The sequence below is a fragment of the Vanessa atalanta genome, chromosome Z (assembly GCF_905147765.1).
Source record: "Vanessa atalanta chromosome Z, ilVanAtal1.2, whole genome shotgun sequence".
NCBI lineage: Eukaryota > Metazoa > Arthropoda > Insecta > Lepidoptera > Nymphalidae > Vanessa > Vanessa atalanta.
The window spans coordinates 11419306-11491394 of NC_061902.1; the positions used below are offsets into that span (position 1 = coordinate 11419306).

Consider the following 72089-nt stretch of genomic DNA (forward strand, 5'->3'; position numbering starts at 1 on the left):
AATAATATTCTACTAATATTGAATCGCGTATTATTTTCTAAGTATCTTAATTAGAATTAATAGTAACTTAAAACTAAAGTACAAAATAATGTCGAAGATTTGAACAAAATAAAATATGAAGTAACTCTTAAATATAAAAGTATTATTAAGATTTCACACATGGATGGAATGCAGTGACGAAACCGACAATTAATTTACATTGAACTATAAACGTCTAATTGCATACCAATTTTAAGACGAAACCGTAAAAACCTCAAAGAAAAACATAGCTTGCTCGTAAATGGTGATGAATGGAGGGTTCAAGATCAGGCAGCGGTTTGCGCGTGCGTCTCACTACCGCGCCATCTTTTGGGCGGAGCTTCGCGTTCCGACGCTCACGTCATAGACATCTCCCTCTCTTCGCTCTGCAATAAATAAAATCCGAGTGAGAGGGAGGGAAATAGATGTAACACTGATTTATCGTTCATGTTATATTTTTCTGAGTAAATTATTTTTGAATAAAAAAATTAATGATTTTTACATATGCTCAGATATGTAAAAATATAATAATTTCAATTGTATACCTATAAAGTAAAAATGTGGCAAATATGACAAGAGTAAAAAAAAACAATTATGGAATATAAAAAAAGTCATTTAACAGTAGCAAGGCTACACATCAACGTATGATGGAGGTAATGTTTACTACAGAGGCGGCGGCGGTGATTGTTTATAGCAGAGATCAGCAACCCGGCGGAGCGGGTCTATCAGCGGACTGGTATTTATAGATAGAGCAAATATTATTTATTTACAGGAGACCCACACGCGATTTAAAAGTAACAAACAATATTGTTACGGTTTAACATTGACTGCGATGGCTAGACTAATGTACTGGATAGTGCGGAAACACCTATATTATATTAAACACTTGGTTAGGTTATAAATAAAATGAACATCGAAATAATTTCAGGAATTTATAGATGTTTATTTTTCAAAATTAGTTGATGCTTTAATAGGTTTTTAGTAGGTTAAATTAAAGTTTACTCAATATTAGATTGGAAATAACAATTGCATTCTATTTTAAGTACACAAGTTTAGTAGGACGTACAGAGGTACATAGGTAATGATAATAAATAAAATTTAATAATCGACAGCGACCAACTCGACAGCGACCAACCAACTACCTAAAATATAATCTGATACGATCAGAGACAGCTCAGACGTGAACAGCGTGCTATGAATCTTAAAGGCGAGCCTTCGGAGGAACACTCCTGGTGTTACGCTGCCAATTACTGAACCCCTTGAAGAAATGGAAACGCAGCTATAGTCAGCACCTCGCAAACCGCAGTATCTCTGATTTATTGCCATTTGGCATTATAATATTAGGGGGCCTTATTGAGTTGTTTACACTACTAATAACGTTTATGGACCTAATCTGAGATTCAAATTCGAGGACAAATGAGTTCATAAGTAAAAGTAGGTACAAAATAGTTTTGTTAGTTTTGGCTACTTAGGATGAATAGCAAGCAAACTAAAAAACAAACAATTTTATAAATTTCGAAGTACAAAGCGATGAGTTTGTTTGTTACAATGACTTACTCGTAGAGCTTGCTTTCATAGCTTACTAGTTACGTTTTCTTTTATTTAAATGTAACCGTACTCTGTTGAGATAGAGCCGAATTTCCCGTGTCGCTACACGCTCACACGCATGTAAATAAAGCGGGCAAGTTTAATGCAAAACTTTTGGTTTACGCTTTATGGTAAATATTTGGTGTAACATCGTATAACTGTTTTATAGATCTAGTAAAATGTTTGGTTTAATTGTGCTAGGTCAAGAGCGGGCGTTCGACAGGCGTCCTTGCGACGGATAAATATTATTGTCTAAGCGGGTTTTCCGCTGTTTAGTGTTTGTATAAGCCCGAAGACCGTGAGAGATCCAGGCTGCGAGAGCTGGCGCAACGACTACGAGACCTTTAAGGCTGTTTCGCATAATTATGTTATGAACTGCAGCAGGCGACAGACAGTATGTGAAATACATAAATATTTTAAAAAATATTATTAATTGCAATGTGAGATAATGAAAACGGAACGAAATTTTAAATAAAAAAATACATTTATAAAATCAAATAGTAAGAAGTTAAATAATTAGGTAGACATATACAAAAATATGTAGATATTTTTAGACTTAAAGGAACCATCTGTATTAATTTTCCATTGGTGTAGGTGCATGTGCTCTTTTAATAGGAGAATTTGTAAAGCGGTGTATGAGCGATACGGGTGTGGATGTCTGGCTACGCGGCGTGAAGGCGCGGGTGCAGGGGCGGCAATGGGCGGCGCGGGCGCACGCTCGCTGGTGGGCGGTGCGTGCACTGTTCTCCGGCTCGCGTTCCGACGCGCACGCATGAAGACCGAGGACCAAAACACCGAAGAGGCGGCGCGCCGCGCGCCTGCCACGCGCCGTCAGGAAAAACCACCTTTCTCTTACATAGCCCTTATCGTTATGGCAATTCGTCACTCTCCGAACAAGCGGCTGACCCTTAGTGAAATATATGCATTTCTTCAGCAGCAGTTTCCATTTTTTCGTAGTTCTTACCAAGGCTGGAAGAATTCGGTAAGACATAATCTTAGTTTAAATGAATGCTTTGTCAAGCTACCGAAAGGGCTCGGCAGGCCTGGGAAAGGGCACTACTGGACGATAGATCCATCTTCAGAGTTTATGTTTGAAGAAGGATCTTTCCGGCGGCGGCCTCGTGGCTTTCGACGTAAATGTCAGGCGTTAAAGCCTCAGTTTGGAGGTGGTGGTTATCTGTGCGGAAGCGGAGTTGGATCGCTGCCTCCATCCCAGCCTACGGGATATGAGTTAGCAAGTGGTAGCGGCGCGGGAGCTAGCAGCACCCCATCTATTGACTATGGAGCCTGTGCTTACTCGCATTCGGGTTCAAGCCAACAGTTAAGCTATGGTGGAGAATATTGTGCTTATAGCAGTATGGGAGAAAGAGAATGGCCTCTTGCGTACGGTGCAGTTGAACCAGCGTACCGACCGCAGCCAGCTTCTCCACCTTCTCGACACGATCTGCCTGACCTGATACCCAACTATCAGTATGCCGTCGCCAATGATCATGGTAAGTTGATTTGATTAAAACTTTTGCTTTCGTTTTTATTTGTTCGCTTAATTCCCTCCAATACGATTTATTCCATAATTACTTTATAAGTTGAAAATAATTTTAATCTAACTTTTAGTATTTTTCAATAATGTACTGTATGGTTAGTATGTTTAAAATATATTATACATTGTTTATAATCTCTCGGATTTTATAGGGTATCTAAAAACTAAATTCTATAAGTAAATGTTTCAATATTTTTTACGTGATTCCTGCACAACCTCTCAATCGTCGCAGTGCCTAATCGACGAATTCAAAGTTAGATTCTTTCAAACATATCAAGATAAATTGCGGCAACTTCTAAAGGTATCTCCAGTAAACTAATAAACTACCATTACTTCAGATATTTTTTAGGTACTCACTTCTTATTCTTAGGAATATAAAACAAATTATAATTTAAGTTGCTGGGCTGGTCAAACGTGTCGCGTACTAATAATATTACTTATATGTTTTACTTTCCACGAGTAAAGTCGCTATTTATACAAATAATACTAATCGACTTCATTAAAGAGGGTTTTATGTATGGCATATTTATTTTTTATCTTACATATTTATCAGATCCTACGATTGTTAATAAAAAAAAAGTTTATGTTTGAATTATATTGCAAACATCTTGGGTTTGGACCAATGTAGGACCTATTATTAATATTATTAATTAATTTCTTATAATATTATTAATTAATATTAATTGATTAAACGAAATTCGACAAATTATTTCGTTTCCATATAACAGTATAAGGGAATGTACACTTATATTCGGATTTTGAAATTACTCAAATAAATCTATGTATTAATTAAATTTCGTATTAACAGTAAACAAACAAAATTAGTCAAAGGAGTCTGTAACTTACTTAATAATATAGGTATATAGACTATATCGAAATAATAAAAACAGTTTTGGGCCATATATTTTGTATTAGTTATTACTAGTTAGCTAAAATTACATTAAATAATGTGATAACTTCACTAAGCTGCTCCAATGTGTTTTGAAGATACATAATACCTATGTGACAGATTTTTATACGACACTTACAGATTTTCTCACGATGTTAAACATTTATTTATTTATTTATAATACAAAACTGTATACATATCATTACAGGACATGGTTGTCCTAATTCGATATTACAGCACGTCAATTAACAATATTTAAAATAGGTATCTACGTTATATATATGATGTATTCCAAGTGGACATAGTTGTGAGTTCAACATATAAGTGCTGCTATTATAAATAATAAGTTTATTTATTATTCTTAATCACAATGGTTTTAATTATGTGTTTATTTAAATAAGAATTATTAGGTATATACAGGTATCTAGGCAGTGGCGTAGCTATTGTATGGCCAGGTGGTGCAGTGCACCATTGCCCCTGAGGTCTGGGGGCCCTCTAACCTAAGCTATGAAAAGAGCTTTGAATAGAAATGAAGTATGGATTTAACTTACTAATTATATGTTCAACTCACTGTATCCTGTATCCCATTCTTATTACTATCTATAATTTTGAATGCCAATATACGTTAAAGAGGGGGCGAGGATCCGATTCTATTTCTATGCACCGGGGCCCTTACCCACCTAGCTACGCCACTGTATCTAGGCAATTCATCGTTGAATTGTATTTCCGATTCCCTTGGCAGAAAATGAACAACGGAGACAAAAATTTAAAAATTATCTTGTATTTTATTCAATATGTATTTTTTATATATCAACTAAATTAGACATCTAATCATTTAGATAAAAAATAAGTCTATCTACATAAGTCCAATATGTTTTTTATCTCATTATTAATTAATCATACGTTGCACTCCATGCGTATAGACATTAGCTTAACATAAGTGTAGAGCGGTTGAGTCGGTGAATGAAACTATGAGAACGCGCCGAAATATACCGAATACATTGCTACATAGTTCTTGAAAGTGTCGACAGCGAGATCCCTCGTAACTCTGGCTCATGTCAAGTGCTCTTGACTTACCGTGAGCGTTGAACGCTGATTAACAGTAGCTACGTGTGAGGGTAAACTGCGCCCAATTTCGATAATGAATGATTTATCTTCCTCTGCTCTTAGAAGAACTTGTAAATTATGCATGCGTACTTGAGAATTTTGTGTCGAAATAAATCATGCAACTGCTTAGTAACATGCGTGCATATTGTCTTCTATGTTTGAATATAAGTTTAAGTTTTTGTAAACAAAAAATATGAATTATAATTATCAATACAGTAACAAAAAAAGTACACAAGGTAGAATTTTAACGTTGAGTTTGAATGATCGTGAAATAACCAGTACGAAAGGCAGGTTTTGAGGAACACTCCCGAATGACTGTAAACACACAGCTTTATTATGGAGTCGTCAAAGAGCGGAAACTTTGGCAAGCTATTAGTGGAAGTTTCTTGGGATCAAAATGATATTGGTGTCGTCCGATTTCAGGCCACACAAAGGCCAATCTGTAGGGGAGCCAACTACTAGGACGTTTAGTGCATAAGTGTGTACGCAAACACAATTACACTTTCTATTCCCTCATAATATTATGGGACGGAAAATCAGACACGACCGGAATTTAGGTAACCAAGTACCAACCAAAGTAACAAATTTTCCCGGGCACGGAAGTATACACACTTTCATCTTTCAGACCCCTGACTGTTACTGAAAAACCCAATATTTTTAATCTAGGGTTGAACCCCTCGGAAATCTGTGGCCTTATATACCGCCAGTAGATTGACGAGGGACGAAAATTACAATAAAACAAAGATACTGCGGCTTCCGAGATGCTGACTATAGCTGCACGTTTCCATTTATTCAGGCGGAACGTGGATACGGCATCAACGATGATATTAAAACGAAATTACTAATTACGGTAATTAATTAACATTAATTTTATATGTAACATAATACATGTATTTATGTATAAGTTTGTTTAGTTTATATTTATAAACTGAATAAACTCGTAGTAAAGGCTTTAACGATCAAACAAACAATAGAAAACAATGTTGAAGTAAAATGTAAAGGTGACGATATACTTAAACTTATACTAACTAATAAATAGTAACATTTATATAATTGTGTAGGAGCAGGAAGAAATATAATATGCAAATACATATAGGTCATAAACACGCGAAATCATCTCTTGTTGTATCCTGGTGCCCTGGTAATTGGCACGCATCCGTGCACGTCGGCTTTACATATATATTTATAATATACGCACATTGTAGTGCACTAACCAAACCTAGTTGCATATAAAGCTACATACAAAATAGTATTATATATAAGATTAAAAAAAATATATTAATAATAAGTAACCAAAGTAAATAATACTGTTACTTTTTGTTTGTTATGTACAATATAAAACTCAAGCACAAGTCATCAGGATCGTAATAATAATATATATCATACGCATATTGAACATCGTACGTATAGCATACACATAAAATAAGGTTAAATATTTATAAATTTAAGCTTTAATCATCTAAATAATTGTATTTTGTAAAAACTGTATTTAGTAAAAACTGTTAAATTATACAAATAAAACGAGTTCTATATTTAAAAATTATCATAAATCTCCTCATTTCGATATATTCCTCATTTATTGAGGTTAAATGTTATGATTAATAAACATTTTTAGGATTTTTTTATCATTTATGTACCTATTAAAATAACGTTTTTTTTTAAATTATAAATATTCACAATGACTTACTTGTCAACAACGACTATCGATTGGATACTGACAACATAGAGGTTTATTTTAAATGTAAAAAAATCAATCAATGGGTATATAGGCAAATCTATGGCTAAAAAACACCGCAGCAGTACTAGAAGTCCATACAATGAAAGAGTTTGCAAAGTTCTCTAGCAATTGTTGAGTCTATGCACACCATTTGATATCAAGAGATCTGTTGGATTGATACTGGTTCCTTTTGAAACAGTTTCAGTTAAAGCTCAAAAAGTTGTTGCAAATAATCAATCTCTTCTGCTAAATTATGTTTTGGTTCTGTTTGCGGTTGAAGTATTTGGCCCTTGGAGAAATAATTCAAAAAACTTTATTAAAAATGTATCATTCCCGTCTTATTGCTTCCACTGGTTAAATTATCGTATTTAAAGAAATGATTAAAGTTTAAAATTATTGTACCAGTCTAAATGGTGTTTAGTGTATGTATAGTAGTAACTACATATCGGCAGTTCAAGTCAAACTACACTTTTTAAAATACCTTTTAAATATCGTAATAATAACAGTATTTTGTATTAAAGTATCTTAGTTCATTGTATTTTTTTCTAAAATTGATAAAATTACAAAGATTATATAGCAAATATTGAAATAAGACAGTCGCAAATTAATCGTAAGTGTATACACAAGTGGAGGACCACAACAACACTTGCATGTATAGACAAGAATATGTGTATTCAGTTTTAAGTAGTACTGAAGTTATGACCAAAGCGAGATAGCAATAATGCTATCTCTTTGTCCATCAACGAGTCCTTTGTGGTAGTTAGAGTAGATGCAACACTGATGCCCCAGGTGCTACGTTAACCGGATGTTGAATTGATCTAGCTTCCTGTACTGTTATCGGAAATAGCTTCACCTGAATGCACCCTATACGCTACCTCCTCAGTTTCATGCACTTTTAGTACGGTTGCATCGTATTTTCAAGTTATGTCTATATAAAGTTATGGGAGGGTTTATTTCCTGCATCGGAAGCGTAGAAAATACAGAGAAACAAGGTTTGTTAACAGTTGTCTAACGTTGACAAACGTGGTCGTTGTTAATTATGTTTAATAAAAAATAAGAATTTACTTAGTTAATATCAAGTAATACTAATTATAATAATTTATTTCATTATAGTACTTACATACACAAGAGTTGGAGGAAGGATATTTTAAAGACCTAATACATATTATAATCTTGTTTGACGGCAGATGGCATTTTGTTTTACGCCTTAAAGTACCTTTTAATTTATTAGACGTAATATATTTTAAAAATTGCTATTTGTTTAATATAACGAATTTTCAAAATATTATGTATATCACACCCTTTTCAGGAACGGGCTGCATCTTATGGTACTGGGTCGGATTTAGCTCACTTTTACTGATACGTGATCTTTTTAAAATGCATGTCATCAGCATAAAAAATTAGATACTTAAATAAATAATAATTATTTTATTTAAACATACGATAGGAATATGCTTAATCAATACAGATATTATAAATGTGAATGTAACTCTGTCTGTTGCTCTTTCATGGCTGAACCATTGAAACGAATTTGATGAAATTTGTTATGAAGCAAGCTTGAATTCCAATAAAAGATAGTTTTTAATACCTGACGACCAACCAAGAGTACGCCAGCGAAGCCGCGTGCGACAACTAATTAGTATCTGGCGACAAGTAATCTTTGACTTACGCTTCAAACATAACATTATAAACCTTTTTATATATTACACACAATATTTTGTCTGTCTGCTTTTCGCAGTGTATTCTTAAAAATGGTTAAAAATGCAATCATTACATTTATATTCAAATCAAATCAAATCAATTTTATTCAAGTAAACTTCACAATGAAGCGTTTTTGAATCGTCGATATTAAAATACTACCACCGTTTCGGAAAGCAGCCTCCAGCGAGAAGAAACGAGAAACAAGAAACTCGCATAGTTGCTCTTTTCAAATAAACAGATTTACAATGATGATGATGAAGTGAAGTTTTTTAGTGTCATGTGTTGGAACTCGAGCCTAAATCCAGGCGTTTTTTTTTCTAAAAAGTACTCTCTTAATGAATAATAAGATTTATTTATTGATTTAGTCTTAATAAACTTTTTAACTTTGGTAAATGGTAAATTGATAACATTGCCCAAAAACGTTCTCCGTACCGTATGCGAAACGTAGACGATACAAGTATATTATAGGCATGGAGTACTCCAAAGAACCGTTTGGGCTTTTACTAAAATCAATAGAGCTAAACACAAATTATAACAACTTAATCGTTTTTTTATTTTTTACTTAAGGCCATCAATAGGTAGATAATTACAGACACTAAAAATTTACTTTAGGTTTTTCAGTACTTCCACGGAATAGATAGAAGGAGGCTTCCATTATTAGTTAGATTTTTAGGATCAAAAAGTATTTAGTTGAAACGAATATAACTTTTGAATACAAAATTATTATTGAAGTCAAAATGTACAATTTAAAAAATGATTTGGTATCTGAAGTTCAGTTACACGAAGACATTGTGTTTTAGCTCTGAGTAATACTGAATACTACTTGACATAATAATAATTATTTATAATACACATATTTTAAAAAGGGTTTTATGCACTAGAAAGAGATATTGAGAAACCTGCAAGAAATGATGAATGAGCGTCGCGTAAACAGTCTGTTCAGCTGTAGTATTGATTTTTAATACTATATTGCATATAAGCTTATCATGAAAATGCAGTTACAACTCTTTGCGTTTATGTTGCCTTAGTACTGGTGCATCGTGCTTTTTAGTCATTTATAGGTATAGCTTCAAAAGAATAGTTGCAATTTTTTAAACTTTGTCAATAAAAGGGGTAAAGAGATTTTATACGGGCAGTGGGATATAACGGGTTTTTTATTTTAACTTTGCGTTTTTGATGTCGCATAATCATCAATCACTTTCTGTCAATTAAAGGTCATTTTCGCCTACATCATCCACGGAATACTACAAAATAAAAATTTAAAATGCATCAAATATGATGATGTGGAATAATTTGACTGTTTCGGTAGTTAAGCCACAACTTAGGAAAATAATGCGACTTTGCGGATACATAATAAAGGGGAAGTCACTTTGAGCAAGAACTTTAATTAGGCTAAATTATAATATGTCTTGATTGTAACTGAGCTGACTTGTTTCTGTTTCAAAATTTTTACTTTTGTGGTAACAAATTTTAAATAGTGACCTTTGTGTTAATTTTTTCGGCTGCTTTGAAATAAGTTCCTAGAAGTTAACATTTTTGGAGCGCTAAGAAAACGGTTTTTAAAATAGTCTGCAAGATAAGTTTCCTAACGATTTTTTTTGTTTTTAAGGCATTTTCGTGGAAATAAAATTCAATTTTTTTTTAAATTTACCCTCTCTCGTTTTTATATTTGGACCGATAATTATTTTTTTAATACTAATAAATAGCCACTGTTACTTATACTACTACTATACTTATACTGTATACTTTTTTATAAATCAGAAGAAAAAATGATTAAAATTGTTACTTTTTTTTTTAATACATTTTTGAAGTTGTATTTTTGACTTATTTTGAAAAAAATTAAAAAACCTGATAATTCAAAAATAGTTCACTTTTGCATAACGCGTATGAGGGTTAAAATTATTGCAAATAGTCATCTTTGGATTTTTTCTAAATAGAATGTATTCAAAAAACTAAACAACCTCTAAAGATGTGATATCTGAAAATAATCTCATTTCACATTTTAATTACATATGAAAAAAAATAATTGTGTAAATTGACCACAAATTATTATGTCATGTCAAATTAGTGAAAAGTCTTATTATTCCACGTCAGAAATGAAAATAATTTGTATGTGGTAAATAGTAATACATTATACGATACAATATTAATTAAGATATTATAAGAAGAATCTTTCAACATTTTATATATGTATTATTTTGAAATTATATCCAATAAGGTTTATTATTTTATTATTTACTTAATAATAATTTTAGTTGACATTTTTATTTTTCAAATAAACGATGATAATTATCTTAAGTTAGCCATAATAATAACCATTGTTTTGTTTTTAAAAAGTTTCAGTTAAACTTTTTTCATAATTCGGGTAAGTTCGTATAATTGAGACTGGTGGTCGTTGGTGTTGATATTAAAAAAAATAAAATGAAATTGATAAAATATTTTTTTTAGTGTGTATTCGAAATAATTTTAACATATCTAAACCAATATTGTACGTATAAAAATGAAGTTGTTACTTAAAAAATCTTATGTTAGAATTATATATCTATATTATAGATATTTAAACTATATTAATTTGTACATTTTATTAATAAAGATTACAATCGGTTTAGCCTATGTTGCTTAAGTAACAGACATCCAAGACAATATTTTTCGTATTAATGATGTTAGTAACATAATTTCAAATGTTTTGTTATTAAACGAGTGTTAGTTTCAAATGTTCGTCGTAGTTAAACAAAGCCCATTGTTTATATAATTTTTCGGCGAGTGTATTTGAAATTAAACTCCCTCAATTAAATATTAAAGTATTTGTTGTTCATTTTAACTCGATCCGTAAATAGAAAATTATATTTTTATAAGGTGATATTTAGTCAAAGTAAACACTGTTTATTGTTTGTAATTGAAAAAAAAAAACAAACATATATATATTTGTAACAATTTTATTTGAGATTATTTATACTCAGATTCTTTACTTCCTTATATACTTAATAATAATAATAATAGGCCAATATAATCAACTATTAGGTAGGTAACGTTTTCATACATACATACAGCTGACGATCCTGTTCTTTGTCTTTAAAAAAGAACTACTAAAACCACTACTTAGTAGTTTTTGTCAATGTGTACTCCATATACTGTTTGTGTTACTGTTATATTTAGAAAAATATTAATCAACTTTTTAGTTGTTGTTTTTATTACTGTATACTATCGACATTTTAACTTTTTTAGGGAAGTTTATAAGCCCGCACTGTTTCCTATTACGTTATCCGCTCCTAGTAAATGTTAATTTGTAGAGATTTTTTTACTTTTTATGTCATATTTTATTTTCTCTTTTACAAGTTAATTTATATACTTATAAATTAATTTTATATTTACTTATTATTTATATGATTAATATAATAATCATAAATAAATAATAATTATATTTGATATATTATTAACAAAGTAGCAGTTGCACGCGCCTGTGCTAGCGTGGAAGTTGAATATATTTACAGATTAACTTAAAATATTACATTAATTTAAGATCTCTTACTACGATCTTATAAATACGAATCTACTCGTTTTTATTCAGGAGCCCAAAAATAAAGTTTCTGGTTTCTAACTTTAAAAAATGACGGACTTCCATACAAACTTTCAACCCTTATTTTACCCACTTAAGGGTAGAACTTCCAAAATCCCTTCCTTAGTGAGTGTCTACTAAATAAAACGATCCTACTCGCCAAATTTCTTGGCCCTAACTTCAATAGTCTACGCGATGATGAATAAGTCAGTCAGGGCATTTATTTTATAAGTATAGAGATGCAAAAAACACATTAAGTTTTTTTTATAACTTCTAGGTGACTGAGATTGATTCTATCTATTTTTGATGAAATAAAGATTATATCGTTTATATTATAGTCTCAATATTTAATTAAAATTTATTTTAAATATTATTATTAATAATATTTTTATTATTTTATTTTAAAATATACACTGGACAAAACACGCAAATAAAATTCATAATGGTTGTTTTGTTTTCGGTAACTTGCAAGACATATGCAAAGTTGAAGTCACTACAGACTGACTTTTATTTCAGTCTTTTCATAGGGTTAAATTAAAAAGAAAAATCCCTTCCACCCTGCAACTTATTTAATGTTTTGAGGTTATATAAAGTTCGGCATGTGGTACTAGGCTCTCCGAAAACGTAAGAGCTAGTTAGAAAGTTATTCAAACTGAAACCTTCATATATTGTAGGGGAGTACTACTAGTACTAAATGCGCAATATAATGCATTTTTTTTCTAGAACGTTATTGAAATCCTTTCACCCAATGCACCAGAAAAGATTTTAGGCCAATACGATGGATTGTAACAATGATAATTTAATAACTAAGTATCACTACTTTTACAAGTTTTGCAAATTTTGCCCTTTTTGTTGTTTGATCTTTTTCTACATGATAGAAAGTTTTATCAAGAGCATGTTTCTTACATTTTTAATAGTTTTCAAATATAAGTCCAACATACTTTTAATTGGGAAATGGTTTTAATAATAAATCTTCTATTTAATGACCATCAAACTCTTATCTAATGCTTCGGAAGTAGATATAGATACGTTTTCGAATTTCATTCGGGTTTACTAAATAAAAATAATGAATGAAAGAAAATGCATTATTAGATAATAATATAATTGATTATTTATTAGAAAATCAATTTATAAATAAAATAAAATCAACTACAAATTAACTTTTATTAAAAACCATTCTTGGAAATTGAGTTTTGTAGTTTTTTTTTTAAACTTTCTATAGAAGTTCAGTACGTAGTACCAGGACTACATAAAAGCACAAAGCCTATCGTTCGTATCGTTATACCACTATAAATTATTTATATGGCCGTTATTAGCTTAAATATTTATGATGAAATCTTTTAGTTAAAAAATTCTATTATATTTTATATCCTATATTGACTATGGTAATAGGGTATTTTTAGGTAATAAAATGGTATGGCTTTTGTATACATGTTCTTAAACTGCAGATTATATCCTGAGAGTTCAATTGCCAGGTCAGGTCAAGAAAAAGTTATTAGATTTTTTGTTCAGTAAATTCTCATTTCAGGAAATTGGTAGGGGGAGTTTACACTCCCTTGCCTCGGTAAGCACGTAAAGCCATCGGTCTTGCGCCTGAACTATTTTTAATCATATTGGAGTGAAAATCCCAGTGAGTTATGCGAGTAGGGAAACAGAGCGTATTGGAATTTAAAAAATTACAATCATATTCAATAACTTTTTCAAAAATGTACATTTTTAACCTTCAACCCCGAGATAAACCCTCTAGAGGTGGCGGCTTCTTAGGGTTCGAGCTTTCCGCTTATCATTGACGTAGCCATGAAAGTGAAAGGCCGACAGACCGACCGAATTACTTTCACATTTATAATAATTAGTGCTTTGTTGTCCTTCATTGTTGTTTTTCTGTAATTTTGGAAAGCGCCTGTTCGAAAACATGGCTTACTAGAACTTCATTAACTATAAGGAATTTCTCGCAATGACGCTGCTAATATATTAAAATAATTGTTTTTTTTTTTGTAAAAGTTTTCATATCAAGTATTTTTTGTATTACGAGGTATTTTCATGTGATTATAGGAATGTATGAGTCTGGTCTAGAAATCTGCCTTCATTTTAAAAATTAAAAAAAAATCTTAACAACAATTTGAACGATAAGATAATTAATAATTAAGAGATGTTTTTAAGTGATGAGAATTTGTTTTACTGCCACTTTTTCTTAGTTATAGCTCTAACTATATAAGTCATAAGTACACAATTTCTTATAAATCTAACATCGAAAAATGATTACAATAGAACTAAAATTAAAGTCACAAAGGAACATAAACGGTGATACCGTTTTCAATTCCGCCGGTAAGATAGAACACCTCTTTTTCAACCTACCTAGGCAGAAATAATAACGCTGCAAAAATATTTATAACGTTATAAATTATGAAGGTTGAAACTTTATTAACGTGTATTATAATAGCTTTGGGATCATTAATTATTTATAAGCTTTACATTTACAACACGTCAGTATTTGATTTCACTATTCGACCGCATGCTGTATCAAAATATATTTTAGATTATTTTTTTACAATAATTTAATTGCAATTTTTTTTAGAAATAAAGTCGAACTTCAAATAACAAATTCACAACCTTAAACCAGTAAAATGCGTTTTGTTAATAAAAAAAACGTCGAGTATTTAATTACTCGATTGCAAAATAGCTTAAAGAAAATATCTCAGAAGTTTTTCAATAATTGCAACACTTTAAAAAAACTGTTATTTATTATTAGTTTCTTTCGCCGGTTCTTCTCAGGTCCGAGGTATTAATTTCCGAACCGGTGGTAGTATTTTGACTATCAATAAGCAAGTGTACACTTTCTATATTGAATAAAGATTTTTAATAACTTAAAATTACTTGTGTAATTTGAACATCGCTAGAAGCAATATGTGTATATGTAATACGACTGAATTTAGTTGTGAGATATATTATTTTTAATAACTATTTTATATTATATAAATACATTCTGATATACATTATAACAAATAATTCAAGGATGTAGTACCATTTATACATGGGTGTGTGATTGAAACAACCTATAACTATGGTGCATTAATACTAAGGTAACATAAAAACAAGGAGCTACGGTTGTGAGGAAGCGAAATGCAGTCCCGACAAACCTGTATGCAAGAGCAGAAGAAGCGAAGCCAGTGAAATTCAGTTTTCTATCTCATTCTGATTCATTACAATTTAAATATACACACGTATAGAAGCACACGTGTAACGAGTTGCACTATAGACTTTCTCCCCATAACCCCTAGCCTTTATAGATTTTTTAGTAAAGTTGTGTTTTCATTGTGTTTGTGTTTGTAGTTAATATTATTTTGCCCCAAATCGTACAAAAATGAAAAAGCAAGCAAGAAAAAGCATGAAATCTCAATTCCTTATAATTTTAATTTGAGTTATCTTTTAAATTTATTATTATAAGTGACTTTATTTTTTTAGCGTACTTTCCATTTGTACCGCCAAACAAAAATAAATTTTGAGTTATTTATTCGAAGCCAAACAAATAAATTTTATTCGGTTCATATTTTGAATTTGAAGTATGATTATGGTTATATTTTTGGTTATGAAGTATCTACTCGTATTTACTACAATTCTTTTTTGTTCAAAAAATTCATTAACATGCTAGAAAATATACTTTTCTTGTATTTTTTATTTTATAGTAAGTATTTATATAAAAAGCATATTTATTTTAGAGATTTGGACTGCACAATTTACAATTATTAGCACTTCAGTAAATGCATTTTCGACTGCACAGATAATATCTGAAAAATATATTCTAAAATTATTCTAGGTTCGATTTAGTTCGATTTTAGAGTAAACAAGTGGGTTAGGACTAAGGGAAAGATTAAAACAACCACACACGGAGATAATTGGATATATTTGTGAGATACAAACGCATTCCAAGACATACACAGTCGACATAATTCCAACAAAACTGCTTCTTAACAAATAACAGCGATAACTTCAGCGACAGCGACAATTACCGTTTCCCGCAAATTTAGCTGCAATCATGTGCAGCCATTCCTTACTATTATTAATAGTTCTTAAGAAAATATCATCATTCATCTTCAGCCAATGGACCTCCCTAAAATTGCGCCAAAACTCCAGTTTCTGAACCTTACGTATTGCCTTTCATCGGTAATCGGTACATCTGGCTGAAATTAAAACATTGTTAGGTTAGGTTAGGTTGACCATAGATATATTAGTTAACATAATACATAATAGTTTATGCACATATATTTCTATAAGAAAACATAAGATGCTCTTTTATTTTTAACTTTTTTTTTTCAAATTAATGTGAGTGTCGAATGCGATTAAAGGTATACGTTATTAATTATTATGAATAAATAAAACTATAAATATATAATATAGCACTAAATAAAGTTAGATATTTTTAATTCGTATATGGTTATTTTATATACAATATTTTTGACTTATTAAGTAAGTACAGCACAAAATGAACCGGTCTTAAATGACACATCTACTTCGCGCCTTTTCGAGCGAATCGATCTAAACCATATTATTTAATTGGTGGAAAAAAGTAGTAACTACTGAATTTCTTGGCGGTTATTTAAATATAATCTACATCCAGAGCTGGTGTTAGTTAGATACAATTTATTTCAGAAAAACCATAGATTTTTTTTAGATTTATTCTAAAAAGTATTCTGTTTATTTAAAAATATGTAAAACAAAATATTAATAGCATTGAATATGAACCGTTGCTCAACCTTCTAGTCATTTGCTCACGTCTTTGGTCTGTCTGTCATTGTTATAAAAGGTAAAAAAATGTCCTCTGTAAAGCGCATGGCTGCACATATTGATTTATTAGGGCACTGAGGAAGTTTGAGTACTAAAATTTCATAAACTGCGAGGAGGTGGTTCATTGCTGCAGTTTTCACTTTTCAGCAAATAAAGTTGCATAAATCACTATCAATACAAGTTTAAATATTAATTTACACTCTAATCTAACTATCTCAAACTATCTACTAAATTAAAGTATTTCAAACACACGTTTTCTAATATTTTTAAAGTGCGACATTTATTATCCCAAGCTTCAACGTATATTTTATCAAAAGTCAATATTTTAGTACAGTAAAATAAATGAGTTATTGAAGTACATTTAATTTTTGCTATATCCTGGTTCGGCTTTAAGAGGACATAGCATGGCTTAGAAACCATAGATTTGTATTTGTAACTAATAAGTGGTCGACTTTGTAGTTTCTAAAGTTCTCTTCTCTTTTTAAAAGTAAAGGACTTGAAAAAGGAAAAACATTTTTATTTGTCAAGCAATTGTCTTATTTTTTTGTTTTAGTAGCTATTGAGCCCGAGCGTCATCAATAACAAAATGTGAGAAATAAGACTAGAAAATCTTTTTCGAAGCATGCATATTCACTTATGTTTTACACTATTCTTTAATAATGATTATGTTTGACCTTCGTTTATTAGACATATATTCGCTATTACAAAGTTTTTTTTTAATAATATTGAAAAGGTGATATAGACAATAAAGAGCTAAAATGTAGAGCTTCGAAAGTTAGTCATATTATTAGATTTGTTTTGGTTTACGCGCTTTTATAGAAATCTTATACAAAATATAATCTGAAGAAAAAAAACATTATGTCTTAAGGCATTTATTAAATTCACAATCGTTTATAAATTACGTATAACTCTACAATTGTGAATTGTAATATGTGGTAAAATATTTATGAAAAAAAAAAATATTGAATTTGAATTTTCGCGCTATTTTGTGTAATCCGTTTTATCCTAGGATGCAGCTCCTGTAAGAGTGAGAGCAATATAATATGTTATATAATACAAATTGTATGTATTGCACTACGGCGCTACTGTCACGTGTATTTTATTTGTACAGTACTCTTTGCTTTTATGTGCTCCTAGTATTTTCACATCGTAATGTGAGGTTATTGCTCCCGTTGGTTAGCAACAGGACTTATTTTTGTTTGTTCCTTTTTAATTAATGTAGAAATAAATATAAAATTTGTTTTATCTGAGTGGTATGATGTTAATTTGTTGATTTTTAATTAAAATTAATAATTATCTTGTCAGTTGCTTCATGAAATTTATTAAGCCGACAAAATTTTCAATATGCTGTCATCTCAAGTAAAAACAATGAAACTGAAAAAACAACAACTGAAAATCGTGTTTTTAACGACGTAAATAAAATATGGGTGGGTACGTATGTATTATGTCTGCTTTTTTAACTTTGGGTATCTAAAAGTATACGAGATAATGGATATACACGGACTGCCATTTCTGATGCCGCGAAGCAGTTATTTTTGTATGTTCTCGTTAATAATGTATATCTTCTAAATAAATAACCACGGCCTGACCCTGTAGACCATCCCTACAACTTCACTCTATTTGCGAGCTCAAAGCGCTCAAAAATATCTTTTTTTCTTACCTTGGAAAGCTTTGATTTGTTTTAAAAACAGATTTTTATTAAGCTAAGAATAGATATTAAAACTTTTTTTAGTCATATAATAATAAAAATAAATAAACAATCATTTTTATCCGTAAATTTTATTACTATACTATTTGTGGGTAGACAGACTGCCTATATTAATGGGAAACTATTGAAAGTAAAAAAACTTTCGACGTAAAATATAATATAATTGGGTAGTTTATTTTTTATTTTTAATTGACGAAATTTATTTATTTTATTTATTAATTTGTTATTTTGTTAGTAGCGCTCTACGTAATTTTTTGAATGAAAAATATAGAGATTATAATTTAACATCAGAAAAACACTTAACTGAAATTGGTTCGGCTTGCAGCATTCGATGTCTATTGAATTCAATTTTTTTTTCTTAAGTTTTACAAGGTCTTTAAGTTTATCAAAAAAGCGGGAACTTTAAAATGAATGCTTGTATATTTGTTTCTATGCGTTCTAAGCCATTAATCTAATTGGTATGAAACTTCGATAAGTTATTCAGCGTACGTCCAAAAGGTATGTATGTTTGTTCATCAATAAACACGTTCTATGTAGACTCATTCTATCCGTGCGAAGATAGGACCGATAGCTACGGCTATTGTATAAAAAAAGTTAGGAAAAATTAAAAACAAACTACTTTCCAACACCTCATCATAAAACCGTGCTACATTAAACTAGGCTAACAAACATATTTATGCAAAAATATTATGTGCTAAGTAGCTACTATGCACATTGTATATATTTATTTTCGAATATCTGTTTTATATTTAAATTGTATTTTAATTACTTACGAACGATTCATTTATCCATATCATTAATTTAAATCGTAAAGGCATCTAAGGTTCAGCTATACTCTAAAAGTTACTGCTGTCAAATGCACTTTAGGAAAAAATAAAAGCAAATAACTAAATTTTCTATTTTGTAATATATTAGCTGAACTTAACCAGAGAAATACGCACGCACGCAGACAAACCATCACCCCCCAAATTAAACTATCTCCGTACTGAAATTTGATTTGATCCATTTTTTCAGCAGTTTAAGCGTGCAGAGGTTACTTTCTTTTTTATAGTAAGTTTTATTAAATAAGTAGGTACCTAAAAGTTTATAACAATATATATGTATGTATATGTCAATAAACTCCAAGTGAATTATTTTTATGTTTGTCGTTTTGAATATAGTATAACTGAAATAATTTTCCAGACCTCGCACTCATAGACTGTAAATTATTTTATTGTATATATTTTTATTTTAAATAAATTCTGCCAACATGAAATTACACAGATATACTTTTTTTATATACTCATTCCGTTACAACTCTGTGTATGTCATAATCAAATCTCCTCGCTTTTATGTGCTTCTAGTGTTTAGGCCTCGTAACTTGAGGTTTATTGCTCTCTATGAATTTGTTATGTCAACAAACATTTGGAATATTTTATATACTGCGACATTGTTTTTTTTGTGGTTAAAATTAATCAATTAATGTAATCTTCAAAATTTTTGTTATTTTATATTATTACAAAAAAAAGACAAGTCATTTACAATACATGTTTTTGAACAAAAAACACTTGGCTTTCAAATACATATCTACTTATTATAAGAAAGCACTAATAATTACAAATACTTCTAAAAAAAAAAGTGCAATAAACTTGTTTTATTATGACCTTTTTCATACGATATGTATTATTATTTTACGTTAGTGTAGTACTCGTAGAGCCTTGATAGCCTTGAGAGCGTAGACATGCGTAGAGGAAGTTGGAGATAGATATCGATGATGAATGGAAAAGCGCATGATTCAAACAAGTATTGATTGGTTGCCTGTTCAACCAACTTGAGTACTAGCACTTCATAAATTACAAGGAACCTGAACATATTTTTATCACTAATAAAGTTAGTATAAGCCAACTATTTCAAACTTTTGATATCTACTACAAAAATATTTCACGAGTAATAAAATTTGATAGTAAAAGAAGATGGATTTAATTCAAAAACTCTTATATTGACGGAATTAATTTAAGTAGTACGTATCACCATTGATATTTTAATTGATGAATTGGAACTTAAAATACAACTCACTTAGAGTTGTATTTTAAGATCAAATTTTGAATAAAGATAAGTCGTTATTACCGAAATACAAATACGATTTTTTCTAAAAATCTTGTTTAGTAACATTTCCTTTTTTAATTTGAACATCAGTGACATTTTATTGAATCTGCAATTCAATAAAATGTCACTGACAGTACTACAGTGCTATATAAAATAGATATATATTTTTGTGTATATCGCACTATTGACCTCTTTGGTTTCATGCGGTTCTAGTACTTGTGCCTCGTAATGTTGAGGATATTGAACTCTATTCGTTCATTCAATTTAAAGGTCCAACAAAATTCTTCGTCGACTGGCATTTTAAGTTTTTTTATCAATATAGTAAAACATTGTAAGCCCTTTAAACGTATTTATTCTAATACAATTAAATCTTTTAATTTCCAAAAGATTATTAAATAATACTATACCTATAACAATAATAATGGGCATAACAATAATAATAGCCATCAAGGTATAAAAAAACCGTACATATTTCACTCATGAAATTTTGACAATCGACTTAAGGCATTTTGATCGTCAATGTCGCATATCATCATATTCTATATACATTGATACATATTACGCCCGTGTTTTGCAGTGATTTTCCAGTTGCTTCTTATAAAATACCTCTACATGTCCCTCGCTCCAAACCTTCTCCTCAAAGGGAGAGGAGGCCTTTATCCCAGCAGTGGGACATTTACGGGCTGCTAATAAAAAAAACATGTCCCTTTAAAAAAAGACTTTATTTAAAAAATTTCATTGACAATCGTTAATATTCAAGACAAAGTGTATGCGACAATCAATGTCGAAGTGATTTCGAATTTTCGCATCTGTTCACGCTAATTGTCCGTCAATTGATTGAGACAAATTGTGGACGTCAATGAATTGCCAATAATTAATTGTGTGATAGTAAGTAGTACCTTTGCGAAAAGATTCTTGAATAGAGTCAATAAGACCTTTTTTATTTACCATTTGAAGATTTTTTGCTTTTTGAACCTCTTCGAACTTATGGATTCTCAGTAATGTCACTACGTACTTTTAGGTTATATTTGTTTTATTATTAGCTGAACTTACGATGGCCCAGTGCCGAGATGGCCTAGCGGTTAGAACGTGTGCATCTTATCCGATAATTTCGGGTTAAAACCCAGGCAGGCAGCACGGAATTTTCATGTGCTTAATTTGTGTTTATAATTCATCTCGTGCTCGGCGGTGGAGGAAAACATCGTGAGGAAACCTCCATGTCTCTAATTTCAATGAAAGGTAAGACTTTTATTCATTTAAAAGTTTGTGGTGGGTGACTCATTTTCTATTTCATTATCATATTCTTATTCGGTCCGGATTTTTACATTAAACATATATTTAATATTTCAAAATACATCATATTTATATTGTAATCTATTTATTTTATTTTATAGGTTTTCATTTCATTATTAGGATAATAATTTTTTGAAATATTTTTTAATAATATTATTTGTTATAGAAAAAATAACTTGATAGACGAATCAGCCATAATGGTAATTATGGCGGACCGCTTCTTCTACTACTATGTAGTCGAATATTATCACGTTAAAATTATTTAAAGATGACTTATTTTATTATATCATATATAAACAAAAGCTGTGATATTAATATACTATATTGATTAATTTATTTATATTTCATGTATAAAATTTTACGCATTGTAGCAACCGTAGATCCGTGACCTAGAAATGCGTAGAGTAGTAAAAAGTAATAGTATGTAGTAGTTAATATTTTTTTAGGAATTTCATTACCTATGACAGGTTTTGTTTTGATTTTATTTCATTTAACTGTAAACTGCAAATCGCTTATCTAAATTAGGCGCCAAAATGAGGAAACCTTTATCAATTGATTTTAATAATGTCAAATAGTATACATTAGTTCAGTTAGAATTGGAGTTTATTGATAACAAGTTACCTATAACTTAAAGTTTCATAATTTACAGCTAAAATATCGTTATTTGAATTGTCGATCATCATCGAAAATACGTAGGAAAGTAAAGTTCTGCCCATGGGGGCTCGCTGCGGCCAAGCTGAGGTGATACTGAATTTGATCACAATGCGTTTGCTCAGGTCTCTGATTCAAGTTTGCAACCTAGAAGTCAGTTATAAAATGTTAAATCAATTATTTATTAAATAGTTGTTTTTTGTTAAATCATTTATTTGGTAAATTGCAATCAAGAATTTCCTTTATTTTTCTGCACAATTACGGCTGGAGCTCTTCAAAATGAGATCATTACCGATTTTTTATGTACAGCTATACTCCAATAATCACTGGGACAAAATCGGCTTACGCTATTAATATATTATAAGACTTACTTATAGTACCTACTTGTTTTTTTTTCTTCTTATGAGTTCCTTGTAAAGTTAGATCGTAATCGTGTGTGTATGTGTGTGTGAATCGTGGTGTGTCCCTTGCGCTTGTAGTTACACTGGCTCAACAACAATACTCATAAATATTTACCAGCTTTATGTTTATGTAATAAAAAAATAATACTAAAAAAAAATTAAACTAATGAAATGACCGAGCAGAACTCGCGCATCAATCAATAGAAATTATTCATGATAGAATATGTTTACATCAAATATGTTTCCCAAGATATGAGACGATTCATGTTATTTTCCTATAATGCTGATTAAGCATTTACTTGTACGCAAAGCACACACCTTAACCTTGAGCCAATATAACTAGATCGTTTCAGTATTTTTCTGAACAAAATTTTTATATTAAATAGTTGTTCACCTCGCTATTTTGAAGTTATACGTATCTAAACATAGTTCAGACATTGGTATCAGACCTAGGCTGATACAAAGCTTTATGTGTCCAATATAAAGTATTTTAACTGGCAATTTATTTAACAATTACGGCCATATGTTTATTGATCTTTGCAATTCAGCTGAAATGTAAGTTAAAACTGAGATGAAAATGAAATAATAAATTTAAATAATCAAAGAACTATTAAAATTAAAAATGTCCTTGGACCCTGGATGGCTTAGAACCCAGTAGGTATCGTAGGATAAAAGAAATTTTGTAGAAAAACTGTTCAATCATTGTTTTACCTGGGCAGCTAGTCACTAAATTACTTGTTTATACATATTTATATATTGTTTATTGTGTATGTATGAGAATGTAAGTACATATTACTTAAATAAGTATAATACATATATTCATACTCATCTACACCTCCTAACTTATCTCATTTTTTAAAATATTTGTGACCTCTATCATGTGTACAGTACAGAATAATTGCAAATTGTATTTTCTCATAACTAAAATCAAAGAAGGATATTATACTTTCAAGTTCATTATTGTTAAGTTCAATAATGTAGTACAACACTATTGTAGTATATTATATATAAATTAACGTAATACCTATGTAGTACATACATTTTATAACTGTCAACTTTACTCACTAACTGCTAAAGGCAAATTGCAATTTTAGAATACGTTTTACGAACTAATAAATGAAGAGACTCATATTAATATAGAAAGATTGTGTCATAATTGATTATACAAATAATTATTATGAGAATTTTAAAAAAAGAAAGTTATTTTGCCGAAACCCGGGATTGAACCGGGGACCTTTAGATCTTCAGTCTAACGCTCTCCCAACTGAGCTATTTCGGCTGCTGGTCAAAGTTTCAAAAAATCCATAGATTTTCAAGTATTTATTAATGAGTACGTCAAATTTTTTTTTTTTTAACTCCATAAAACTATGAAGTTTGCATTGCATCGTATTTTTAAAATAATAATTACTGTTGTAATTGCTCACATACCTAAAGAACTTAATATCAACTTTTCTAATTATTTAATAAATTCTACCCAAAAAAATTAGAGAAATTATTACTATATTTAAATACTTTACTCAAATAAAAAAATATACGAAAGTATCTTTCAACTTATTTAAAAAAATAATTAGTACAACTTAAATAATATATACAAACACGACTAACAGACATAGGGAGATTTTAAACGTTCAATCGACGAAACGGTTATTCATTCCGGTGGGGGACACCCACCCTAGTGCACTAGTGCACCGATACGACCTAGGGGATGAGGTATCGATTAAAAGACAGTTAACCAATATCTGTTTATGCTCTCCTGGTAACTTGCAACGTTACTACGATGCATTTTTGCAAGTTCTTATGAATGCAGTTTGCAGTGCATGCATTCTGTGCACTGAATTGTTGACATGATACTAAAATAAATTGTATTAAATTATAAAATTGTTTATAAATAAGTTAATTATTATAATATATATATATGATATGTGAATATCTTGGAAATCTTTACAACAAGAAAGACTTTGCTCGATGTATTAGAGCACTAGTACAGTACCACTTCGCGTTCGACATCATCAAATTAAATGCGTTAATCACAATGCATGTGTCAATTCAATCACAATTCATTTTACAACGAACAACTGTTTAATAAATGGAACTAGAGAAATTTCCTAGAAAATGATATTTATATTTATAAATATACTCAAGTTAATATGCTGCACAGCAGTATGGATCATTGATAATTTAAACATCAATTCTATCAATAATGAATAAACTATTGTTTATGATTTGATTACTTTTGGTGGATTACATTTGGGTAAAGAGCTCTTAAGTTAAAAAAAATTTTAAATCCTTATTCTGCTATACTGCTCCAAGCACGAAAAAAACAATCGATTCAGTCGTAATATCTGAAATTTGAACCCACTACCCAGTGTTTAAATTCCACATACTTTATACGGCGGTAAAAATAATATAAATATTGTGTATTTTGTATTTGAAAAATTTCCAGCCTGAGTCTATGCGTATCCATACTATACATATATAACTACGTACTCTGTTAACGTAAACTTTGTAACTACCTTTTGCACTTTTCTGTATTCCTAGTATATATATCGAAACTTTTGCAGGCATATATAAAATATATAAATAATGTTTTGGCGAGCATGGAAAAGTTTTTTGACCTAGCAAACAATTCATTAAGTGGATTATAAAAATTGAACGTACCACTAATATATTATATTATTACTACTACGTTATAAATAAACTAATTAATATCGCAATATATATTTTTATCAATGACATTTAATTAGTTATTAAGAATATTTATTTGAACGTCAATGAAATCTTAGGACTAAAAAAATAAATTGATGTGTTGTACAACGGGTGAACATATTAGCCACAGTATAAAATTAGCCATCTCTTTCAGGCAACCCGATCTGAGAGAGTTTTTTTAAAAACATAATCTTTGCAGCCACAAACTTACACGCAAATATTTACACACTAATAATTATACTTAATATATATATAAATATGTATATTATATATGACTGTTAGGTAACTAATACGATGATAAAAGGAACAATACGTATATATAATTTAAGTTGTCTAAATTATTATTAACGTAATCATTTTTAGCATTTCATTTAAATATACAATTTGATTTTGATTTTGATTTTTATGTTTCTGAAAGGACCTACGATAACATTTTGACCTGTTCAGTAAATAAGTTATTGAAAAATTCTTACATTTTTTTTATAAACAAAACAAAATTTTCTTTTGTACTGAAAAAAAAAGCTGTATATGCATTTGTTGGCACATATCATTTTTTTTTGCTTACTTTGAGTAGTAAAAGTTCACAATCTTATCACAAGTAGATAATTATAGTTAAAGGTTAATTCAGTTGGGAATACTATAAGTGATGATAAGAGCCACGTTACTTTAGTATTGCTTTTATCATTGTCGATAAGACGTGTCTTATAATTAACAAAGGAAATGCCTTATATAAAAACGTATTAATTAGTCTTTAACAAATCAATGCACAAAGCGGGGCAAGCAAGGGCAGCAGCATCTGTCAAACTACTTATTGAATTTATAATAATAACATGAATCTCATATATTATTACGTCATAAGAGTGCATTACTTAAATCTCACAATATCATTATTAGACACGTGATGGCTAAATTATATATTTATATTATTGATAACATAAGTTTAACACAACCTCAAACAGATTATATTATACGACATCCAACTTCAAAACCGTTTTATATTCACTATAAAATAAATCCTATTTATTAAAAAAAAAAATTATTGTAGTAGGTAGGTACCGTATCGTTTAATTAAAAACAAGTTACACTATTATAATTCCATTTGGGGGTACGTTCAAAATATAATAAGTATCTACTATGTGAATATTAAATATCTACAATGACTTATTCGTAGACAGTTAAGATCAGGGGAATAAATTCACGGCCAATAAATACTTATAGATCAGGGCCGGATAATCGACAGTTTATTACCTCCCATGTGCGCAGCCCGTTTCTCAGAAGCTACACTCCCTTACGACGGTCGTAAAAGCTGCGGTAACATGTGCATTTGTGCAATGGCAGCACCAGTACCAGTTCACTGTTTGAACGTATTTGCTGCCGTCAGTCCACTAACTAAGCGGACGCGAGGTCGATGTTGTTATTATTATACAACACACTTACTACGGATATTATGGACTATCGGATTGTATAAAACGACTTTATATATTATGTCCTTATAATAAATAACATACAAGCAATTCTTATTGTTATGTGGGTACATAATAATCGATTTTTTTATTACGGTATTACATTGTTTTTCTTTTTTACAAATGTCAACAATTCTGGAATTATCTTCCCTAAGACGCTTTGGAACAGTTTCTTGGTTTAGATTTAGTGGCCGCAATGAAATCGATGAAACAGAATTTATCGTTACCAAAACGGAAGTTTGATTGGCAGTTTCGCGTTATTCAGCTTCTCCATAAAATAACTAAATTTAGACATTCGCATGTTACTTACTGTATTATAGTAGAAACGAGTCATATATATTTATTTAAATAAAATGTACCGAAATGATATTCGATCGTGTTCACGTACACGAAGTTTAAATTTATTTTATTCTATTATTATTTTTCTTGCATCATCATACGATAGTTGAGCTCAATATATTCTGTATCAAGAATATTAAAAGAGATGATACAGATATTATATAATAAATTTCAAATTTGTATGTTTTTTTAAGTTTGTGAGAAAAAATAATGCAACACAACATTAGATATCTTAAAACGTAACGTATAATTGTGGCACTTACGTGGAATATAAAAATAAAAATTAATTGTTATAAAAAAAATACAATAATTTATAGTTTTTTAATTTTAAATTTAAGAATTAGTTTACACTATTCCAGATTTCGTATTTTATCAAAACGTAAAATTTTTTGCTTCTGATAAAAGCTAACTGGCGACTAAGAAACCAGCCAGTACTTGAAATAAAATCTTAATATTAACAAAATACAATAACACAATTTTATTTTATTTGATATAAATTTACTTACCTACCTAATATTCTTTTATGATATATTTATATGTAAATAAATATTTTTAAAATGATGAGGTATTAGATATAACAAAATGTAATCCTATTTCTAAATTCAATACATATAGTAAAAAGCTATTTAAAAATTTTAGTCACGAGTGATGATGTATTTCAGTTTACGCATCGATAATGGCGTCAGGTCACGGATAGGAAGAGCCAGCACTCGCTCCGTACATATGAGCGTTTAGACGAACTGTTTACACGAAGTTGCGTTTGTTCCACTCGTTTGATCTTTGTAAATGCAATAGGTATTTTTAAGAATAACCCGCCAGAAAGCCGACGAGCGTTCGCTTTAATAAAAAATACGAGAATGATTTTTGAGAACGACAACCTTGATACAATGTTTATGTTGCCCAGTGCTCCGTTTATGAGCATTTTTGATTTAACGTAGATAACAGACGTTTGTTTGAAAGTTTTAATTTAACTGTATATGTTACTAACGCATTCCATATTATTTCTTTTTCTTTTTATAGTCTGGATGTCTCAAAATATATCTCGCTAGTACTTATTATTTACTTAGTAATAATTTGTACGAACGCAGAAGTTCTTCTTTTACTCAATTTATGTATATTTTTCAGCACTTCAATTTAAAAACCTTGAACATTTTAACTACACTGTTTCTAAAATATTGACTATAAAAAATCCTCCTATATTGATCATATATCTTTTGCATGTGATATAAGTAGATCTGTGGCATAATTTACCGCATAATATTTTAAAATGACTCGCTCATCAATTACTTATTTATCGCTAAAGGGGTTGATTAAAAAAAAAGTTTGGCCTTACAAATATAGAATTCTATGTTTTGGATTCTAGGTATGAGTGAAATTGGGGATGAAAGTTTATGTTAAGTCCCAACGCCCCGCTGAAAGTAAATGTTTGGAAAAAAAGTTTTGCGGTATAGTTTTGATGTTTTAAATATTTGGGGAAAAAGATTGTATGGAAGTTTGCAAATGTTTATGTTACACATAGTATTCCGCGTCCGAGGTAATGTGATAATATGGATAATGCAAGTTAGAAAAAACTCTAATACCTACTTACTCAAGAAAATTCGATACATGTCTGAATATTGTTTTCCCTTATACTTGCATAACAAATACTAACTATTGTAATAACTACCAAAAAAACCTACAACAACATTACCTACAAAAATATACTTACTTTATCACGGAAAAATATTTAATTGTCATTTAACTAGTTAGCTACAGATATTTCTATAGGGATAAAACCTATTTAGAACGATTTTTTAACAATAATATTTAAAAAATAAACTAATTATTGAATTATTGTTTTTTTACTTATCGGTAATTATGTAGCATCATTACTGCTTCATCCACCTCATATTATATGAGCTGTCCTAACCTAAACCGTTGGTTGCCTGGAAGAGATCGCAATGTAGCAATAAGCCATAAGGTTGCCAAAATTGTACGCGTCTCTTATCTGGCAGGATCTATGTATGTTGTATTTATTTATTTAACCTGTGTCGTATACAATAAAAAGTATAAAGTAAAGTAGAAGATATCATAGTACTATATAGGGATATTGAAAGTGTACCATTTTAAACGTTTATTTTTGTTGCAATACAAAACAAAAACTGACGTGGAACAACCTTTTAAAAATAGATCCAAGGAATTGACACTGCGATCAATGCATTATCCCGATGCGTGCGGGCTCGGTTAGGGCCATTACACACCATTTAATTTTTATATAATTAACGTCATATTTTTTATTTGATTTATATAAAAATGTGTTACATTTAAATATTTTTGGATATATTAAGCTAATATCAGTTGCGATATGTTTAATATAAACACAAGATTTTTAATAAGGAAATAATGTTTACTTTGTATAGGATGGATCGAAGGCGCAATACCAGACACTCTTCGAATTTATTCAACACCTGTTTACTGAATCAGAAACTTAAAATAGGTCCAAACAACTGTTTCTAAATATCAGGTACTACATTTCATAGTAATTTTGGTCAGAGCGAATTGATATTCTTAATGAAAATATCCTTGAGAAAGAGGTCATACAAAAGATTTTTTTTGTGATCTTTTGTATGGTACATGTCTTGTAAACTCTCTGGAATATTGCGTCCTCGTGAATCCTTAATGCCAAATGCGATATAATTATAGGCTATAATGTGTATAAACTCATTTAATAAGGTATTTAAAATTTGACTTTTTACGTATAATTTATATTTGTGTACATCGTAAAATAATTGATTGCAAGAAAATTGTATCCGCATGAAATAAAATGTTCTCATTTGCTGCTGTGTTAAAAATAATTTAACTGTGGTCATCAATGGAAATGTCCGGCATTCAGGATTCACATAACTCGCTTGCGAAAATATATTATTATGTCATTTGTAATTTAATAATGAATAAGATTTTGCTTTGCGAATTATGCGAATGCCTAAATACTTCAAAAAGATTATAATATTTCAACAAGTATAAATAAATTCTAACATATCTTCAATAAGTAATACGATTAACGCTTGAAGAGTCCCGGCGAACGTCTGTCGTCAGCTACTAACTTGAGAGCAATTTAAACTGTCGGCAAACTCTCCGGTTAATCAAAGAGCTGGTAAGTGATGACAACCTAAAAAGAATGCGTAGACTGTATGAAGTACATTTTGGGTAGTGGTGGTTGGGTAATCCTTATACCTAGACGAAGTGCGTTTTAATCGCTGCAAGGCTCGACGAATCACAGACCTATCAATTAATCTGAATAACATACCTAGATGAGTTAATTCTGTAATGAGTTCAAACTCGTTTTAAACACGTGTTCAAAAATATTCTTAGAAAATAGAAACTCCCAATGAGAATTTATTTCCTAAATCATCCAATTGGGTGGTTTGTTTAAGTTAAAGCGATTAGGTACCGATGTATGCATGTGGGCGACAACAGACGAGCGGCAGGCGAGGCGGGATCGATGGGAACTTACAGTGTGCAATTATAGCTTTACGAATACTAATTTAATTCTGAATCAGAAATACTGTGGCCGTTACTTCATGAATTATTGCGTTGGCAGATAAAATTTGTTTCTACTATAATGTGACTTATACGAGATGCTTTCGATGATGTCAATATGATTGAATTTTTTTATGCTTGGCGATTTCAAAATCATTGAAACAGCCTGTAAAGAAACTCTGTAGGATATATACTTATTATAAAATAAATAATTCATAAAAAAAACAGTAAACATTTAAGTCCGTGACTATCACTATTCGCAGAGTTGAAACGTTTCTCGCGTTGTTCATTCCGTCTATGTAACGTCACACTTAATAAAATGTTATTTAATAGAACTGGAATTCATGCAAATCCTTTGTTAAGTCTATCATTTCACAAATATGCTTACGCCATTCATTTTAAAGACCAGGTTAAGATGTAATAGTCAAGAAGTGTTAAGTCAAATGTGACTGCGATGCAATAGACAGTGATGTCTAATTTGGCGTTGTGTGTAATTTTCCTTTTCGAACATTGATCATCAATATCTTAAGTTTGTCTTAATCTTTCTTCTATATCTTGAGCCTCTGAGATTTCGAATGTGTTTGTAAAATATTTAATTAATGTTTAAAGCAATTAAGCGACTTTATGAAATTAATGAATTATAAATATAGTTATTAAGGCACCGAAAAAGAGTTACAGATGTATTCAATGTAATGTAATATTTATTTCTAAAGGTGCGGCATCGATGTTCGCTGGGATGCGAGGGATGCACGGGCAGATGTTATCCGGCAGCTCATTAGGGGGAACATCTATCAGTAGCCTGGGTGGGTTCGGGCATCACTTGTCGTCATCCCTCCCAGCACTGCCACCTGACCGCAAACCGCCTACGCCGCTGCCTGCTCTGCCTCCTCCAGCTTCTATCTCATCGACACCAGCTACGCCTACAAACTCCACACCTGTACACTCTTATTATGACCACATTATATGAGCGTAAATGAAGTATATATCATTGGTAAGCTGTTTTTAAATATATAATCATAACTCCATAAGCTTCTTAGAAATTTCTTTCTTAAAAATTTTGTACAATATTAATAATTAACGGGTGACTTACGGTCAGCACGCTATACAACATATGAAACAAAAATATCACATTTCCAGGCTTTCCTGGCTATAGTTTGAGGTAAAGTTAAAAAAGCTGTACCAATTTTCCAAAGACGTTCTGTATAGTTTAACTTTTTATAATCTATCCAAAAACTTAAACTACTTTTTTTCTTTTTATAGATACAACTGGTACGCGTGCTGTGTCTGCTAAAACGATAAAACGCTATAGAAAAAGCTATGAAACTCTCATAAACAATTAATTGATGACGCAAATTGTTAATAATATAATATAACAGTATGAAAATGAAAATCTGTTTTATTAACATAAGAAACTAGAGAAAGAGGTTTTAAAAAAAAAGGATTGTTTAGTTTTTATTAACACGCAGAAATTCAAAGATACATGTCTCGTTATATGCCTTCTTATCATTTTGTATATGCTTATATTTATAAAGAGTTTCTTCAAACAAGTTCAATTGTTTAATAAGTCTTTTTATGTAATCGTCATCATAATCACTTAAAAACCTGTTGCATTTAAAGTGATATTTCTTTATTATTATTCTTTATTATATGGCAATAATAGTGTAGATTTTAAGATGTTAATTAAAATATAGTATTCCATTCACTAACGTAAACGTGGAAGTTTATCTGAAAATGTCTCATTGGGTATCAGTTACATTATCTTTTATTAAATATATACATAGTTTTCTTTCAAGAATCAGGCGAATATTTTAAAATTGTAGAACCATTTTTTACCTGTCATAAAATAGTTATGAGCCACTTTTATTTAAATATATATGTATATAAAAATATAGGCATTTATAGATTGGATAAAAACGGTCATTATTTTATGTATGTATAAAATAATAACGTAATTTCACCTAATAGCCTAAACAACATATTTTAATAGCAAAGACAATTTAAAAAATATGTTCGTACATTTATAATTTAACGATCAAAAATATTAATTCGTGTAAGTAAATATGTATTTTGCTAATAAATTTGTTTTTAAATTGATATTGAATACATATAATAAATGAAATCAATTATTTGAAATAAACAATTGATTTAATTTATTATAATGAAATGGATATTAGTTTGTTAAAAAACAAAGTTTATTTGTATAAGTCTCATTTTTCGTTTATTTATAAAACGAAAGTGAGATAATATCGATCTTAAGAGAAGTCACTTGAAAAGTCACGAGTGTCATCTCAGGATTTATCTTTTAAGGCAGATCATTCGTTGTTTCAGTGTCATTGGCAGCTAGTAAATATTTGCTATACTGACCCGTTTTAAATAAGCGTAATTGATTTTTTTATATTTTAACTTCCGTATCTGAAAGATGAAAATTACAAAGCTAGGGTCAGGACCGGTTTTGAGGAGAACTTACGGCGCTTCAGGTCTGGAACCTAAACAAGTGAGGAGTAATGTACTACGTATATACAGATATAATTAAATATAAGGACAATTCTTGTATTTTACTACAACTACATCAACAATATATGTATGTATTTTTTTTAATTGAATTAAAGGAATAATACAAGGTATGATTCTTTTAATTCTTGTATAATTATCTTTTTTATAAAAACATTTATTAGGAGTTTAACGTATTTAATTTGTATTAATTATTTTAACACTCAACTGTAAAATGTTTATTTAGTTTTGCTCCTTTGTTGCCGAAGGTCATCCAGACCTCTAAATCCAGCCCTGCACAGGGGCTCCGCTTCAGTTGAAATAACCAAGTGAACTTTCCAATGTCTGAAACTAGATTACCCGGTGAGAATTTCAGGATGAGATAGTTATTATGATAAAACATTTTTTCAATAATATTTTTAATGCAGGTACAAGCGATATAAAATCTAAAATTTTATAATTGGCAGCGCCTTGGCTGTGAGGAATTCTTCTGAGCAGAGGTGACCACTTACTAAGTATGAGGCAACACCTGTTCATATCATATATGATTATCTATTGATAAAAGTGCGATTGTTTTATTCTTAGTTACAAAATGGATTTGCGTAAATGCAAAATGTGTAAATAATTATAAATTATAGTATGTATGACGTAATTAAAAGAAAATGAAACCGATAAAAATCGAGCTATAAGTTTAACTTTAATCGCTTAAATTTTTTGTATTAGTAATTTGGTACCGTACATAAATAGATACTACATTATAAGATTTACTTACTTTTGTTTTTGTTATTTAGAGGATGATTCGTTAAACTTGCTGTGTCTCTTCTTTCGAATGATAGAAAGAGAGAATTCAGTGTTTATCTAAACACCACTCAATGAGATTTGCATGCAAGACCAAAAATAATAAAAAAAATTAAGGTAACATATGTCTTATGTATAATTGTTATTTGCTATCCTCTCCTCATAAATGCAAACATTATAATGGTGATTTTTTTATTAGCTTTCTAATATAATAAGAAACCTTAAAAGCCTTTACATATATAAGTACCTTAATTAAAGGTACAGGAAAAACAAGAAAATACAAGTACACTTTTAAAAAAAAACATAATAAACTAATATAGGTTGTGTTGGAAAGTATTTAATAAACAATAAAACTTTTTTTTAAAAAGTCAACCTCATGTAAATGAAAATGAGACCCTTACAAAAAAAAATATATCGGCATAGTGTAACGAAAAAGTATTTTATAATTTTTGAGAATAGAACAAGTACAAAAATTATTTTATAATTATAAAATCCAAATATTCAAAAAATGTGACGCTTTCTTGCCTGTACCCTTTAGTTATGATAACTAAGACAAGCTGATCGTCCGTATTAAAAAATAATGTATCTATTATTTAAACCTCTTGCACGTTGCATGTAAACGATAAGTCTATGTAAAACATTAGTCAATTGCTAGAATAAGTGAATGTGACGATTTTTGTTACAATTTTAGTAGTTGGTTAATCATTTAGATATAGATAATATTTTTTAGAGATTGAAATAAGATTTAAATCGATAGGTACCAAATAGTATTGTAATTATAAGCTGTTTCTTTTTAAATAAATCATTTTATTAAATTGTTTTTTTTTTATTATTTTAACTACGTTTATGCAAAAGATCTTACTTAATTAAATTAAATACTAATAAAAACCTACTCAATAAGATTTTCAAATGACTGGCTGACATATAAAGCACAGTATAAATAGGTGGGTTTCCTATATAATTATTAAAATTTCGCAGGAGTTCCTTACGAAACAAAGTTAAACACTAAATTAATAATTTCTGGGAGGATAAAAGTTTTTATGAAAATTCAGAATTTGTTGGGTTAGAAAAAAATCTAAATCTAAATATTTATAATTAAAAAAATTGTCGTACAAAGCTATTTTGAAATTCATAACCTATGAAGTTTAAGATAAAAGTTTGTGGGGAAGTTCATAATTTTTGAAAGATTGAAATTTTAAAATCGGTGGTTAGGTGCGCTGGGTAGAGTCCCGATTAGCGCAACAGTGGTACTGTGTAAGATAAGGTCCTCCAAAACAACCGTAACTGGACATCACTTGAGTCAAACGGCAGTCGGTTTTCTTCTATCGACGCTTCGAATGCCGGCCGGATATAATACTAAGAATATTATATAATAATAAAGATAATAGTATCGATGACGATATTGCGCGCATACCTATTTTTGAGCGCACACGGAGGGGACGTGCTTTTGGCGATTTGAGAAGGAGGCGGATCTTCTGACAGATTTCCAAGTCCATATCCTAGGCCGCGTAGGATATGGTGCGATATCCCAACACTATGCGGATAGCCATTTTCGGCAGTGGACGCGCGACAGTTTTTGTGACCAAACAGACGCCCCGCAATCTATGCACTGCATATTTCCCCGTATGGATTGGGGGTCTAGGCACTTGAAATGTTCTTCAAAGCCCCGGCGACCGTAATTTAACGTACCTGGACGTTTGGTTCACCAACGTGTACGTGCCTCGGGTGGTTCCTTAGCTCTAGGCATATTTTGGAATCATACTAATACCACCATACCTCTTCCGCCTTATGAGACACTATTAGAAAGCCCAACTCGCAGATCTTGAGAAGAACGATGTTCATCTATGCATAAGTGCTATTCTAACATGGTATCATACGACTATGCATTAATCATTATAAATGGAACATAAACCTTTAAGTACGATGTTAAAAAAAAAATCTTTTATAAAAACCTTCAAATTATAACTTTAAATAAAAATAGCACTTAAAATTTAAAGTTCAAATCAGTAATTATTGGCTTTTAAAATTAGAATATAATTTTATTTGTATATGTTGTGTCCTTTCTAGCATACGTGAGATTTGCAGAATATTTTACTAATAAATATAAATATAATATAATATAATATAATATAATATAATATAATATAATATAATATAATATAATATAATATAATATAATATAATATAATATAATATAATATAATATAATATAATATAATATAATATAATATAATATAATATAATATAATATAATATAATATAATATAATATAATATAATATAATATATTGTTAAATTTATTATTTTGCATTCGGTAGGTAGTTTTTCGGCAATTCCGTCCGAGTACCACTTGCTCATTACTCACTCTACCACCGAACAGTAATATTTTTGTTGCGTTCCAGTTTTAAGGGTGAGTGAGCCATTGTCACTACAGGCACAAGGAACACATCATAGTTTCCATGATTGGTGACACATTGACGATATAATAAATTGTTAATAAACATTAAAAGTAAAAATATTTTTTTATGAAATACATAAATAATATAAATATATTTAAAGGTTTATCATAGTGTTTTTTATGTATGTATTAAGAATAATATAGAATTGAAATATTTATATAAAGTATATTTAAAATTAAAATATTAGTCGCTGGTATATTTTTATGTACTCTGTGGTCGCTGGCTGCCTTTTTTTAGTTTTGGGAACTGGCACTGACATCAGTGTCATGTACATTAGTAAATGACATTGACAGATATGGGTTATTGTGAATGTGTTATTATTTTTGTTTCTTTTATGAATATTAATAAGAACGAGCTATTTAAGATAATTTATTGCATTTAAAATTGTGTATATTAAAAAATACTATCTGAATATCGCATCCTATGTGAATTTATTTAGAAACATTTTGAAAAAATTTACAAAATAAAAAATGAGGTCGCAGCACTGTTTGTATAATATGAAGTGAAAATCGAGATCTTTCCTGGTTTTGAAGATGAGTCTTCAAGATCGGTTGAAACCGTTATTAAAAATATTAAAAGTGGGTTCTTTGATCGGAGGTAGCATATTTATTGTAGCTTATCATCTGAGAGAAATATGTAGAAGTATTGATAAAATTGTTAATGCAAACGTATTAGATGTTGAGAAAAAAATTATTTCTGAATACATATATATCGATGATCCATCATATAATGCTACCATGAGTATAGACAATGATATACAAAATACAAACACTTTTGGATTATCTCGGGTATGGAAGAGCTTGAAGCATTCTGTAGCTTGGCGGTTATTGTGGCTTTGTCGACATGGAAATAAAGAGCAAAGAAATTTAGCTTTAGAACAATTGGCTTCCTTTAGAAATAATAAAAGCTGGGACTGTCTAAAGATAGCTCAAGCACTTGATAAATCAACAGCAGTACTTCTTGCCCGCACCTATGGTGCTGACTTACGTTATTTTCTACCTCCTCCAATACATGTTCGGAGAGCAGCTTTGAATTCTGAACTTTTATCATATAAATTTATAGATATGATAAGTACGGTAGAGTCTATAAACCCTCATAGTTGTATAAATCAGTTCCTTTCAAAACACCTACTAAACATCCAAGATCAAGTAGTTGAAGTTGATAGTGTTCCTCCAAAACCAGATAGTATTACTGAAAAGCAACTTTGTATATTATGTCTTGATGCTCTTCATCACCACATTTTTTTATTCAACCAAAAATCATATGATAATGATATTTCAACTTCTACATTAATTAAATTGGGTATATTACCACGATTAGCTGAGTTAATGTTGCGTTATAGATATGACACAGAAGTAGATTTGGCTGTTTTAAAAATTCTTACTGTTTTAAGTTTATATACTAATCTCTTGGTAGATTTTTTTCAAAATGGTCTTATTGGTGAACTGGCCCGCCTATTAAAATCACAAGATATACGTCTGGCAAGTTCTGCAGCAGTTTGTTTGGCAAATCTTTCGGGAGAATTTTGTTACAGACCAGGACTTTTCTTATTACACCCTTTGTATAGAACAAAAAGTGTCCAAACATGTGATACTCTTCTTGTACATGGCTTAAGAGGTGGTGTATTTGTTACTTGGCGACAAAGAGATAAAAAGTGTGCAGAACCTGTTGGGATTATTGAGGTAACTGTATCAGATGTTGATTGTGAACCATGCAAAGAAGATATAATCAATAATAATAGATTCTTAGATCCTGACCTTCAACAAGTAATAGCAGATATGAAAGTGCTTGAAGAGGAGGCACTTTTGTCTAACTTTGAAGTTGTATTACATGATCTCCCTATTGTTGCAAAGAGAGAACCTATCAGTACCAATAAATTTACAGCTAACAAAAAAAGACTAGCAGTGTTACAAGAAGAACAAGATAAATGTTATTATACTCACTGTTGGCCTAAGGACTGGTTGCCTAGAGATTGTAATAATTTAAGAATATTAGGCTTTAATTATTGGAGTAAACTCTCTGATTGGTTGGAAGGATGTCCTTTACAAAATGCAGATATAGAAGCACGTGCAGATGAACTTGCTTCCACATTACTTCATGCAGGTGTTGGAACAAACAATGTTGTCTGGCTGGCTCATTCGATGGGTGGCCTTATTGTTAAACAGTTATTAGTTGATGCAGCTCAAAGTAGTGATCCCGCATATGAAAAATTATGCCAAAAGACAAAGGCAGTCCTATTTTATAGTACCCCACATAAGGGCAGTGCATTAGCAACAATGCCCCGCGCTGCAGCTGCTGTTCTCTGGCCCTCGCAAGATGTTAAACAATTAAAAGAAAACTCTCCAACATTATTAGAAATGCATCAATCATTTATAAAGTTTGCAGATATTTTTAACTGGGAGACAATAAGTTTTGCAGAAACATTACCCACTCTAATCACGGCATTTAAAGTCCCAGTTCACTTTGTAGATTCATACTCAGCAGATTTAGGACGTGGACCATTTTATCAATTACCATTAGACCACTTATCTATATGTAAACCAGCAACGAGACAGTCTGTGTTATATACTACAGTATTAGATGTTTTACAAAGGGCAACAAATTGTGAAGTTGAAAAAAATCTATCTGACTCATTGTTACAAAGACTATTAGGTTTAATACGGTTATCTTTAAAAAATAAAGGTGAAGATACCAATTTGAATTTGTATGATGAGCAAAGCACCTGGAGTAGACATTGGTATGAACAGGTATTACTAGATGCCTTCACGGATGGTTTTTTGTATTAACTGTTGCTGTTTAAAATTATATATAGATATAGATAGGTAGAAAAGCCAAACCACTTTTGTACTTGCTAATTGTTTTTATTGTTAGGTTAGTTTTTGTATCTTGGTGAAAACATTTACAAAAAATCTACAATCTGCACTTCAAAAGTATTTTTATATAATTAACAACTTATATATTTATATTTTTATGTGTTGAATTTGTATTATGTAATGGAATAGAAACCCTACTCTTTATTTATAAATGTTTACAACATTATTAAAAATTACTAAAAGAATATTTTAAATAATTTCGAAAATAGATGTTGTTAAATTTGTTTTTGAGTTAGTCATGTCATATCAAAATATTTTTAAACAAAATTTATATCATAATAACATCCTGGAGATTGATTGTTAAGATCGCAGAAAATAAAAAAATTAAATACATTGTTTTTTATTCTATTATTTATTTTTGTATTTTATTAATTACAATGAATGAATCATTTTTCCTCTGAGAAATAAAACAGTTTCAAATCCTGCTACAGAAATACTATTAGGCTTATGTATAAAAAGATTACAAGGTACCACAATAGTTTTATAGCGAATCACGTTTATCGTTAGCAATGTCACGTAGTAATCAAAGTACAATAGGAAACACTAAAACATAAATATAATTAACAAATTCATTGATAAGTTTAAAGATGTAGGTATACACTTCATCAAAAGATACACTTGATATTGATAGATTGATTCTGGAGCAAGACGGCGCTTTTAGCCTTTTTAACTCTTTAAATAGGTACATTTATGACACCTTATAAGGTTTAAACATTTTCATACAAAACCTTATTACTTTGTTGATTATAATCTTCTATTTTATTTACACATATTTACACCTTACAGTAAAATGCAATTCTTGTTTTACCATTTAATAATTTTAATGAAAGCTTGAAAGTTAATTTAATAACTTAACAACAATATTCATCTGTCAGTAAATTATAAATCGAGGATTCGATTTAACTATGAAGTAGGTATACTTATTACTATCAACATTCAATACAGATACGTAAACACTACAAACTAACAAAATACTTGGCCGCCACAATATGATTAGTCACGGTCAGAACCTACGAATCAAAATTTGTATAAGTACATCTATTTATGAGTAATATACGAAGAAAATACTTTATATTCTGAACACGATTTAAAAATTAGATAAACACATAGTTATACCACTCAAGCGTATATATCATCTAATCATTTTGATGGAAAGGTTTCAAGTTTACTCCACGACCAGTGGCAATTTGCTAGCATGCTGTGGAGGCTTGAGTCTAGGGCGTCAAAATTTTACTTTGAAGAAGTATTACAATATCAGTATATATAGTATATTTATGAGGAGTACCCCTCTGCGGGGCTTCCTCAGCAAGGGGCTTGCAATCAACATGTTATTTCAAAATTTAAATTATGGACCAATATTTTTTGTTTGGCAGGCCGATCTAAAATAATAGATACTACCTAACGTAAAATACTAAGACTCAAGAATGAAACCAGCTAGTCAGTCATATTAAAATTGCTTTACAAACGTTTCGACCACCAGACCGGACGAAAAGACTCATTTATTTTCTTCGGGCTTTTGGTCCTAAAGACCAATAAAGATCTGGATTAATTTGACAAACAAGCTACCTTCGGGTCAGATTTTGAGAATAGCGCTTTCAAAACACATTCTACTATATAGTTTAATCCAATCGTAAATGCCTCACCTGAAACACGTACAAATAAATAAAAATAATTATTTGTTGAAAACAAAGAAGTTATAAAGAGTAATGATGACTCGTTTTCAGGGCCGGATTTAAAGATCTGGAGAGCCGGGGGCAACAAACCTTTATTCATTTACAAGTAATTTAAATTGGGTGTTTGAATTATTTAAATATAATAGATACTTTTTACTTCTTATACTTTTATCTTTTACATTATTCTTTCCAAAATAATCTATTAACTAATATATTTAGCTGTCGCAAAATACTACATTAAGTAAATAGGTTCACTCGTCGGAATTCAGCTATTTTTTTATTTTATAAATTTCTTGTGTTGCCTGTAGCCTCGGATTCTCTTCCCTAAATCCGGCCTTCATGTTACAATGAGTATGTTGTAGAAAGCTAACTTAATTTAGAAGAAATAATATTAATACAAATAGTATGAATCCATTGCTGGAAAGGTCAAAGAAATTTATATAATATAAGTGTATTAACATAAAATTAAATATACGTTAGGTAACATTATCGAAAAATATTGAAGCAATTAACTATTTTATTTATATGTAATCTTGTGTGGGAAAACCTTTAAATTTTGACTGATGCTTGCCAATACCATATATATTTCCTAAAATTACGATACCAAAATCAAATTCATGTTGCGATGTGATAATTAAATGACGTTAAGCAAGACAGGACTATCATATCGCTAGTAATTATAAGTATCAGGCTTTTCGTAGCCAGCCAAGACTTACTGGGATTCATACTAAGGAGTCTCAGTTTGCCTAAAACGGAAAGAAATGAAAGGCTCTAAACCCAAAAATGTTTTAGCATTTAAATCTAAGCATAATAAAAATAAGTGATTCTTATTATCTTAAAAGCGGATGTCTGTAAAAATATGTACTTTGCCTGGCAAAGCAACCTCCAGACGATTGCTAAAAATAATGATGGTAATGAGATTCGCCTTTTTGAGCTCATAGTGCTTATTATGACTAGACACTGGTGTCGTCGGAAATGTCATCGGAGATATAAAAAACGATATCCTACAACGTTTAAAAGAAAAGTTTTATAAAAAAAATATTCCGCTGGTTTATTAAAATTGATATATCCAAAGTTTAAAAAAATATAGTTAATTTATTATTCTTATCTACGATCGACATTAAATCTAAACAAGTCAAACAAATAATTCTAAATTATGATGCAAAAGTAAAATGTTACAAATACAAAGTTGTAAAACATACAATAGTTTACTTAACAAATACAGTAGATTTAAATCATAATAATGATTGTCGTGTGTATTTTAAATTACAATTAGTGTTTATTTGCAATTGCAATTTGCAATAGTATATATTATCGCTAAAAACATCTTAGAAATATTGTAAAAGTTTTACCTACATAAAAGTTTATGGAGTTGACGTATCGTCTGCTGTATTTTTCTTTTTATTGATAAGTCGTTCAAGATCTTCGTAACTCTGGACAACAATAGCAGCTTTCCCTTCACGTTCTCTAACATATATTATTCCGTTATTGCACCAACAGAAATTATATCCCACGCGTTTCGATTGTGTTCGGCACTCACGAAAGAATAGCCTGTTTAATTGCGTAAGTCGCTCATTTATGAAAACTTTTTGTGCCGGTCCAGGTAAGCCCAAATCACTGCTTGTGATATTTCGTCGTGTTTTGGATGCTTTTATTATTTCATCCCGTTTAGAGCGCCGTAATAAGCGCACAACTATGGGACGGGAGTGTTTTCTGGCATTTCCCGTGGATTTGTCTGAAGGTAAAATACGCGGTCCTGCTCGAGTTGTCCAGTCTATATCTTGATCTGATAATTCTACACCGATTTCCTGCGCCAAATGCAACGTTATTTGGGTTGCATTTTCACTTGGTAATTCCGGGATGCCGCAGAGTTCAATTTCCTTCTTAAGATGGTTTACTGCCTGCGCATTCATTCTCACCTGTAATTCACTTATGGTGCATTTGAGGAATTCCATTTCGTTGTTCTCTCCCTCGTTCTCTTGGCTCTCAGTAGTATATATGTGCGACTCATTAGATATTACAGTAGCCTCCAAAAGATCGATTCTTTCATGGCAACGATTTATCTCCTTTGTGAGCAACCTTACTTCTGTCAAGAGGTTTTGTACATCAAATGTCTCCGAACTACCGCCAACACTGGCCAGTGTTGGCAGTAGTGGCATAGTCTCTGTTATGTTAAGAAGAGAAATATTGTGGCTGTCGATGTTTGGTCTTGATAGAGTCGACTCATCTGTATTATTCTCCAGTGAACTGCATTCGGGACAAAGCCACTGATTCCTACGCTCACTTGTTGAAGAGTTTATACTGATACAATCGTTGCAAAAACGTCTCTCACATATTGGAACACTACATCCAATAGACGTGGCTTCAATGATGTTGTTAAAACAACCAGCGCACTTCATTTTATAATCAGTTAGTAACGGTTAGCTCTGAGTGTTTTATCGTTGATTTAGCCTTTCTTTGAATTTAGGCAGGCGTTCTTTTCCAAATTAATTTACACTATTTTGAAAGTCTCCTGGTTTTTTAAAAATAAATTTATCACTGTTAGCACTGAATGCTGTTATTTGAAATGCTGTTTACTTACGGTACGATAAAATTATTTATTTTCAATATATCTTGCACCTAGTACACGCTATATATGGGTACATAGAAGTTATTGTTTCAATAGGTGTAACTATAACAAATTAAACTAACACCGATGCATAAAGCAATATCTCCCTGCAATTTATGAAATTTTAGTATTTAGGTCCATCGAAGAGTAATAAATCAATACCTGCGATCATGCGCTACAAGGATGCGCGCACAAGGATATGTTTTTTTAATCTATTATGCCATCTATACAACAACTGCAAAAACTTCAATATTATTGTGTACCATCACTATTTAAACTACTATACAACTTGATATTTATATGTTAACACACATAACATCAAGGCATCAAGGAGGATAAGGCATTAAGTAGTAAAATTAAAGCAATAGCTTTAAAAATTGGCGAAAATTTTTAAATTTCGCATTATGGGCAGCTTTTTCAAAATGATCATAAATATTGTTTATCATCGTTCTATTCGTTAATTCTGTTTTGTTAGACATTAATAGTTTTTTTTTTTTTGAGACGTGGACTTGAACAACAAAACTTTAAATGTATACTTAATTCATTAATTTTATCAAGACTAGAGGAAAACGGAGTCTGCTTAATGGTCTAAAGATTATCTTTAGCCAATGCATCACGTAATTTGTAAACAAACACGTGAGAAAGTACTTTTTTTAATTTATAATTTCGGTAAGCAGATAAGCAAATGGGCCATCTGATGGTATGTGGTTACCATCACCCATATGTAATTAGACACTGGTGCAGTAAGAAATATTAACCATTCCTTACATCACAAATGCGCCACCAACCTTGGGAATTAAGATGTTATGTCCCTTCTGCTGGTTAGTTACACTGGTTCACTCACTCTTCAAACCGGAACACAATAATACTGATTACTGTTGTTTGGCGGTAGAATATCTGATGCGTGGGTGGTCCCTACCCAGATGGGATTGCACAAAGCCCTACCACCAAGTGAAACTATGCCTTGTTCAAATTTTAAAACAATATTTTTAGTAAATTACATGAGGAAATAGAAGAATTTGAAAATAGTTCGACAAAGACTCCCGAGAAGTTGTGAATTGAAGTGAAATATACTCTTTTATATCAGTCAACTAGCCTATAAATTTTATACAAGACTGTTTTTATATTGAGGAGAAAACCTTAGCCAAAATATACTTTCATAAAATACTTGATTTCTATAGGCATTTACCTAGTTATAAGATATAAATATGAAACACTTCTCTCCTCTCTCATCCCTAGATAATAATCTCAGCCCTATGGTTACTATTAAGTTAGTTTGTACCCACGCTCAAAATAAAACAAAAACATGTACTTATTATCTTTCACTTAATAGTTAAATCTTTTATTTCTTCACATAGTATCAATATATGGAATTGTATAATCTCAAAAAATACAATAAAGGGGATTATCATGACTCGTCTTATTTCCTGTACTGATAACTAACATGACGAACAACACAATAATAATCTGGTAACTTCCTAGAATGTACTAGCATACCACTACAGATAAAAAAAATGAAGATATATATATATATATATATATATAAGATATATATATATGAATAAGTATTGTATTAGATTTACTTATGATAAGAGGGACTACCTGAAATATTTTCAGAATAATTAATTTTAAGAATATATTCATTTTAAAACTTTACAGTAATTTTGAATGAGAACAAGATAAATCTAGAATTCCTTGAATTCTCTTAAGCTATCGACTATACATTGAAACAGTGCTGAGTTTATTCACAAGGCATTGATCATCGAAAACAGAAGTGTTAATTATTTACTTTACATGTACCACATATTAAACAACCAATGATATCACTAATGTATAGCACTGTAGTTTTTACTTTGAGTTATTTCAAAGAGAGAAAAAATTCTTCCTTTGGAAAAATTAATTGGCCGATGGTTGTTGAACGCAACTATAAAAAAATACTAATTTAATAAAAAAATATGTATATCAAACAATTTTTGGCATAAGGGGCGAAAATGTTAATACATAATTTGAAGATATATCTCAATTTTCAAATCTATTAAATATTACAAAGACATTTGTTATGTCAATAGGCACTCTAATTCAAAACTTTTCTTGGATCTTTATCAAATTACTTTATTTTCAGACAAACCCCAGTCAATACTGTTTCAAATTAAATAGGCTTGAACAAGGAATAAAAGACAGCTGGCCGAAAGGCAGTTAGGTAATAATGTTCTACGGCGTTCTTACATATTTTTAATGTAAAAACGCCGTAGATCTTATTTTATCGGCAAATCAGCGTTTCAATATGTTTAATTGATGTCGCGATCACTAGTTAGTCACAAGTCTAAAGACTACACGGCACCGCACTTGTACTATGTCGGAGTTGGATGCATTGCTTGGCACAAGTACCAATGTTACTGTAGCTCCAGTCACTCTTTAATCTTTATCACTGATCGAAACCCCAAAAATACTAGACACTATTACATTGTTATAGCAATCATCAATCTAGTCTGTTTTGATTTATATGTTTAGATATCTAATTTGCATAATATGTAAATTGATTTTTGTTTTACGGTATATCTTTTGTTATTTTTATTGACCCACGATGTTTGTTTATTTTTATGTGTTTGACATTAGTTAGACAGACCTGTAGACTCAAAATTGAACTGAATGACATCTGATAATGACGTTTAAGTTTCGTTCTACAACGTCTTACAAACGTAGATAAAATAAAATATATTCAATTAGTTATGAATGCCTAATATTACTTACTTAACCTGAAGCTTACAGACATCTTCCAATGTAGCGGTGTACAAATGCAGACCATAAAGATATTTTCGATATCGATATATGAATTTGTCACCCTTTTAGAGACTTCGACAGAGATAGGTTTTAGTCTACAAACGCTAATCATATAACTGCTGGTTATTCCTCGTCTGCATAATCTGTCGCAGCGTTTGTAAGTGGACTAAGGTAATAAGAGTTTGGGGAAACTTGTTGCTTCGGGAGGCTTAAATTTGTCAAAGTTTAAATTTACGCTCAAGACAATTCGTAATAACTCTCTAGAACAATTTGTAAATGTAGCAGTGAGATGGCTCTATAATTCTTCAAGGTGGTTTTAGTAGAAGAGTACAGTCAAACTTTTGTGCAATGCCTGTGTCGTTTGATCATAGAGTATTGACACTATCGTCATGCTCGATGGCGCTATACTTGAGACCTGTCGAGTTGCATAACTTCTTTAGTCGCTGGTAGCTGGCAGCATCATCTGAGGATACTTAGAATGTTGAGAGATGTTAATACATCTCAAATTATAATTATATTTTTAATTGATGTTTTAAAAGTTGTTAAGATTTTATGACCCTTGTGCCTGAATGTTAATTATTCGTTATTTTATATTTCAAACCAATAATATATTATGTCTACTGGAATATGGAACTTATTTCAAAACAACCGAAATAAAATGACCACAAAGGAGGCTGGCAGAAATTCGTATTCGAACATGAACGAAAACGGACTAAAATTCGCTCTTTAAAATTCACACAAAATTAATTAAAAACAATACCCAATGTAAATAAAACTAAAATACATATTTAAAATAAAATTTAAATTAAATAACTGTTAAATGTGACTTTTTTAACAAATATTTAAATTATTTAAACCATAGACAAGAGACTTTTCTTACACAACATTGATAACGATATCACTCAAATGTACCGTAAATTTTGAAATATTTTTTTAAATCAAATTATTCTAAAATTCTTGCAGGTTTATAGATCAATCTTTCTTCGCCCATATTTATTATTTTTATTTGTATTGTACTATTATTGTTTGTGTTTTATTTGTTGTTTTGGGTCATTTGTCTTTCTTGTATAGTTCAAGAAAAAGTACGACAGTCTTAATGATATTAGGCCTGTCTGTACTAGGTCGACTGTATTTATAAATTATACTTTATTTTTTAATAACTACTTTCCTTCACAACGGTCGCATGGTTGCATATTGATTTAAGAACTCTTCGATAAACCCGAATATTAGAATATCATAAAATCCAAGGAGTTGTAGCTTAATTCTTTGTATATTATATTATAATATATAAAGTATATAGGTATACACATATAAAACATATTGATATTCTAGACAAGCATGGTAAATGCAGATTTTGTAATTATTCAGCTAAGAAAATTTTCTTGATAACAGGTTCAGCCTCGGAAACTCAGTATTTTCTGGAGGGATTGTACTTTGCTAATATTTCATTGTTAACATCCTAACTTACACAAATAATACTTTTTTCAGATTTTGGCTCAAATTATTATAACTTATTTACTTATACTTGAATTGCTTGATTTTCAATAGTTCGAGGTTATAGGTGACACAATTAAATTATTTCATAAAATATGTAATATTTGAAGAGTTCTACAATAAAATATTAGTCGTTTTATCAGGCTCCTATGATTTCAACCGGTATGAATGTATTTATGTCAATAAGCATGATCATCTGGATCCACGAAGTTCCTAAACTACTCATAATAAATGACAAATTTAGTATAGAAGAAGCATCTTGATCGTCCGTTAGTTGTAGGCTATTCTATAGGTCTGAATTAAATATTTCATAAGCCGTCATGCTCCAGGTAGAGGTGGGATTTTTGTTATTAAACTATCGTTTTAATTTATTACCGTATTGTTTTACATTTATATATTATTTTTCAAAAATAAGCGACATTAGTGACATTCGTTTGCAGAAAAATATTCGATGATGAATAAATCATGCATTAGTGTTTTTAATGTTCCTAAGTTATTGTCGAATATAGTAATAGTATTAGTAATAGTATCTTTCTTTATTACATTTTATTATTATTATTTAGAAAATCTTAAACCTCATCGTACTGTGTACGAACAAAGTTTACAATGCTAAAGAAAACTTCCCTAAAAGTTAATTTTATAGTAGTTTCAGGTTCCCACTTCGTTGGATGCGCAATCCAACTTTCTCTTTCAATATGCGCATCATGTTATTGGCTCTGCAGTTTCGAATGCATCAGAAAGGGATGTAATCATGATAGGAATAAAATGATGTACCTACATAGTGTTTATGTTTTCCTGGTATTCCAAACTATAGAAATGTTTTAGTTAGTTATGTTTTTGTTTTAAACATGAGTCAGCCGAAATGTTTTAAATACTTATATTATGTTTTGCCAGACCATTGCCAGTGTGATGTAGGTAAGTATGTTGTGATATAATTATAAGGAATATATATTAAAATACTTTTATTGGGTTTAAGAAATAATGCTTTTTGAATGTAGACGAAATTATTATTGGAACTTGAAACTAAAATTAAAGTAGACATAAGTAGTTAAAGGGAATATTGGAAAGTTATACTACTATATAGTTGTTCCAAAAGCCTATAGAGGCTTTAGGAAAAGTAAGAAATTCATCAGAAGCAGCTGCTAAGTAGAGCCATTTACAAGTATGTCTATCAATGGTAGACCGATGCTAATTTGAACTTTGCAATATTAGAAGTAAACTATACTTCTAATATTGCAAAGTTATATACTTAACTACTTACTTTTTTTACTGCTTATATTGCATAGTTATATAGTATTTATAGATCAATAGAATTACAACCAGACTTTTGACGCAAGAAGTTATTGCCTTGCGCCTAATACCAGTAAATAGCAAAACTTTTACTCGCAAGAACTGCTATCATGTATATTATACATTGCACTTATTTGAAAATTATATAAATAAAGTAATCATTAGCATCAACAGTGGAGTGGTTAGTTGGAGAGTAAAAATTTGTGTCCCCTATCGATTAAATTACTAAAAAGATAATATGCAAAATTATATTGCATATTATCTTTTATGGGATGAAATGAATGAAAAGAATGTATTACATGAATTTATTACTTAATTAAGTTATAGTTTTATCATGTCACAACATATTTGGACACTAGGACGGAGATAATCGAAAACGTACGCAGATGACCAAAGCAGCAATGAGTAAGTTAACCAGAATCTGGCAAAACAGGAATATATCGAAGACCACCAAGACCAGACTCTTGCGAGCTCTGGCTTTCGAAATGTGGAGTTTGAGAAGCATGTTGCTCATACCGTTCGGGCTGATCTTCGGGCACGCTTGGTCGGATGGCTTGATTCTACTGTTTCAGTAACCAAGTTATACAATAAACTGTTATAAAAATGGATTTCCTTCATTTGCACCATTTGATTAATGACATTGTTCTGAGTTTGTTTTTTCTTCCAATATATTATGTGCAATTCATTCATAACTTTCCCTTCCATGCCGCCCATCACGTTATTTGGTTCTGCAGTTTAGAATGCATCAGAAAGGGACACGCTTACACAGCTTTTATGTTATCCTGGTATTCTAAACTATTTTTTTTTGTAGCTAGAGTATTTTTAATAAGATAAAACTACTACTAAACCTTTACTTTACTAGCTTATTTATTTATATATATATATATATATATATATATATATATATATATATATATATATATATATATATATATATATAGGTATTGTAAAATTTTTGTATTTTATATACCTATGTATATAATATGACTGTTTTACTGTGTCCTATTATTAATAGAACATCTTTATCGTTTTTATTTTATAATATATAATTAATTACTCATTCCACGCGGTCAAGATTTGTACAGTAACTATTTTTAATTCATATTTGTATATATTTAAGAACTTAATGTTAAATCATCAATTATGTTAAATTACTCATTAGAAATTGTAATAGTTTTTGTAATTGTAAAGAATTGTAAATTTGTTTAATTATTATGTATTTTATCGATTGATATAAATAATACAAACTGTGCGGTTCTAAACTTTTGCGCTATGATCATACCGTGCTATCGCTACGCGTTTCTACACTAAACTTCTACATTAAGTTTTTTTGCTACGCTTCTTCGCTACACTATGCTACGCTTGCTATATGTTGCGCGGTGCAACCGGCGGTAAGTCTTGCAACTGAAACAAAACGGAGTACCATTGTCAGTCAGAGAAAAAAAACGTGTAAGTGATATAAATGGACCACTGAAATCACACGAATGACAGCCGATAGCAATAACCTCGGAACTAAAAGTTTAACTGTATTCGCCGTGTAAGACATAAGTGCGTTTTCATTGGTGAGGTGAGTTCATGTAAAATACGATTACATTAATTCAAACGATACAATTTTGTTACTGAAGTTTTTGTATTTCGTATTTTAATATTTTTATTTATAAGTTTTTATTCAAATTATACTTTAATATTTCCTTTTTTGGATTTTTGAAATAATATTTTACCTCATTCTATTTTGTTATTGAAGTACTTGATAGGTCAGCTAATTTAGGATCTTCGCTGCTTCCAACATATTTAATGAATTTTCATTTATATTTAATAAACATACAAAGGGTACTAAGAAACAAAGAGGCAATTTCCAAATTAATTATTACATCGAGTTTTCCATGTATACAAAAAAACAAGACGTCTACTAATTTCCAGCAATTTATGATTGTTGAAATATTAATAAAACTGTCTGTCTATATTTTCCAAAGGAGGGAAGTCCACGAGTGCAATAACCTCCAACTACGATGCACATATACTAGAACTGCATAAAATTGAAGGAGCTAGAATATAACAGATTAAATACTCGTATTGGTAGTATAGTTGCAGTGCATACATGAATGAATTTATATGTCGACGCTTTAGCTCTCACCTTGTTCAGATTGTATATACTACAAAATGGCGAATGGCTTAAATAACCAACTGTTACTAATTACGTAGTATATATATTTTAAAAATATATTCTCTATCACAGCAGCATAATATTATAAGCAATGTTTCGTTAAGGTATGAGTTGTGTTACAATATCAACGACGCAAATTATCTTATATTATAAGATACGTCAAATCTATAATATTTTTATTTAAATATATTTATTCATTGAGAGATAATGTCTACATAAACAGTTCTAATTAAATGTTAGAAAATAAAAATAAAAACAATTGTTGAACGATGTTTTGTTTATTCCTTTTACAGAGGGTGACAATGTTGTTCTTATAGGACTTCTTTAAAAATCCAATATATTTACTACGTGCTTAATGATTATACATACAAATAAAAGGTTCTAACAACCATTAGATCTTCAGTCTTACGCGCTCTAGATATCACTGACCTTGCTGATCTGATCTGATCTTTTCCGACTTCTTATTGTTTAGTAAATATTTTGTCCATAATATTTGAAAAATATTTTTAGATATTATACTATACTTAAAACAGTACATATAGTTTCAACATATAAGGTTTAAATGAATCGATTTTTTTCTATTTGAGGTAAAATCTAATTGTTGATATACGTTTGTGATTAAATAGAAACCAGGTATGGTTTCTATTTTAAAAACGAAATCAACTACTTTAATAGGAATCAATCCAAATAAATTAATAACGGAGACGTACGTACGAGTATAATTTTTTTTAAATGTCATAGTTTATTATTCATTAATATCAGATTATAGAATTCTACTTATTAAAAAAATATGACGCGCACAGTGACAAATAGGTTGGTTCCAGTCGTTCAATCAACTCCAAGCCATAGTGCAGCGATGAGACATAGATTTAAGGTGTCATTTAAAATACAGTTAACCAACGTCAGTTTATGCGATCCTGATAAAGTGCAGCGTTTCTACGATGCAAGTTCATACAGAAATAAAGCAAAGATAGATGACACTAAAAAACACTGACTAGATAGGAGGCACTTTGGATAAAAAATAATATTTTTGATATCTTTTTCATACTTCACTTATGAAGTAGGTATCGAAATATCTATTGATTGGTTGTCTTATAATTGAAAAAAATTTAAGCATCGTTTCTTTCCACTCTTGCTTGAAATATTTGAGTATTTATTTCATATTTACACGAATAAGTAGGACCAGATCGTAATTGCTATTTTATAATAAGGATCTGGGATTTGGAGAGGGAAAGAAATTGATGGATTGTGTGAAAGACGATATGGCTGGAAACAATGTTACTTGTGAGATGACGTCTCACGTCTGACAGAGAAGTATGGGGGAAATCGTTTTAGATACCGTCATGAGCTGAATTGATATCACAGTTCATATCGCCCACCACCATCTTTATTGCATCAGGTAATCTGGTAGTAACTGGTAACTTAATGCACGGATGCAACGGATTGCCTACACTCTAGTGTCATTAAGGAAAAAAAGTTTGCATCGTAAAAAACAAATAAAACATTTTTTGCATACTAACATGTAAAAATCATTTATTTTTGACGAAATTGCAAAATTATTTGAAAGAATTGCGCGGCAAACAAACAAGACTTTTTCTTAATAAAAATTTGCTAAAACAGTTTCGTTAAACTGTCACACATTAACGCTCTTTAACTAAAGATTATGTATAAAAACACTATGATTAAGCATTGACTAATTAAATTATTAACGCCGCTACATATGCGAGAGTACGTCTACGAAAGCTACAAATAATTCTACAGTGCATAAAATACATATAACCTAAAATTGTGCAATCGAATTACTAGAAATGCATAAGTGAGAGGAGCTTCGCAACTGTACTACTTTTGTTGTTCCTAGAAAATATACGTCCGTCTTCTCTTTCAGATACATTACAGCTTGTAGAAATAAAGACAGGCATATTGAAAGTGAAAGTTTATTTAATGTCTCGTTATGCGCATCTACACTGAGGTTTAAGTGATTGCTGACTGATTTATTTTTTACCACGCAAGATTTTATACATCAAATATTTTATAATTCTAAATCTTAAAAAACCTAATAAAGTTTAATAAGCACTTATAAGTGTAAATATTTATTTAACAGGACGATAGCTGGCTTAGAATCTTAGTAGTTATACTTTCCCATCAATCAAATAGGATTAGTATTCCTTTTTATAATCTAATCTTGCATCATTGCATAACTTTCATGCAAATTTTATTTCATTCATTCATTCATTCATTCAATTCATTTTAATTATCAATATCATTTAAACATACAATGTATTAGTAAAATAAAAATATATCTGTAAAGTTGTAATAGGAGGATTAAAAGCAGTACGTTATGAAATTCGTAGGGACTAGAGGGTTTCTCAGTACCCAGGAAATGCCCCCTAGGAATTGGATACCCACAAAGGTAGCATATGAAAGCGATTCTGTGGCGCCCGGCGTAAAGACAGATAGGGTAGCGCGCTTTTTTAGGGGTATTCCGGTGTACCAAAGTGCAATAGGCGTCCTGGGTATCGGCGAGATCCACATACGTGAGAGAAACGCATAATGCGTCTTTCCAGCGAGAAAAAAATGGACGTTATGAACCTGATGTGTTTTAGTTACTTACCTATCTTTACTTCTTGTTTTCATTAAATGATTGTAACTAAGTAAGTAGATTTTAATTATAATATTTTTTGCATGAGGCACCTTAAAAACGAATTTAAGGTGATTTCAAAAATATTGTAATATTGATAATGTTAAAATGATGAGATTTTTACAAAACTGACTTTGTATCTTACTCGTATAATCTTAAAAACCGACTTACAGGCGCTGGGCTATAGATATGCAGCATAGTCATATTCACCTTTGTTTATGGAGTCCTAGTACTTTAGTCTGTCTAACAGCTATTTCAATCAATAGTTTTAATCATGCGCCAAACCATCTTATTTATCACGCACGTCCAAACAACTCCTCCCTCAATGCCTATGTCAAAACTTTAAGGCTTGATTATATACTATATAATATAGTAATCGTTTGAAAATAATTTAGAAAAATAAAATAATCGATAGCTTCATAAATTGTGGGGTGTGTTTTATTCATTAAATAATTGTATTTTTTATGAAGTTAATAATTTATTTGTTTTAAAAATAAATAAATATTTTATTTTATACTTAACTATAAATACTTCGTATGTACACAAATGTTGTTCTCCTTATCTTTTAACCGAAAGAAATAATTTTCAGAATGGCGCCGACGTTATCACATTAAATGAATAAATTATCACATTAATTAAAAACTGATGAAATCGTATTTGCAGAACTAGAAACTCCAGCCTACGACAAAGTTAAAAATGGCCAATTCACTAACAAAATATATTTATTATTATTATCAAACATTATTTTTAATACAACTAAACTTATTTTAATAAGATACGTAATATATTATGCTTTCTCAGCAATAATATTGTTATTAATATTACTGGTTAGGACTTTTTATTCATATTTTTCATAAAAGCAAAATTTAGAACACATTAAAAAAAGCCTGGAGCTTTTTGTATTTCATGTTTTTATTTTGATTCACCAAACTGTCTATATTATGTTAATTATGTAATTAAATACGACAGAGTGAAAAAAAAATATGTTCAAATGCTAATAACATAATAGTCCAGGATCCATGGTCCTTTTTTGCACTTGATGATGACTATCAAGCTAATTTTTCGTGAGAAGCTTCATCATTATTATCATTATACATAATTTCCTTAACGAAAACTCTCGATTGTGGTAGCTAACAGAGGTAGTAAGGATAAAATATGTCGATTTGATAATTCTCAATTATGATAATCTTGATTTATAATTTATAACTAAATATCACATATGTATGGGATGAAATCGAGTGCATAATTAGCAGTGCGCACTTTAAGACAGCTAGCCAATGAAAATCCAGGTGGCCATGCAGAAGCAGTTGTTGTACTTCACACACCTGTTTTCATGGATATACTCTATGGTACATCGAGTTTAGAAAAAGCAAACGATATGACAATGAGCTAATCGACTTGCTTGCTCCTGGCGGTTTTAAATTCCGTAAATAGGTTCCCAGTGACAGGCGTCTGTTAGAAAATATTCCAGTAGTAACCAGTTTCCAGGAAGCTCATTTATTTGGTTTTGGAGATTTATAATATTAATTTAAAAACATATTTTTTAAATTAAAATTATAATTTAGGCATACCTGAATTATTGTTGTATTGATTACAATTTATTTTTTACTATTATATTAGCTGGATTATTAATTAATACACGTAGCAGTGAATTCAGTGATTATATTTGGTCTAAGAAAAATTAACGAGGTTATTTGAGAAAATCTAAAGAGTTTCCTTATCTACGAGATGTGTTTGTTCATTCATTGCCTCCAATGGATGCGCAATTAATAATTTTCCTTTCAATATGCGTATCATGCTTATTGGCTCTGCTGTTTCAAATGCATAAGAAAGGGATGCGCTTATGACTAATATAAGATAATATATACAGTTCTTATATTTCCCTGGTATTTGAAACTATATTTATTTGATAGATCTAGGTTGGTTGTTTGGTTGAGTTTTTTAATTTAGGAGGTTTTTTTTATTGATTTCATTTTAACCCCAGCTATTATTTTGACTTTATTTTTACCGTTTTTAATCCCCTGAAATCATTCAGGTTTCTGCGTCTTTCTAAATGATACAAGTAGTCTTTGACTTAGCTGAAACAATTTCGATAGTGGCCTTTTTTTGAAAATAAGTTAAAAATTCTCCTCCGTATGAAAATTGATACGGATTATGAATATGTTTTTGTTTCTAATTACTTTTATTTACATAATTATTATTAATATAAAGGCTTTAACTATTATACAAATAAGAACTAAAAATAGTTAATGTATAAAATTGATGACCGCGTGGAATGAGTAATTAATTATATATTATAAAATAAAAACGATAAAGATGTTCTAGTAATAATAGAACACAGTAAAACAGTTATATTATATACATACATAGGTATATAAAATACAAAAATTTTACAATACCTATATATATAAATAAATAAGCTAGTAAGTAAAGGAGTTGGTTAGTCTTATTAAAAATACTCTAGCTACAAAAAAAATAGTTTAGAATACCAGGATAACATAAAAGCTGTGTAAGCGTGTCCCTTTCTGATGCATTCTAAACTGCAGAACCAAATAACGTGATGGGCGGCATATTGGAAGGGAAAGTTATGAATGAATTGCACATAATATATTGGAAGAAAAAACAAACTCAGAACAATGTCATTAATCAAATGGTGCAAATGAAGGAAATCCATTTTTATAACAGTTTATTGTATAACTTGGTTACTGAAACAGTAGAATCAAGCCATCCGACCAAGCGTGCCCAAAGATCAGCCCGAACGGTATGAGCAACATGCTTCTTAAACTCCACATTTCGAAAGCCAGAGCTCGCAAGAGTCTGGTCTTGGTGGTCTTCGATATATTCCTGTTTTGCCAGATTCTGGTTAACTTACTCATCGCTGCTTTGGTCATCTGCGCACGTTTCCGATTATCTCCGTCGTAGTGTCCAAATATGTTGTGACATGATAAAACTATAATATTAAGTAATAAATTCATGTAATACATTCTTTTCATTCATTTCATCCCATAAGGGATAATATGCAATATAATTTTGCATATTCTCCTTTTAGTAATTTAATCGATAGGGCTTTAAATATGAGTATTTTTTCTTTTATTTATACAAATTTTTACTCTCCAACTAACCACTCCACTGTTGATGCTAATGATTACTTTATTACGCTAGAAACATTTCCCCCTAGTATAAAAATCCTTTATTTATTACACAAACTAAAATGAACAAAATAATGCTCAATAAAAAACAAAAATGCAGAATCTCTAACGAGAAATTAAAATATGATACAATAAATATTATGCCGAAACCCGGGATTGAACCAGGGACCTTTAGATCTTCAGTCTAACGCTCTCCCAACTGAGCTATTTCGGCTTCCGTTTTAAGTATAAAAAATACCCAGAAAGCATTACTGAATTTTGAAGTTTATCACTTCGGGCTCGTCGGTGAAGAAAACATCGTAACCCGCGTCGGAGTAGCAAGGCTGTAAGCTTTCGAGCTTCGAGAAGGCTTCGGCCTTCTCCTGGAAAGGAAAGTATATGTTTCTGAGAATTATTTACATTAAAGACTTACTCGGAATACATTGTTTCAAATAAACTGTAGTTAGTTTTACGTTACATTATAAACATTTTGCATACGCTTTGACTTAATTTTGATCACGCTTCTTCCATTAAAATAAAGATAATCTTGTATTATTGTAGCGAGCTTACGTGTTCTTGCAAGTGATGCCCACTTAGCAAATTTACAGCTAAATCTAGCTATATTTCGGTGTTAGGGTGATAAAATTTGATAAAACTTTTCGCTAAATTTCTTAAACTATATTATCTAGCAACTGTAAATGACGTTAGATCCAAATCAGAGAAAAAATATGAACCGCAGCTACGATATCTTCACCTATTTAATTGAATAAAAATTATTATTATTAGAATTTTAATATAATTTGCTGATTGAATACTCTCGAATTTTAATTATAGCAAGATTGTAATGATTTGGTAAAACTGGAAAATCAAGCAACTTTTTTTTTATGTTATAGGGGACAAACGAGCAGGAGGCTCACTGATGGAAAGTGATTCCCACCGCCCATGGACATCAGCAACACCAGGGGGGTTACAGGTGCGTTGCCGGCCTTTAAGAAATAAGTACGCTCTTTTTTTGAAGGTTCCCAAGTCGTATCGGTTCGGAAAAACCGCCGGCGAAAGCTGGTTCCACAGAGTGGTTGTGCGAGGCAGAAAGCATTAGCATTAGCATTAGCAGCCCGTAAATGTCCCACTGCTGGGATAAAGGCCTTCCTTTCCCTTTGAGGAGAAGGTTTGGAGCATATTCCACCACGCTGCTCCAATGCGGGTTGGCGGAATACACATGTGGCAGAATTTCGTTGAAATTAGACACATGCAGGTTTCCTCACGATGTTTTCCTTCACCGCCGAGCACGAGATGAATTATAAACATAAATAAAGACATGAAATTTCAGTGGTGCCTGCCTGGGTTTGAACCCGAAATCATCGGTTAAGATGCACGCGTTCTAGCCACTGGGCCATCTCGCCTTAAAAATCGCGCTGTTGTGGATTTACGGACATCTAAGTGGTGCGGGTGAAATTTAGAATTTTGACGAGATGTCCGAAGGTGAATTTCAGCTGCCGGGATTGATCCAAACAATTCCTCGGAACACTCCCCGTGGAAAATTCGGTAGAAGATGCAGAATGATCCAACATCTCTACGCAAAGCCAAAGGATCGAGCAGATCAGAAAGGGCTTGATCGTCGATAATTCGAGCTGCTCGTTGGATACGGTCAAATGGAAGGAGCTGGTACTGGGGAGCACCCGCCCAGAGATGTGAGCAGTACTCCATGTGAGGCCGAATTTGCGCCTTGTATAGTCTTAGGCGATGGGCCGACGTGAAATACTGTCTTGCCTTGCTGAGCACACCAAGTTTTTTTTATGCCAATTTGACTTTGCCTTCCAATTGACCGCGGAACTGGACGAGGCTCGAAATATCAACGCCAAGTATTCCGATACTAGCTGTGGCGGCTATCAGAATGTTCTCGAATCGTGGAGATACGACGAATGGTGTTTTTTTGGCGGTTTGTAAAATGTCCAGCGGGAATCAGTGTTGCCAACGGACTAAATGTAGCAATTGGCAACACTGATTCCTGCTTTGTATTATCAAAACGATAACCAAATGAAAAGAGATCAATTACGGAACTTTATATTCAAATCACTTTTTAAAAATATATTTTAATAAAGAGCGTATTGGGATTTACAAAAAAATAATAATTTTAATTAAAAATAAAATTGTATATTTCGATTGTATTTAAATGTAGCATTCACCGTCAAAGAATACAGTATAAAATATACATACACGTAATGATATAGAGACGTTGTGACATTCAATCAATGATACGTTTGAATAACATTCAATCCGACTTATGCACCTATGACCTAGTGCACTAGTGCAGCGATGTGACCTGGAGTTGAATTATCGTTTGAAATACGCATAGCCAACATCTGTTTACGGGCTATGCCATCCTGGTAACTTGCAGCGTTTCTATGATGCATTTTTGCAAGTGCATCTGAGACGCAAAATGTTTGCTGCATTATTTATTACATTTGAATGATTTTTAACTGAATTGAAGAGGAAAGTTTGCCTGTCTCAAAAATATATTTTTGTGTATGATTTCGGATACGAACTCTTTTGTTTTTGAACAGATTTGGACGATCACAGATTATTAAATTTTTATATAAGTGAACTTTTGAAAGTTATTTAAGAATGTAAGTGTATAAGTGGATTATAATTTACTCATAATTATTGTTACTTAATTAAACACGTTTATTTGGATTTTCGACTATTTTGTAGTATATATATAGCTGAAAAATTAAGTAAAATCAATATTTGAGCTGCAATTTAATTGTATTATTATAATTTTTATTGAATATGGATATAAATTACGTAATGTATCTTAAATTCGTTTCGTATTTAATAACCTAACTTAAAAAAAATTTAAACATTTATATAAAAAACGTGCTTTTTTTTAAGTTTTGACTTAAAGACTTTTTTTTAGCAAAAAGAAGGTCTGATTTTGAAATGCAATGAGCGGTGCGCGTATTGAACGTAAAAGTTCGAAATGTATCGACCTAACTCTTTGCACTTATGCCGTCCTGGTATTATAGTGAGGTATTTTAGCCTGTACTCACATTTTATAAACACAAAAAAATATGACCGAATTAACCAAACATACATATATATTTTAAAATTAACTCTATACTTAAATACTTTCCTACTTCTTTCTTTTTATATTATAATATATTTGTTGAAACACTGTAAAATTACAAAAAACAAAGCCCAAGAATGTGAATGAAGAGTGTTTTGTTTGATCCATGTTGCTTGGTTGCAATGTTCGCTAATTTTATTAATGCACTAATATTTAACAACCTGTTGCATTTTATTTTTGAAAGAAAAACATATGATATCGCCACCTATGCCTAAAAATATATCATGTTAATAAACAAAAGGTTTTTTATTACTAAATTTTTATTTATTAACCGCTACTTCTTATCAAGGTGAAAAACAAAAAACGTGGTTTAATTTTTAAAATTATTAATATATTTTGAATATTTATCAGCATTGTTTATTTTTGTGTGCATAAATTAATCGTAAATTTTTGTTTAGATTTATACACCAAATTTCATGTATATGCTGTTGAGCGTTAAAGAGCTAAATCGTCTAGATTTAATCCTGCCTAGGTGTAGAGCCAGGTTATAGCCTGACTTATTTGATTACTGAAGACGATGTTTGCAAAGCACATTGGGAACTGCCAATGGCTGTAGTGAATTAAAGAAGCAGTAGTTGCATATATATGAATAGAAAATGGTAATATTGGCAGTTCATGCATAGTTAAATATACCTGCAATTAGTTGTCTGGGAAACTCTTAGTTTAGCGCACACATTATGTTTTTTTGTACCAGACAGATTTGTTGAATTAAATAATTTTAAGAAAGCGAGAGAATTAAGTCTCTTTGACGATTACTATTTAATTTTACCTTTAATTTCAGAATAGACCATTTAACCTCTGTTTAATATTAAAGTAAGTTTTTGATATCTGTGTGTTAATACGACACAATAAAATAACTATTTCTATCCCGTCAATCAGAAATGATTATTAAACAATTAAAAAATTAATTGCTGCTTCTAGTGTGTTCAATGTGACTTATACTGTGCGTATTTTTGTATGTACTGAAACTATCAATATTACCTGTATTTTCACGTTTATAATCATTAATCGCATCTCTTCGCTTTTATGTTGATCTAGTACTTGTGCCTCGCGGTGTGAGGTTATTGTACTCGCTCTTAATACGTACGTATATTGAATAAATCTGCTCAAATGTACCGTGGTTCATTCATTGTAAAATAACAATAGATTAATTAGTATACAATTTATAAAATAAAATAAAAAGAAATAAAAATAAAAATAAGAAAATAAATACATAGAAGTGCTTGTAATTTATTAATTTGCTTAATTCATCGTTTGGCTCGTCAAAGCAATTAGTTTTTAGTTTGCTATGTATAAGATTTGTCATCGCTATGACTATTTTTCCCTAACACCAGCACTTTCCTCAAGCGGGTGAAGGCCCGCGTGGGATATAAAAATAAGGCAATATAAAAATCGTAATGATAATTTAAGCAACATTAACTAGCCTAAAGGAGCACCGCACCAGTCATCAGTAAAACGCTACATCATACTGGTTTCATTTTTGACTGTTAAAGACAGATTAAATAGTAAAAGTATTCTTAGTAAGTATTATTTGTAAATATCGATTTTCATTAATATCGTATGATATTCCTAAAGTGTTTTTTTTTCTAAAATCATTTGAATCAAACGGTAAGTAATAATAATGAAGTGAATATGTTATTTAATTCGTAATTCGAATTAGCAACAAATCGCGATACTATTTTGATGTGAACTACAAAAATATTGCTTAATACGAAAATATCGAAAGTAGTGACTAATTTATGGGTTTAGGTTTAGTCCAAATTTTCTTAAAAAAATAATTACGCCCTTTTAATAGTCGTTTTCTGGGCACTTGAAAATCTTAATTCTAAAAGCAATAAACTACTCTGACCTTTTAAAGAAATTTCCTCTTACAAGGGATTTAAATGGAATACTCAAATTAATAGTGTCAACTTGACACTTATGACAATTCTTCTTGACAGTGTATATAATTAAAAAAGTATTTACGCATTATTTAGCTATTTAAAATGTCATGGTGAACACTTGTTGCTTGAATAACTCTAAAATCTTTCGGTAAGCTTTTAAAAGTTTTTAGTAGACAGACTAGTACGCTCATTGGAAGTAAAAGTACGAAATGGTGCTGAGCAATGCACTTCGATGTTTTAGTTCGATTTTACTCTTTGCATTCATGCGATTCTGGTATTATTACAAGGTAGTTTAACCTGTGCTCGTAAAAAGAGGGTTTTGATGGAGAAACATTTTTATATATTTTTTTCTTTTGGTATTTTAAATAGATATTAGATATAAATTAAATATCTGAAAAAAAAAATATCCCATCAAAATAGTAAAATTTGAAAAAATATGCAAGTATTGTTGTTGAAGTTTTACGGCTAGAAAAAGTTTTAGTGATTTCTCGTAAAACCAATTGAGATATTTTATTTAAGTATCTATGGAAGCAAGTATTCAATAACTTTGTCATAAATTGTTTTCTAATTTCAGTTTTCTAACAGTATTCAGAGTGACTGCATTATTATCCATCTTAATTTAACTAAATACAACTATAAAGCACCGCTTTTAAAAATAATATTTCTTATGAAAACTATCAAATTAGATTATATTAAAAAGATGGTTGTAAAAGTCATATAAACTTGGCCGGAGCATTTATTAATTTTCAAGCCAAATGTTGTCGACGATAGAGTTACAATTAGAACGATTTTTTACTTCCTCATATTTTATGTAATGCTAGTACCCAATTCCTCGGAAGACATTATTAATCAATAACTGCAGTCATGCGCTTGCCTGCCAGGGTGCCAAATTTTTCAAACATACGAAATTTATTACAAAATCTTATTAACAAAAGTATTATGTTAGCTTAAACAAATATTATTCAGTTAAAACAATTTCTTAAAATATAAATAAATTCGTCTTTACCATCGAAAACTGGCTCGTCGGTTATCCAAATGATTAGATATTTTAATAGTACTAGTTGATACCCGCAAAAGTTCGCATTTTGTAACAAATTATTTTTTAGAAATTTGGAATCTATGACAGGTTTTGTTTTGATTTAATTTAATTGTAAACTGCAAGTCACTCGTCTACATTTGGCGCCAAAAGTTCAGTTAGAATGTAAACTAATGCTTTGTTGAAACAATAATTAATTGCAATCAAGAATCCTCTCAATGTATTTGCACATTTAGAGCTCTTCAAAATGAGACTATAACTGATTTTTTATGTGCAGTTACCGTCCCATAATCACTGGGACAAAAATCGTCTTTATATAAAAATATATAAGTCATTTAATATTTATCGCTGCAAACATATAATGAAAACAATTACTATTTGTGTGTCTACCTATTTCATAATGTGCCTTTCTGTTACACTTACCTAAACTAAATCATGAACCGATTTTGATTAAATTAAATACAAAGTATATATTATATGGGCAGTGCTCGGCACAAGCCTTTCCTTAATATAAAAATAAAAATATGTCTTAAAAATCCACAACAGCGCGATTTTTAAGACATTTTCTGCCTCGCACAACCACTCTGTGGAACCAGCTTTCGCCGGCGGTTTTTCCGAACCGATACGACTTGGGAACCTTCAAGAAAAGAGCGTACTCTTTCCTGAAAGGCCGGCAACGCACCTGCAAGCCCCCCGGTGTTGCAGATGTCCATGGGCGGTGGTAGTCACTTTCCATCAGGTGAGCCTCCTGCTCGTTTGCCACCTTATGACATAAAATATATATATATATATATAAAAACAGTTAGAGTAAATTGTTCTTTACACTGGCCCAGTTGGTGATTTAAGGCAAGACATAACTTCGACAGTCAGAAATACGCGCCGTGGGGTCCATCTTTCGTAGTGCAGTCCAATAGTCTAGCGGCGCTTCTAGATTTTTTTTTTTTAAATCTTTAACATAATATGTACACTAATCTTAGAATAATGAAAAATACTAACTAATACTTTTTTTTACTTACTTTACTCATTTACTTACAAAATATTAAGTCCTTACATATGAAATTGGCGTTTTGTACGAAAGGAATATAAAGTCAATTTATTTTTTGAAAAATATATTTAATTAATCAAAGTATGCACTGTTGTTATCTATGCACTTTTGCCATATCATAGTAGTTATATAGTAGGTAGTTCATTGATCCCTTTACTAGAAAAACTACGGGGGCGAGAATCAATAAAGTCTTTGAAGGCGATTTGGACTGCCGCATCGGAGTTGAATTTTTTCAATTCCGATTCAGATTTTAGAAAGCTGTAGTGAACGACACTGGCACTAGTCCACCAAACACTTACAATTAACTTTTTCTGAGTAAATTTTCGTTTTCAATAGCGACGAGCGCTTCCGATTATCGTACAGTATCCATTTTTCATCACAAGTAATGTTTCGATTTAAAATCCCTTCATTACAACTTACTAAATAAATTGTGACAAAGACTCGTTAAGCGTCGTTAGTTATTATTAAATAAAATAAATTCTGGACAATACAAATACAATACCGATCATTAATATATTTTAAAATGTGATAAATTCAAACTTAAATTATGTTGCAATGATGTAAATGGTAGTAAAAATATTCAGACACACGATAAATATCTATAATTTAAAGAAAGACACACCAAAGGAACAGAAAACATTTCTGAGACACTCATTACCAATAAAAATAAATACAGTGCTTGTATTTCAGGTACATCTTCGCGTTTATGCACTTCTAGTATTTGTGCATCGTGATGTAAGGTTATATTGCATTCGCATTTATTATTTCTACTTTGAAGGAATAGGGAGGGGGAAGGAGTTGTCTTGCGCGCTCTGTTGCAATGGAAATGTGTTAGGTTACTTTGATCAACTTAGTTTTTTTAAATTTATTATCAAATCCGCTTCAGCTTTATTAATTGTTTTTATGATAACATTGAATTAGCAGCAGTACTGTTTTATAGTAAATTTTAGTTGTTTTATTTCTTTTCTACATTCATTAATGTTTTTCGTGTATGTAAGTAAACCGACTCATTAGTTCGAGTTTAGTTACTTTTAACACATTAGTTTTTAACAAAGAATATATTTTAAAATAATAAACTTGGATAAAATAATTACACAATACCATAAATAATATTGACAAGTTCAGTGCATACAGTTTGCATCTTTAGATATATATTTATACTCTCCTGGTAAATTGTAGCCTTTCTGTTTTCACAACGCACGTAAACAATTTTCACATATTGCACAAACCACCAAAACAACTTAATAATAATTAATAATACTGTTGATGGACCCTGAATTGCATTAAAAGTGTGCGCACATTGAACGGATTGGCATAGCTCTGCACATCTCTATTTTGTTGTTTGATCTCTTTGCATTCTTGCGATCCTGGTATTAGGGTTTATAAGGTCATAAAAAATTTAACTAGGAGTTTAAAAAATTAAGAAAGCTTTAGTTAGTTAGTGTATAAATAATTTATATTTTAGAGAATGTTCTAACTATAACTTGTAAGGACATAAATTAAATAAATCTACAAGTTTTGGGGATATAATTATACTTTTTTTTATATTTATAATTATAATTTATAAATTCGACAATTTTGAAAATTTTAATTTTAAATGTATATCTAAATAGTGTTACAAACCTAATGAGATACCTTATTAAATTTATAAATTTCTCTTTAAATTTACGCATCATTTTGTTTGAGTCGGTAATAATGTGTGTAAGGAAGGCGCTTATTATAACTGATAATATGCCCAGTTCTGTTATGTTTTCCTGGTATTGCAAACTATTGAAATTTCTGTGTATAGTACGTATTTGAAATAATTTAACTGAAGTCAAGATAGATAAGATGATAGCCGACATCCGCTTATGGCCGAACTTATTCGATTTTTTTTTTTAATTATTTAATAAATTATTATTTTTAATCGACGCAATAAATACAGAAACTTACAGTGGAAATCATTACATTAATTATCTATAAATTAAATATTTTTTAATCTGTATAAAGTGTATAAAATTCATTGAAAAAAACTAGGATTTATAAATAGATGAAGTAATTTTGAAGGGAGTGTATACTCACTGCATACCTTATTAAGCGTATATTAACTATTGGATTTATACTTACTTGTGATCTTCAGCCACAAAGAAGGACTCAGCAACAAATCGGAATTTCAAGTTGCTCAGTGTTATTTAGATGAGATATAGATGTTTACGTAAAAATAATAATACAACTAGCTTACGCTACACAATGTTCTTCCTTAATAATGTCCCAAATGAAGCGTACTTACGCTTAATAAAAATATATTCAATAAAGATTTAATTGGTAGCGGGGACTTGAACTTTGACTTTTTTACCTATCTTAAAATATAATTGTTATCTTAGTTGATTAGTAAAACTATTAAGTTTTACTAATCAACTAAGTAATTCAATAAAGTTGTACACCTACAGTAATTGTCCAAGACTCTATTGATATTATTTATGATCTTTCTTATTTAGCATATAAAATACCTACTTATGAAATATATTTTACTTGGACTAGTTATCTCCGAGTCTTTGCTCATATTTGAGGGATTAGTCACCAGCATTAGATATAAAAAGCCCTTGCCCATGCCCTTCCTTGGAGTTCAAGCTTGCTTCATACCAAAATTTATCGAATTCGATTCAAAAGTTATATCTGTCAAAACTTTGTTTCGCAATGTATTTATTTTAGCATTATTATAAAAAATAATTTTTAAATACGGACCTTACCAAATTTATCATTTGATATCTATAAATATAATAAAATTTGAGTGTCTGTTTGTAATAATTAAAATAACCCATTTTTACTAAATGCATATGTAGGTATACACGGTACATATACCAAAATATATATTTTTTTTAATTTTTGTCTGTCTGTCTGTCTGTCTGTTTGTTCCGGCTAATCTCTGGAACGGCTGAACCGATTTCGATTTCGATGGGAATTTCACTGACAGATGGCGGATGTAATAAGGAGTAACTTAGGCTTTTAGTTTAGAATTATATATAGAATAAAAATAAAATCACGCTACAATATCCAAATAGCTTAAATTGAAACAACGCGCACAAAGTTGCGGGCACAGCTAGTTAAATAATAAAATTTGAGATTGAGTTATTAATATCTAATTGAAACGGATCCATGTAGGTATGTAGTCATTTTGTATTTTTAAAACAGTACCAATTATGAGTATTTCTTAAATACGAACTAGCTATTAGGTTATAAATCTATTTGATAAATTAAATTAAATATATAATTTTTATATTTCATCAACGTAGCATTTAATTCTATCTCTGGAAATACTAATAAAAGGAATACTTAAAGGAAATAATAACCTTAGTATAAATATATAATATGGGTGGTCGACCTTGCTGCCATCTGGTTTCAATGTATGTAACAAAACAAAACTTTATATCTGTAAAGCGGCATCTATCAGCTAATTGGGAGTAGAGTTTTACTAAAAAGTAAGTAAAATGAAGACTAATAAATTGTAATTCATATTTTAGAATCAATTTTAGATAATACCTACTTAAGTTACTTTTCTTAATTTCAATTATTTTGGTATGAAGATATATTTAACGACTCAGTAACATTTGTTTTATGTTTTCCGGACAGATTTATTATAATAAGTAATGAATTAAATAAATTAAGATTTAATAGAAGTTTTAGCGATGGCAATTATTATTAAATACTGTTTCAATAATTTTGAAATATAAATGATTTATTTTTGTCAAGAAATGTGTATAGATAAAAAAATAAATAAATCTAGCTAATTACAATAAATATCAACTTATAATTAAGATTAAAAATAACTTTATAATATTTTTTTATAATTTTAAACCGTTAATAGTAATTATGTTTTAAGACGATTAAAAATATACATTAAAAATAATAGTGTATTTTTATCATGGACCCTGGGGAAAACTCATGCGAATCGCCGACTTGTATATGTCGTTGGACAATCCATCACCGTTACGTATAAATTTGCATTCCAAAACTACACGCCACGCGGCTAGTGTACTGCTGTAACCTAAGGAGATAAAATATCGATTAAAATACCGTTAAGCAACATCTGTTTATGCTCTCCTGGTAACTTGCAGCGTTTCTAAAATGCATTTTTGCAAGTGCAGGGTTTGTTGCAATTTGAATAATATTTATTAACAACCGACTTCAAAAATCGGAATACAATTCAACCGTTTTGAGCAAAAAATTACCAACCTCACAAAAGCAGTTCAATATTGTAAAGAAATTAAACTAGATTATTAGTATTATGAAATAAGAATAATATGCATGACGTTACAATTGTTCACATATATAATTTAATAACAGGTTACCGTCACTATAAAAGTGGATTTGGTGGTAAGTGATTACTATCCCCCAATGACATTGTTATTTTTATTGCATATTTTTAAATGGTACGAGCACCCGAAGCTATGCACACCTCACGGTTAGCTAAATCGTCAAAGACTCATATTTATTTTACTCTAAACTCTTTCCACTCATGTGATCCTGGTTATTGCTAGGTAACTTAACCTGTACCCTGGTATAAACTTCATAACTTTTTTATTTAATACGTGTCAATTTTGAGATAAGAAACAAACGTACTCTATTTTAATGTACATTTAAGTAATAGGCAGAAACTGGCCATGTCATTTCTTATTTTGTCAAACATGTTTTAGTTTCAAATTAATTGACTGGGAAAACCTAATTATACAACTCAAGGATGTATTGAATATTAGTTAGTAGCAAATATTAGTTGGCTACATACATACACATTCTTATGCTTTTTACAAATATTATTTTCACAAACTAATTTAAAAAAGTTATACAATTTAAGCACTTGAGTAATTCGTAGAGCTACGACGTAGACATGCGTAGAGGTGTTAAAGACGTGCGTGATAGATGTTTATGGTATAGTTTTAAGTAACAAGTACTTATTTAAAAACTGTTCAGAGAACTAAAAAAATATACATAAGACCAAATAATTAAATACGTTTAGATACTTTATAATTATATGTTTATAGGATAATAAGCAAAGTAAATAAAAAGTTATTTCGTTCACCATTGTCGAAAATTTATATTATTGTGTATATATATAAATTTATTATACATAGCAATACGCGTAGTAGTACAGGTAATGTCAAACCGAACGAATTGCATCCTCGCTGAAATTGCATACGATAGACAGTGACAGAATAAATATTATACCGCGCAATCGCAGACCAACATATGAGTAGGAAGACATGCAGCCCGTTAACATTCGTGTTAATAAAGGATAGAAAATGCATTCACTACTAGACGCAACTCCTCTATGGTTATGATTTCCTAATGTTCAGAATGCACCGGATATCCATTATTGCATATATTTGCAATATAAACCTGGTTGGTTTGCATATACTGACTGCATTTTTTATCGGAACGAATCACTTGTTGCATTCTCGGTATACCTCGCTCATCACTATGTTTGTCTCATTTATCTAGTAATCTAGAGATATATATTAAATGTTTCATTTAAGTATGTAAAAATTCAAATTAAAACTTTCTGCACACATACTCTTAACATAAAATAGCAGCTTACATTAAATGTCGACGCGGGGTTATAAGGTCGACGACCGTCGATCCAAGACTATTTATTAATTGATTAAGAATTTAAAGGATTGACTTATATTATTATTAGTTTTATATAAGAAATAATATCATAACGAAATATCTAACATGCATTTGATAATAAAGTTTTGTTTATAAATGTAAGAGAGAGATGAGTAATGTTTGTTGTTGACTGTAACGACAAACTACTGTAATTATTTTTATTAAAGTAATGATTAAAAACGAATTCTTAATTAAATGAATAAATAAAAGATTATCTGTATGTTTTAACGATATTCATTTTGATTTGATTACTAGAAGCAGTTAATTCGAACTGTGTGTGTGTGTATGATGTAGAGTAGCCAACGTCATCAATAATAATAACTCTTGAAAGGATAAATGCTTTGTTTTAGACAATACTCCATTTTATTTAAAAATTGCAATAATCAAAATTGCTTATTTACTACTGCAACACGAGTTTCAATTGAATGAAAATTTAATTTTGGAGGCTCATATCAGTTTCGATTTGGGATACCGTCTCTTTCTGTTAAACGTAAACTAAAACTTATTCTTACAAAAAAATCTTGATTTGTAAGTATATCATGCATAGGTGGTACACACATTTCCGAAAAAATGTCAACTAAAGGTCGAAATTCTTCAACCAAATAATTATATTTAATCAATAAATTAACTTAAACGTTTCTCATAACATTATCCAGAATAACTTTGTAGTGATGGGTATTGAAACATAGTAATTTCCATAACAACAATATGTGAAGGCCACGTACACAGTAGCCGTAGTTAGTCAACATAGATTTTTAAGGCTAATAAATTATTTAGGATATTCGTTATAAATAAACAGCGGTTTCAAGGTTTTGGAAATTAGTCAAAATCATATCTAAATGTATTTTATTCGAGTAGGTTTTTACAAAAACGTTTGAATCATAATTTTACAAAATTGTTTTAGCTTCTTGTTTTTTTAAAATGGGTCTTCACGGTCTTCATCTTTTATGCAAATTACGAAGCTTAGCTTAATTGAAATTTAAAAATGCCTCGTTTGGGAGCAAACACAGGAGATTTATTTGCATGTCCATTGCATCCATGCATATTTACATTTTTTTTATACGTGATTTTATATTTTTTTAGTAGAGCTAAAATTAAGGTGTCAGCACTATTTACCACTAAAATTTAAGTAATGCTACGTAGAAAGGATTTAGTAACCAGATTTTTTATACTCTATCTTTAAAAAAGTGTTTTCTTATGAGAAACTTCCTAAGGTAGACTTTTTGGGATGAAATTTTGTGATGCCCTCCTCTATCCACCTAAATAATTGCAATATCCAACTTGCGTATATTTAAGTGAAATTGTGGAACGGCGGCGTTCTATGCACCTCGCTGTTCTTGTTTGACCTATATCTTTGCACTCATGCGATCCTAGTATTCTTATGACGTATATTGCTTGTACACGCATTTTAATATATTGGAATGAACATCCCACAAACAACCTATTTTATTTATTTATTTATAAAAAAATGCCCCAGGCAAATTGAGTTAATTTTACTTTACTCGCATACTGACTGTGTAATTGAAGTGGTGGAAGAGAGAGACCACTGAGTTTCTTGCTGGTAGAGTTCACTTTCCCAACCAATAGTTGCTCTACATTTAAATCAAGCGACTGAAATGTAAATGGGCTGGTCACATGGCAAGATCGACAGAAGGAAGATGGACAAAATTGGTCACTAATTTTGGACAGGTCTAAGTGGCAAGAGAGCCAGAGGACGCCCTAAAGAATGATGGGTAGGTGAAATATAAAAAAATGCTGAACAAAGAAAGCGCTTTTAAGAAAAACCTGGAAACTGTTAGAGTTACTGTTTGTTGAAATTGCAGAAAATTTATTTATTTATTTATTTTTGACACCTATAATCTCATTAGTTATATTTAGTTACTAAAAAAGGCCAGACTTAT

At 30.3% G+C, this 72089-nt stretch overlaps 3 protein-coding genes and 2 non-coding genes across 7 annotated transcripts; 2 read left to right on the plus strand and 3 right to left on the minus strand.

Moving 5' to 3' along the window:
* Window positions 1-2359: 2359 nt before the first annotated feature.
* LOC125076036 (forkhead box protein F1-B-like) lies at window positions 2360-32487 on the plus strand. Its single transcript, XM_047687971.1, has 3 exons — window positions 2360-3098; window positions 31773-32050; window positions 32320-32487. Exons 1-2 carry the CDS (start codon window positions 2378-2380, stop codon window positions 32024-32026), a joined length of 975 nt encoding a protein of 324 aa, XP_047543927.1. The 5' UTR covers window positions 2360-2377; the 3' UTR covers window positions 32027-32050; window positions 32320-32487.
* On the minus strand, window positions 24239-24311 carry Trnaf-gaa. The gene has a single exon. It is a non-coding gene; the product is annotated as a tRNA-Phe (tRNA).
* Window positions 32488-37116: 4629 nt separating the features above from the next.
* Window positions 37117-39806, plus strand: LOC125075849 (protein SERAC1). The gene has a single exon (XM_047687660.1). The coding sequence runs from the start codon at window positions 37339-37341 to the stop codon at window positions 39589-39591; it is 2253 nt and encodes a 750-aa protein (XP_047543616.1). The 5' UTR covers window positions 37117-37338; the 3' UTR covers window positions 39592-39806.
* Window positions 39807-42606: 2800 nt separating this feature from the next.
* LOC125075962 lies at window positions 42607-46499 on the minus strand. 3 transcript variants are annotated; one of them, XM_047687851.1, is made up of 2 exons: window positions 46348-46499; window positions 42607-43980 (listed from the first exon to the last, which is right to left on the minus strand). In XM_047687851.1, exon 2 carries the CDS (start codon window positions 43748-43750, stop codon window positions 42716-42718), a length of 1035 nt encoding a protein of 344 aa, XP_047543807.1. In that variant the 5' UTR covers window positions 43751-43980; window positions 46348-46499; the 3' UTR covers window positions 42607-42715. The 3 variants fall into 3 exon arrangements, with proteins under 3 accessions (XP_047543807.1, XP_047543805.1, XP_047543806.1); XM_047687849.1 differs by having other exon boundaries at window positions 46306-46499; XM_047687850.1 differs by having other exon boundaries at window positions 42607-44066; window positions 46306-46499.
* Window positions 46500-57616: 11117 nt separating this feature from the next.
* Trnaf-gaa lies at window positions 57617-57689 on the minus strand. Its single transcript has one exon. It is a non-coding gene; the product is annotated as a tRNA-Phe (tRNA).
* Window positions 57690-72089: the final 14400 nt, after the last annotated feature.

Coding starts and splice junctions, on each gene's coding strand:
- LOC125075849 (XM_047687660.1), top strand. CDS start 37,339: ATGAGTCTTCAAGATCGGTTGAAACCGTTATTAAAAATATTAAAAGTG.
- LOC125075962 (XM_047687851.1), bottom strand. CDS start 43,750: ATGAAGTGCGCTGGTTGTTTTAACAACATCATTGAAGCCACGTCTATT.
- LOC125076036 (XM_047687971.1), top strand. CDS start 2,378: ATGAAGACCGAGGACCAAAACACCGAAGAGGCGGCGCGCCGCGCGCCT. Junction 3,099..31,772: donor TGCCGTCGCCAATGATCATG/GTAAGTTGATTT, acceptor TTATTTCTAAAG/GTGCGGCATCGATGTTCGCT.